Source organism: Dromiciops gliroides, chromosome 1 (assembly GCF_019393635.1).
Source record: "Dromiciops gliroides isolate mDroGli1 chromosome 1, mDroGli1.pri, whole genome shotgun sequence".
Lineage (NCBI taxonomy): Eukaryota > Metazoa > Chordata > Mammalia > Microbiotheria > Microbiotheriidae > Dromiciops > Dromiciops gliroides.
In genome coordinates this window covers 614,462,051-614,534,139 of record NC_057861.1, presented here as the reverse complement: position 1 = coordinate 614,534,139, position 72,089 = coordinate 614,462,051, and positions in this window count along the sequence as shown.

Sequence of the window (72,089 nt, the reverse complement as noted above, 5' to 3'; positions counted from 1 at the left end):
CCTCAGCTTTTTCTAGCATGCAGTACCAAAATAATCACCATGGTAACATTCTTAGGGCAGATTTCCAAACAGATTTATTGTGAACACAGAAGCTACATAGCACTTTCAAACAGGAATCCAGGCAAATGGGAATGTAGGGAAGTTGTTTGGATGACGGAGAGCAAGGTTGGACTAGCCCAGAAACAACCCAGTGCCCCTCTGCTCTAGTGAGGGTATGCTCCAAGTGGTGAGTAAAATAGTAACCAGTCCTGCACTTCTACTCTGGATTTTACTTCACCTCTCATCTATTCCTAACCTTTTGCTCTTGGAAACATTGGTTTATATAATGAGGAATGAATCCCCACCCCCCATCCCTAAACCTCATCCCCCATCTTAGTTTCAAAGTACATAGGGTATTAGATATTGAATCAGGAAAACCTAAGTTCAAATCTTGCCTCAGACACGTATTAATTTGTGTTATATATTTATACACATACATGCATACACACATGCATATACGTGTATGTGGATAGTTCTGTATGCACACTTTAAAGTGCTATATAGAAGTTAGTTATTTTATTATTATTATGGAGGGCAAGAAAATTTCTGAATCTACTGGGGTGGCAAGGAGGTATTGAGGGAAAGAACAGAATCTTTGTACATTTCAGAGTTAAGCTGGAATCCTGAACCTTTATAGACAGAGAGACTGATTTGTGCTTTCTTTAAGACCTACCTCAAATCCCAACTTCCAGAGGAGGCTTTTCCCAGTCTCTCTAGCCACTTGAGCCTTTTCCTCTGAGATCACCTTCCATAAACATACACACACACACACACACACACACACACACACACACACACACACACACACACACACACACATACACACAATTTGTATATACCTAGTTATTTACATATTTTCAATCCCATTAAAATACAAGTTTCTTGAGGGTATGGACTATTTTCTCCTTTCTTTGTACCCCTATATCACATAACTTAAGAATGGGTTCTTTCCTCAGCTTTTTTCTGTCTCTGTTTCTATTTATCTTCCTTCCTTCCTTCCTTCCTTCCTTCCTTCCTTCCTTCCTTCCTTCCTTCCTTCCTTCCTTCCTTCCTTCTTTTCTTCTTTCCTTCTTCTCTCCCTCTCTTCTCTCCTCCTCTTTTCTCCTCTTCTCTCCTCTTCTCTCTCCCCCTCTCTCCCTCTCCCCCTCTCTTTTACTCTCCCCTCCATCATCTGTAAATGGTTTAATGATCATTTCTGTGGAGGTAACTCACAGATCTATATGTCTAGCCCTAATGTCTCCACTAAGTTTTAGATGCAATCACCAACTATGCATTGGACATTTCAAACTGGATGTCCCGGAAACATCTCAAATTCAACATGTCCAAAACAAACATTTCTTATATTTCCTCCCAAACCCACCCATTTCCCCAAGTTCCCCATTTTAGTTGAAGGCACCACAGTTTTTCTGGTCTATTTGATTTGTAACCTTAGCGTCATCTTCAACTCCTCACTCTCCTTCAGCCCATATAGCCAATCTTAGGCTGTTAAACCTTGCTGTTAATATTATTACAAAATCTCTCACATCTGATCCTTTCCCTCTATTAACACAACCACTGCCTTGTTTTAGGCTCTCATCACCTCTTGCCTAAATTATTGCCTAATTTTTCTCCCTGAATCAAGTCTGTCCACCCTCCTGTCAATGTTCCACAGAGCTGTCAAAGTGATTTTTCCTTAAGCAGTAATCTGACCACATCATTATCCTATTCAATAAACAAATACGAACTTTTCTGTTTAGTTTTAAATTCCTTCACAACCTAGCTCAATCTGTCTTTCCAGCTTTATGTATATTACTTCTCCTTCGTCACTCTGCAAGCCAGAGAAATTGGCCTTCTCTCTGGTCTCCACAGATGACACCCCACGTCTTCTCTTCATACCCTGGTCATCTTCCTCACTTCCACTTCAAAGAAATCCCTTTTTTCCTTCAAGACAACTCAAGAACCTCCTTGTTTAAGATTTTTCTGAGTCCCACAATTAATATTACACTCTGAAACTACCTTGCTGTATATTTATTCTCATTATATTTATGTATGAATGTGCTTCCCAGTTATATTATCTCTTTAAGAATGGAGATTGTTCCAATCTTTGTATTTGTATCACTAGCATTTATCACAGGGTCTGGTAGGTCTTTTTTTGTGGGGGGCAATGAGGGTTAAGTGACTTGCTGGGGTCACAAAGCTAGTAAGTGTCAAGTGTCTGAGGTTAGATTTGAACTCAGGTCCTTCTGAATCCAGAGCCAGTGCTCTACTGTGCCACCTAGCTGCCCCCTCTGGTAGGTCTTTAAACCATCCTTGTTTATTGATTGCTTGCTTGCTTCATTGAATATACATGCAGCATGTCCTCTCACATATCACCACAAATACTCAAATATGCATACATACATATTTATGTAAGTATAAACACACATCTGTATGTGTATACACATGCATACACACACACACATGCACATGTACACGCACATATATATTTGCCAAAATGGGGCAATGAAGAGTGAGAATTGGGGCAGCAGGAAGATTCACATGCCAGATCTATCCCTTGTCTGAATTGAATATTGAGGAATGTAAAGAATCCACTTCACTAATTCTCTGATTCAACATTGAGTCCCTCTTCTGGTTCTCCTTTGGCCTTGATAATGTTGTCTCCTAGATGTGAGACTTCATGCCTTTTATTCCAGTTTCCTAACCTATCATTGGACCTTAATTACCTTGACTCCCTATGTTTATTTCTCTTTTCCAGATCTTTGAGAAATCTTTTTTCTCTTTTACATCTTTGTCTATTATTTTGGCCCAAAAGGAATTATCTGTTTCACCTTTGCCTAAGCCTTTAACCCTTGCTTTCACTTCAGTCTACCTGCCCCTGGCCTTGTGCCTATTTTGAGACATTCTGACTTCCTCATACTCTCTATTAGTTCTCCTAGATTCCAGGTCTAGCAGCTTAGCAGGAGCCTATTAATTATGAAATTAAAATATAGGAAAGAAGGGATATAATTTAGTGGAAAACCATTTCCTAGACTGCAGCTATTTTGTAGAATTAATCATAGACATTGATCTATTTATTTCATACCCTTACTGCCTTTGAATACTTCTAAAAATTGATCTACAGAATTTCCCAGCATGTTCATCATAGCCTACTTAGATGATTTTCTTATTTCCTCCATGTAATAGGGGTCTGGTACCCATGCAAAGGACCTTAGATGTTGTCTCTTCATATGTAGAAACTGGTAGTCTGCTTCTGGGAAAAACTGTCATGGCATTTAAGGGAAATGCCTTAAAGAGGTAGTCTTTAAGCCTCTCATTTACCACATGGTTAGCAGACCAGAACCAGTTACAGAATGTCTGTGCATGCATGGTCTTTCCCAGATCCTTCCATTACATGTCGTCAAGACTTCCAGGAGCAAATTCCCAGCCTTTCCATGTGGAAATATGCCATCTGAGGTATTCTGCACATGTGTCAGAAATTACCCCCATTATACCACAAACCCAGATGACCATATGCAATATATGCAGGAAACCCTCCAATTTCTAGAAATATCACCTTTACACAAAACTTGGAAAATATGCCTGGGGACCCCTGGATCCTGCCATCTGTACCACTGAAACACACTTGTAGCTTCTAAGGATCTCCATCTGTTTACCACTGAAAACTCTCTGTGTTCTCTCCCCAAATTTGAATGCGTGCTGCTTGAGAGCAGGGAGTGTCTCTTTTCCATTTGTATCTCTAATAGTTAAGCACATTACTTGGCACACAGTAAGTGCTCAATAAATGCTGTTTCATAAATTCTAAAGAACTCAAATTACTCTGATATCTAATTTTCCCATTGGATTAGTTCAACAACATTCAATAAAAACAAATAAAGTAACTACTATGCTACTTTACCCAAGATATCTTGGGTGATGAAGAGACAAAGATCTTTTTAAAGTCTTGGTATTTGCCCTCAATGAGCTTAAATTCTCCTGAGGGAATATGATGTACTTATAAAACCCTGGACCTGTCATTTGTCAAAGGTGTAGGGGAGAAGAGAAGGGAATAAGCATTTGTATTAATGTCTACTATGTACCAGAGACTAAGCTAAATGCTTTACAAATATTAAGAGAATTCCTGGTGAGGGACTTTCTTTGCCATTGCAGATGTGTGCCTGCTTTGTAACTTACAGCCTTTGAGCATTGCTGTGAGCAGTAAGAGGTCAAGTGACTTAACTAGAGTGATACATCTAGAGTATGTGAGAGGTGGAACTTGAACCAAGGTTTTCCTGACTCTGGGGTTTTCTCTACTTTTTTAATACTTTGGCTAGAGACTTTTATTTTTTGTTGTTTTTCTAATAGCATTTTTTCCAGTTAAGATGTAAAGGCAATTGTTAACATTCATTTTTTTTTTAATTAAAGCTCCAAATTTTCTTCCTCCCCCCTTCCTAAAACAGTAAGCAATTTGATATAGGCCATATATGTGCAATCATGTAAACATATTTCCATATTAGTCGTGTTGTGAGAGAAAAAACACACCAAAAGGAAAATACCATAAAAAAATAAAGTGAAAATAGTATGCTTCCATCTGCATTCATACTATATTGGTTCTTTCCCTGGATATGGATAGCATTTTCCATCATGATTCCTTTGGGATTATCTTATATTATTGTATTGCTGAGGAGAGCTGTTGATCATTGGACAATATTGCTATTATTGTATACAGTGTCCTCCTGGTTCTGCTCACTTCACTGTTCATCAGTTCATATAAGTCTTTACAAGGTTTTTTCTGAAATCTACCTGCTTGTCATTTCTTACAACACCATAGTATTCCATTACATTTGTATACCACGGAGCAGCTAGATGGCGCAGTGGTTAAAGGATTCAGGAGTACCTGAGTTCAAATCCAGCCTCAGACACTTGACACTCGGCAAGTCACTTAACCCCCATTGCCTGTAAAACAAAACAAAACAAAACAAAACATTTGTATACCACAACTTGCTCAGCCATTCCCCAACTGGTGGACATCGTTTCAATTTCCAGTTCTTTGCCATAACAAAAAGAACTGGTTTGCTCTTTTTAGACTACACATGGGTAGGGGCAGCTAGGTGACACAGTGGATAAAGCACTGGCCCTGGATTCAGGAGGACCTGAGTCCAAATCTGGCCTCAGACATTTAACATTTACTAGCTGTGTGACCCTGAGCAAGTCATTTAACCCTCATTGCTCTGCAAAAGACAAACAAATAAGCAAAAAAGACTACACATGGGTGCAGATAAGTAGAAGAAATGTTCAGAATAAAGTTTGGCAAGAAGAGAGTTATATAAAGTGCTCTAGGTCATCTTCAATAATTACCTTCCATGTTCACTATCACTCTTTTTGTTGTTGTTGTTTTGGTTTGGTTTTTTTTGTTTTGGGTTTTTTTGGGGGGGGGGCAGGGCAATGAGGGTTAAGTGACCTGCCCAGGGTCACACAGCTAGTAAGTGTCAAGTGTCTGAGGCCAGATTTGAACTCAGGTCCTCCTGATTCCAGGGCCAGTGCTTTATACACTGTGCCACCTAGCTGCCCCACTATCACTCTTATTAAAAACCAAATGTAAGCACAGCAAACTTGTGGATTTGTACACAAGGATACCTTTGTTCATTTTTCTCTTGGTTCAGGGGCTTTTCAATTCAATTCAACAAGCACTTATTAAACATATACTATGTGCCAGGCCCTCTGCTAGTCCTGAGAATAGAGACAAAAATGTCCATGTCCCTCACAGAGCTTATACTCTTTTGGAGGTGTAACAACATCTATACAGATTGGGAAATGCAAAATCTGTACAAAGTTAAGTACAAATTAATTTCAAGATGAGGTCCTAACAATTAGGAATTATAAGGAAAGGTCTTGTGCAGTAGATGACAGGACCTGTATTTGGAATATTATTAGGGATTCCAAGGAGTGGAAGTAAGGAAAGAGAACATTCCAGACATGGTAGGCATACTGTAAGAATAGACATAAGAGAAGGAACACTAAGTATGGAGAATTACAAGTAGGACAGTTTGGCTGGAATAAAGAGTATATGTGGAGGGGGCAGCTAGGTGGCACAGTGGATAGAACACTGGCCCTGGATTCAGGAGGACCTGAGTTCAAATTTGCCCTCAGATACATGACACTAGCTGTGTGACCCTGGGCAAGTAACTTAACCCTCATTATCCCACCAAAAAAAAAAAAAAAGAGTATATGTGATGCTGTAGGAGTAGGGTAGGGATATAATATAAGTCTTGAAGGATAGATTGGAGCCAGATCATGAAGAATCCTTAAAGGAAAAAATAGTATCTCATCCTCATGATGGTGTAACTATAAACATATAATATACTGTGTATGTATATAGACACACATATATACACACAAGCAAATGCACACACAATAAAGATGAGCATAAAATAGGAAAAAATATTTGGGCAACTGTGGATTGTAGACCAAATTTTCTATGTGTTCCTAGGAGCTTTTTGTGAAATTCTATTAATTTAGTCTTCTGGGAACATATGCATATTTCACAAATAATAAAGGCAGCAAATATTTATTGACTACTATATGTAGAACACTATACTAGGAACTAGGGAAGATATACAATGACAACCATATTATAAAAATGAGCGACTATGAATGACTTAAGAACTCTCATAAACACAATAGCCAACTATGAGCTAGAACATAGATGACAATAATGTTTTCCCACTCCTGATAGAGAGGTAATGGACTCAGTATGCAAAAATGGGCAATGGGGGAATCCAATTTGTTTGACAATGCATTTTTGTCACAGGGGTTTTCTTTTTCTTTTTCCTGCCCTGAAGGTGAGAAGACAGTTGGAAGAAGAGAAAATAAGTTGTTATTAATTTAAAAATAAAACTGATATAAAATTTAAAAAAAGATGAATGGCCCCTGAACTCTAGATACTATAGTCTCTCAGGTACCTCTTTTCTTGGGGTGGTGAGGGATGGGGGGGTGGCAAAGATGAGATTAAGTTCAACTAGTAAAATTAGCTCTAAACTGAATTTGGGATATGGCTTCTTCATTTTTCAGCTACTATTACCCTAGGGCATATAGTATCTGAGCTCTCCACCAGTAGAATATAATCTCCCTGAGGTCAGAAACAACTTAATTACCTTTTTAGCCCCAAAACCTAGCACTGTCCCTGTCACATAATAGGTGACTAATGAATATTTCTTTTTCATTTATTTAGAATTTTATTTTCCCCCAATTACAAGTAAAAACAAATTTTAAGATCCCTAATGACACAAATAACCATTAATAACACACTCATATGACACAATGAAGACACAAACATAAAAAAACAAGGCATCCATAGATTTTACATTAATTACTCCTCACAGAGCACATTGCCTTCCTGCTCCCACTCTAAACATACATTTTCTACTTGCCCATCAGTAAGAGTCATTGAGTTGTATAGGAAAAGTCTGACTGATAATATACTTTTTTCCTGTGCTATGAGACTCCTAAAACTTTTGACTCTGATGTAGCCTTTTATGGAAATATAAACTGAAACAGCTTCCAACTCATTTTTACCACACAGTCCCAGGCAGTCAACAAGCATTTATTAAGCAATTGCTATGTGCCAGGCACTATACTTAACAGTGGGGATCAAAGAAAGGAAATGGGGGCAGCTAGGTGGCACAGTGGATAAAGCACTGGCCCTGGTTTCAGGAGGACCTGAGTTCAAATCCAGCCTCAGACACTTGACACTAGCTATGTGACCCTGGGCAAGTCACTTAACCCACATTGCCCCACAAAAAACAAACAAACAAACAAAAAGAAAGGCAATACATGGTCCCTTCCCTCAAGAAGCTCACATTCTAATGGAGGAAACAACCACATACATACAAAATATACATGGAGCAGATGGAAAGAAATCTGAAAGAGAAGGCTTTGGAGGAGGGGATGCCATCCTACTGAAAGTGAGATATACCTAGCATACCAAGGAAGTCTCTTCTATATCATGTGTCACCTAATATCCATCTCCACACCCAGTAACACCTCATTCTGTTTATAAGCAGTATGAAGCAATAGTGAGAAGTCAGTCAACAAGTATTTATTAAACACATAGTATTAGTATGTATGAGGAAGGATATTGTGGAAAAACAAATGCCACATTTGAAATCAGTTGGGAATGAGTTCAAATCTCTACTACCAACTTCCCATATATCCTTGGGCAAGAAATTTCACCCCTCTAAGATAATGATTTTCAAAGTGTGGTCCAAGGACCCTTAGGAAGTCCCTGGGACCATTTCAGGAGATCCAAGAGGTCAAAACTATTAAATAATATTAAGACAATATTTGTCGATTAAAATGTCTCCTTTTTCCAGCTGCATATCTGTATGAGGCTGGATTTTCTTCATAAATTTCTACTAAAACAACTTATCACAACAGTTTGCAAAAGCAGCTTTGAGGATCCAGCTGTTTTCTATTGTCAGACACTAAAGAGATATTAAAAAATATGTAAAATGATACTACTTTGTATTTTGGAAAATAAAATTTTTTCATAAAATATGTAATGAGTATATTACTATTTTGACTAATATTTTTAATTCATCAGCTTTAATCTGTAACAGTAATATTGATAGATATAGCTCATATAAGCCAAAGCTTTTGGGGACCCTCAATAATTTTTAAGGGTTTAAAAAGGTCTTGAGATTAAAAAGTTTGAAATAGACATCAGTGTTTTCATCTGTGTAGATGTGGCTCCTTAGACCCTTTTTTATCTCTAATTATATGATTTTTAAATTGCTCCAGAAACTGAAACTGGGGCATATCAAACTTGAGGCACAACTAAAAATTCTTTCACTAAGGAAAACAATTAGTTGAGTCAGGGTATACTGGGGGAGTAGATAATGTGTAGAGAACGTTATAACTGAACTACACAGGGATAGGAGGGCAGGCTGATGGAAGTTGAGGAAGTAAAGGATTGAGACAGTCTCTCTAGGGAAGAAGGGAGCCCTTCCAGGGAGGAAACATTCTTCCTTATCCTATCTGTTGGTCAAAATCCCATTAATTCCATGCTAGTCATGGGAGTGGGTAAAGGCAGAGACTGGTTCATATGGAAGTATGGGTTGAATGGCTACTAGAAACGGTTCAAATTGAGGTAAACACTGAGCAGGGAGATCCAAGATGAAAAGCAAAGTTGGACTTAAGTTGTGGGTGGAAAAAGACAGCAGAAAGGTGAAATAGGCCAGTCAGAGTTCAACAGGTAGTTGTTTGTTCGTGGTCCTTCTGGGCAGCCTCTTATTGATTAATGGGGGTAGAGGAGACAGTGGTAAGGGAGAGATGGTCAAGCTCTTAAAGGGGATCTTTTTTTACTATCCCCAGGATCTTGCATTAAGTTTATAAGAAAGCTCTAAACAATTACAAAATTAAAATAATAATGATAGCTCACATTTATACAGAGCTTTCAGTTTTATATCAAATCTGCATTCTGCTTCTCTTATTTTTGTTGAGTTTCTCTTAACTAAATTCCTATGTTAACAAATTCCATACTATGGAGAAGCCCTGATTTCTTGAAAATACAATCTCAGGGCAGCTAGGTGGCGCAGTGGTTAGAGGACCGGCCCTGTGGTCAGGAGGACCTGAGTTCAAATCCGGCCTCAGACACTTAACACTTACTAGCTGTGTGACCCTGGGCAAGTCATTTAACCCCAATTGCCTCACTTTAAAAAAAAAAAAAAAGAAAAGAAAATACAATCTCATTAAGAGGCAGCCTGGCAAAGGAGATAGTGGGTTGGATTCAGAGTAAAGAAGATCCACTTCAAGTTCTACCACTGATACTTACTAGCTATGTGACCCTAGGAATCATTTAAATTCTCTAAGCTACATTCAAGTTTCTAAGACTGCCTACGATTACCTTCTGTCTACTCCGTAGCTATCTTGTATGAACCAAGCTATTCACGCATTGTCTCCCCCACTGCAATGTAAGCACCTTGTGAGCAGGAGTTGGATTCGTCTTTCTCCCCTGGCACACAGTAAATATCCTAGAGATGCTTTTGACTGACTAACTGGTTCCAAATGATGGAGGTAATTCCCACACTGAAGAAATCATAGATCCTCAATGTATTGCTCTTCTCACTGAAGAAGCTTTCACCCCCACTGGGGGAAAAATGCCTTTCAGAATCTTTAACATATTGAGCAGGTCCATGAAAAATGACTTGCCACATGGAGAGCCATCTAAATCTGGTATAGGCATGTGGAGAGGTTGACTCTGGCATTTGAGTTACTTCCCCCTCCCCCCATTTGGTTTTTCTCATAGCAAGAAATACAAGTTCTGAGAAAGAAGCAGATGGGAAAGTGGACAGTTGGAATAATTTTTCCTAAGGCCTTTGTTTTCGAGAACATGGGCATCCTTCAGCAGGAGTGGCATCCATTGCCAAACTCAAGTACAATGCCCCATTGGCATAGAAAAGGTAGAATTACTCCGAAGATAACAGGAGGAGCTATCAGCATATCGATTTTCCTTCTTTCCTTTTCCTTTTCTTTCCTTCTTTCTCAGTTTCACAATGAGAGTACAACCACTTGCCAGGACTGGTGGTCATTCAACCCAGGGTTTGTTTGGGGCTTTTCTTTTGAATTTTGAGGAAGAAAATCACCTTGTACTGAAAAAGACTTTAGTAATAAAAAAGGTCTGAAGGGATTTCAAGCCATTAGTCCCAGGCAGGTGTCAATCGTATCTTCTAGGACATCCTTAAACGTCCAAGGAGCAACTGAAGTGATTGTGCTACTACCTCGAACAAGCCTCCGGAGTTGGGAGTTCATGGCTACTATTGGGTTCTTCTGAGCACAGCCTGTTCTTCTGCACTAATTTTGGGTGCTTGGTTAATGAACCCAATTAGGCTGATTACTGGGTCTCTAAATAGTAACAGAAGAGTCTGGGATGTAGTCAGGACCTTACACAGACTGGGTTCAAGAAGCTTTTTTTGAACAGTGGACTTAATTTTATTTCTCATACTTGTGGAGAAGTCCCTTCACTAGGATTTGACATAATGAAATGTACCTTCCCTTCCTTCAAATTCTACCTTTTGGGACAAATCATGTTGTGACCCATGTGATGAAGGCAGCAGAAAAAAGGGATTTAAAAAAAATTAGAATGTCTGGTCCATTTCTTTTTTTTTGTTGTTGTTTGTTTTTTGTTGTTGTTTTTTGCGGGGCAATGGGGGTTAAGTGACTTGCCCAGGGTCACACAGCTGGTAAGTGTCAAGTGTCTGAGGCCGGATTTGAACTCAGGTACTCCTGAATCCAGGGCCAGTGCTTTATCCACTGCACCACCTAGCCACCCCCCATGTCTGGCCCATTTCTAACAAGAATGGCTCTTTTTTTTTTTTCCTTAGCCAAAGAAATCATTCTGAGCGAATACCCACACATAACTGGTTTTTTGGTTTTTTGGTTTTTTTTACTTCTTATCAATGATAAGAGGACAGGTTTTTTGTTTTGTTTTGTTTTTCTGGTTTCTCAAAAGAGAGATTTAACAAATATTTATTAAGAACCTACTGTGTACAGAGATCTTAGTCATTTATGGTTATACAAATTTTCAATAAGATATAATTTCTATCCTAGTGGAGTTTATGGTTTAGTGAAGGACTAAGCCACACATTCACACGCACGCGCACACACGCACACACACACACACAAAGTTAACTTGAATACACAATCATACATGATAAGTGCATAACCACAGAATCACAGGATTCCAGAGCTGGAAGGTATATCAAAGGCCATCTAATCCACATTATTCCCCCTAAAATATGCACACTATAACACACAATTCAGCTTTTGTTTTTAGTTCTCTTAAGGGGAAGGGGAGAGAAATCTGCTACCACTTAAAACAGTCCCTTGCTCTTACAGATAGCTTTTATATTGTTAAGAAATATTTTCCTAATATCAAACCCAAATTTGACTTACTGAAACTTCCATTCATTACTCCTGGTTCTGGCCCACAGGACCAAAGGTGATAAATCTGATCCTGACCTTCCACGACAGCCTCTCAGATGTGTAATGGTCAATATCATCCCATGAGGTGCAAAGGGGGTGGTGGAAGGAGTGATCAATTCCAGCTCTAGGGATCAGGGAAGACTGTCATTTGATTTGGACTTTGAAGAATGGGTGGGGATAAGCAGGAATAGGCACATTAACATGTACAAAACATGGTGAATAACAGCATAAAGGTAAGGAAGTCCAATGTGTATGCAAGGGATAGTGACTCCATTTTGGCTGGAGGGAAGAGTCTGTGAATGGGAGTCATAGGAGACGAACCTGGGAAAATAGGCAAGGTGGTAAAGGACCTCTAATGCCAGATTATAAGGAATTTGAACTTTACTAAAAAGGTAATTGGGAGGGGCAGCTAGGTGGCAAGGGGCAGCTAGGTGGCACAGTGAATAGAGCACTGGCTCTGGAGTCAGGAGTACCTGAGTTCAAATCCAGCCTCAGGCACTTAACACTTACTAGCTGTGTGACCCTGGGCAAGTCACTTAACCCCAATTGCCTCACTAAAAAAAAAAAAAGTAATTGGGAACCAGTGCTGGACTTTGAGCAGAGAGGGGTGGTATGACCAAATCAATGCCAATGTCTGACACCAGAGCAAAAAATGGATTAGGAATGGGAAAACTTACTAGAACTTACTAGAAGGTGATTATAATAGTTCATGAAAGTGATCAAGAACTTTTCTGGAATGGTGGCAGTGGGAATCAGAGAGGAGGTAACAGATTTAAGAGGGTGGGTATTGAAGAAGCAGAGAGTTATTTAAATGTTTGGACAATTATTTAAAGAGCAAGTAGGTAGCACAGTGGATAGAGCAGTGGGCCTGGATTCGGGAAGACATCTTCTTAGGTTCAAATCTGGTCTCAGACATCTCTTAGCTGTGTGACCCTGGGCAAATCATTTAATCCTGTTTGCCTCAGTTTCCTCATCTGTAAAATGAGCTAGAGAAGGAAATGGCAAAGCACTCCAGTATCTTTGCCAAAAAAACCCAAAACACCCAAATGGAGTCATGAAGAGTAGGACACAGCTGAAACAATTATTTAAATAGATAACAGTGAAAGGGAGGATCAGTGAAAGGAAGGTAGGGTCATATTGTTATGTGAAAGTTTTGTGAAACTGAGCAGGTTAATGGGCAGTTGAGATGGAGCCAAGGAAGAGAAGAAGCTGAAGGAACATTAAGGAGAAGGGAAAACAATTAGGGCAAAGTCTTTTTAAAAGGCTGGAGAAAAAGGCTGAGGCGACAGCTAGATGGCATAGTGGCTAGAGACTTGGACTCCAAAAAAAACCTGAGTTCCCATTCTGCTTCAGACACTGAAGTCAAGTCTCTTAGCTTCTCTGTCTCTCAGTCTACTTGTCTGTAGAGTGAGGACATTGGTCTCTAAGGTCCCTTCTGGCTCTATGATCCTATGACTAGGGGTCAAGGACATATTGGAAAAATTTCTTTCTGGATTAAGTTTCTTCCCAAACAGATTTACTTCTGGGGGTAGTTTTATAGGCAAAATGCAATTTCCTACGACTTCTACATATTTTTGAGCCTTTAATACTCTGCTGTACTACACAGAACAATGTCAGAATCGTGGAATTCTAGAGCTGCAAGGAAAGAGCCTTATTCAACCATCTTGCATTAAAAATGAGGAGACTTGGGGGCAGCTAGATGGAGCAGTGGATAAGGCACCAGCCCTGGATTCAGGAGGACCTGAGTGCAAATTTGATCTCAGACACAACACTTACTAGCTGTGTGAACCTGGACAAGTCACTTAACCCTAGTTGCCCCGACTCCCCCCTCCCAAATGAGGAGACTTTGACCCACAAGGTTAAGTGACAACCAAAATAACACAGGAAATTTATAGAAGTGCTGGGACCATCAGCCAAGTCTTCTAGTTCCTGATGCATTGATTGTTATACTCTCCTATACTCTTTTGCCTTCAGGTTATTTTTTGAGTTCGCTTTTTGGTTTGGTTTGATTTGGTTTTGTTTCATTTTACAGTTTGAACACTTAAAAACAAATAAGCAAACAGCCCCCCCAAAACAACCCCAAACCCACCGCCACCTATTTCACTAATCCCCCAAAACTCTTCTTGCAGGCAAACCTTCCAGAAACTAACTGATTCACCTTTGTTTTGTTTTTTTTTTTCCACAGATTTTGTCCGATCACTTCCTGGCCCCAATTCCCCCTGCCTTTGTCCCTCTCAGTTAAGTTTCTGTCTCTTTCTCCTGCAGATTCCTCTAGATTCCACTTGTTTTTCTTTTCTTTTTCCCTACCCACATTTCAGCACTGTGAGAGCACACAGACATCTGCATTTCAAAAAGACCCTTGTCCACTTTCCAAGGCATGCTGCACCAAGGAAAAAAAAAAAGAGGGAGCGAGAAAGAAAGAAGATAGAAAGAAAAAGCGGAGTAGGGGGAGGATTAATTTACGTCTCATTGTAGGTACTGTACTAATTCCAGAGTAGGTCCTCATTTCTTTTCTCCCCTTTTCTCCCTCCTCTGACGCACACACTCTATAATAAGCTTCTGTTACTGGGAGCTTATGAGGCTCAATAGTAAGTTGAAACCGCTACTATATTTACACACTTTCCACATTTAGACAAAGGCTATTTTTAACTGCCTTGCTATTTGTGGGGGCTGCCGACGTCACTTCATGCTCACATGCAGAAGCAGCATCATATACTTGTTATTTTTTTGTTTACTGTGCTTGGACCAGGTCTGGCTTTTCTCCCCTCCAGATGGAAGAAGAAATGAGAGAGGTTCTGTAGGTCATTTGTGAAAGTACTTTTGTGAGTCCCGACCCACAGATTAGTGAAGAAAAAGACACTTGGCAATTTGCCTGAAAAGTCCGTTCTTAGTGCCTAACTGCTAGGATCTCGGGCATCCAATCGGGGATGGGTTTGTATGTCACCGTGAAGACCTACATTTGCCAGTTACAGATCTTTTGGGATGGGGACACTTGGCATCACAACTTCATTGTCGTAAGCACTGCATGGAAACATGTTCTCTGACAAAGAATCACACTGACCCCCTCTCTTTAAAAAAAAACTGCTTTATCTGGGAGGCAGCTCAGTGGTCCAGTGGATAAGGCACCCCCTGGATTCAGGAGGACCTGGGTTCAAATCCGGCCTCAGACACTTGACACTTACTAGTTGTGTGATCCTGGGCAAGTCACTTAACCCTCATCCCCCCCCCCAAAAAAAAATGCTTCATCTGTCTTCCCAAGGTGCCTGTTGTCATTTTGTTTTGTTCTTAAAAGAAAATGATTTATAATTATGCGAGTTGATATGTTTGTTATCCTTTAACATCTGGGGCTTTTTACATTCTAGGACAGTCTTTCTTTTCTTTTCTTTTCTTTTCTTTTCTTTTCTTTTCTTTTCTTTGCTTTTCTTTTCTTTTCTTTGCTTTGCTTTTTGTGGGGCAATGGGGGTTAAGTGACTTGCCCAGGGTCACACAGCTAGTAAGTACCAAGTGTCTGAGCCCAGATTTGAACTCAGGTACTCCAGAATCCAGGACCAGTGCTTTATCCACTGTGCCACCTAGCTGCCCCCTCAGTCTTTCTTTTCTAAAAAAAAAAAAAGAAAAGAAAAGAAAAGAAAAAAATCAGGTCAATAGTTAGATGTGATTAAGTTTTCCCTGGGTCAAAGAGAGATGATTGTTTTTAAACTGAAAACCAACCAACCAACAAGACAGACCGGTAAACAGATAAATCTGGTTTGTAAACTTTCTCTAAATTTTAGGCATGGCATAGTGGATAGAGTGTTTGATTTGGAGATAGAAAGAGCCGGATTCAAAGCCCACTCTGCCAATGTCACTATGCCTTCTGAACTTCATTTTCCTCATGTGCAAAGTGAATACTTGTAATGTGTCCCTTATTGAGTAGTTATGAGATTCAAATGAACTAATGGGCCTAAAACATTTTGAAAACTCTAAAGCTCTCTATACAACTGCCCGCTAGTATTATTCAGTGTCACTGCTTTCCTAAGAAAAGTTTGCTGCTTCCTGGCTGTTTCCTAAATCTATCATTCTATCCTCTGGCTCTATACATTCACACAAGCCATCCTCAATATCTGGAAAGCTCTCCTTACTTCTCCTATCCCCACTTTAATATTTCTTGTATTCCTTCAAAGCTTAGCTAGGGTGCTCATTCCTCTCTGAAATCTACCCTAAACTCCCCATTTATTAGTATCCCTTTCCTCAAATTATTGTATTTTGGTGTCTGTGAATGTTATATCCTTCAGTGGAAGAAAATAACCATGGTGGGGGAGGAGGTGTTGTTTCTATTGTCTCTTTATCATTAGTGCCATGTATGGCACCTGGTACCAATTAGGCATTTTATAAAAAAGATTTTTTAATTGAATTGAACTTTCTGTTCAAAGATTCCTTGGGGAGAGGGAAAAACTGTACAAGCAATCTAGTTCAAGGCTCACAGAATGCGGAACTGGAAGGAGTCTCAGGGACTGTCTAGTGCCACCTCCTCGTTTTACAAACAGGGAAACTGTGGCCCAAAGAGGGGAAGTATGTATCATTAACCAATCAAGCAAACAATTATACACACACACACACACACACATATATACACACACACACATATATACACACACACATGCATACATATATACACATATGTGTATATACACACATACCTCCTCAAACCCACCTGAATTTATGATGGTATTTTTAATAATCCTCTAGCAAAATCACATTGAGTACAAAATCATTCATCATCTATCTGGTTTGAAATCTTGCCAAAAGCAAATCATATACAAATTCATATTATCAACAGGCAACTAGGTGGCATGGTGGAAAGAGTGCTGGGCCTAGAGTCAGGAAGACCTGAGTTCAAACTTGACTTCAGACAGTTACTAGCTATGTGATCCTAGGCAAGTCATTTAACTCTGCCTCAATTTCTTTATCTGTAAAATGAGCTGGAGAGGGAAATGGCAAACCACTCCACTATCTTTGCCATGAAAAATTCCAAAAGAGGTCACAAAGAGTTGGACATGCCTGAACAAATATTATCAACTAAAACCAAGGAAGACTAATATATAACCAGTTCATCAATGAGTATTTAGTAAATGCTTACTTTCTGCCAAGCACTGTACTAAGTACTGGGGAAACAAGTTACAATGACTGAAACAATCCCCATTTGCAAGGACCATACATCTGTACAATATGGACAGCACAGGGAAGACCCTAGCAAAGAAGCAAAGAAGAAAGCCCCAACATGTTCCCTGAAAAATGTGATTTGGAAATTCCCATTAACTTCAGCCAGTGGTGGGAGAAGTACAAGTGGACTTAAGGGATGAGGAGTTTTAAAAAAGGATAGCCTTTGAGATTGAGGACTGAAAATTGACTTTGCAGGGATCTTAAAGGGGATGCATAGCTTTGCTAGAAGAATGTGGCTAGTTTCTCCAGCTCTTAGGCTGCCTTCAAGCTGCCTTCCCTCTGAATCAGAGCAAAGGGCTTCCAAGTGCTTACTCAGGTTTTCATTGTCTCAAAAAAAACTTGAGAGATTCTTGTTTCCCATAAAGGTAGTGTGAATGAGGCATTACTCACACATGAGGCTGGCCTTAAAGAATTAAGAGAAAGCTCATCTTAAAATGATGACCTGTCACTTATGTCCCAGAAATTCCCCCATCAGATACTTATTCCTCTGATTAAGACATAAAAACATTAACCCTATGGAAATATAAATGCCCAGGGAATAAAACAATAAGCCATTGTTTGTCATTAGCATTATTGAGTTGATCACCTCCTTTCTGAGAGGAACAACTAACAGAGTTCTAGGAAATCTTAATGGACTTGAGAGGCAAGTTATGTCCTGGATAAAGAGAGAAAGCTGTCCTAGAGACATGGGTATAAGGAACAAGATAGTGAAAGGAACTAAAAATAACAAGTTGGAGGGTACAAAGACATACTTCATCTACTTTTCCTTGCTTTTGATAGAAATATGTCTTCATTGAACCATAGATTTGGAGCCAGGTGGGACTTTAGAATTCATCTAATCTCTAATCCTCATTTTATAGATGAGGAAACTGAGACTTACAGAAGTCAGTTGGTTTCTCTAAGGTTACAGAGAGGCACAGACAGAGATTTCAGCCCTTTTCATTCTCACTAAAAATCAAAAGTTCACATTTACAAATGGGACTTTCCTTGCCACAACCTTGGAAAGAGGTATTATTATCTACATTTTACATATAAGGAAACAGTCTCAGAAGAGTCAAGTGACTTGCTCACAGTTACTTGACTAGGAAGTAGAAGTAGTGGAGTGGAATGAATGAATAGCTACACCTGGGTTCAAATCCCCATCAGTTATAGTAGCTGTGTGGCCTTGGGGAAGTTGACTAACTTCTCTGGCCTTTAGTTTCCTTATTTGTAAAATGAGGCATTTGGGGTCAGTGGCCTCTCAGGTCCCTTCCATTTCTAAAATCTATGATCTATGATCTTAAATATTGGGAATTATTTGCCTTCAAGCCCAGTGGTCTTTCCCACTATGCCCCGCTGCCTTTTTCATGAAGCTATAGAATAAATGGCTTTTACAAGAGTCTGAAATCTAAGCTAATGGCTCATCTATGCAGCAATAGCTGCCTTGGCCTCAATTCAGCAGAGACAGAAATGGGGACACTGATTTGGGAACCAGCCCAGACATAGCCAACATTGAAGAAATGCTTTTGTCCCTGTGGTTTTTCAGGTTTCATTGCGATTTGGGTGTTCTGCCTAAGCCAGGGCTGAAATCCCCAAGTGATGAAAGAAGGCCCAGTGTCCCCATGCTTCCGGTTTCAGATATACTAGAAACATGAGAAGGAAGGTTTCTTCTTGCCAGCTATCCAGGCCAAGGAGGTAGAGATAGGGACTCAGTAGCTGGGATATTCCCTAGTAGCTAGCTGAGGCATCCCTATCCCTATGAGACTGTGGAGATAGTTAAGTACTTGACAGTTGTGCTGGGGACATTTTGTAACTGGAAATCCACTAACTTAGCACTTAGTCACTTATAAAGCATCCGTGAAAGCTCTCCTCTGATGCTTCATCATTCCATACACATCACTCTGACTTCTGAGCCCCTAGACCAGACCACCATTTAATGAGATGTTCAGGCCATACTCATTTCACTCCCAGGACCAACTCTTCACTCTCCTCACTCACTAACCCTTTGGTTATCTTTTCCATACTCAACTACCTTTTACATGGTGTCTTCACCCCTTTAGGAGGTAAGCTCCTTGGAAAGAGAAACTATCTTTTTTGCTTGTATTTGTGCCTGGAACAAATGTACCTTGAAAATGTTAAGTACTTAATAAATATTTGTTCTATTTTTCCAAAGTCATGTCAATGGAGCAAAAGCACTGGGGAACCTTGACAGTCTAGAAAAGTTTCAACTGTGGGCCTGGAAATAGACTGTATGTTTATTATTAAAGGACAAACAACTATCCAGTCTCATTCAACTATATGCAAGGCCCAAATCTTGTCCAGCCCCATCCTCTTACCTGACCTCCAGTTTCACATTTCCAATCACCTACTAGACATCTTGACCTGGATGTCCCATAGACATCTTAAACTCAACAAGTACAAAACTGAACTCACCTATCACTCCCACACTTCTCCTCTTCCAAATTTCCCTATTACAGTTGAGTAATACCACCATTGTCCCAGTCCCCCAGGCTTACAATCCAAATGTTACCCTTGACTTCTCACATTCTTACTCTCCATATCCAATCTACCGATCTAAGATCTATTGATTTTACCTTCATCTCTCACATACACCCCTTCTGACACTGCCACCATCTTGTTGCAGGCCTTTATAACCTCCCACTATTTTAACATCCTACTGATTGGTCTCCCTGTCTCAAGTCTTTCTCCACTCCAGTGAATTTTCAGCTGTCAAAGTAATCTTCCTAAAGTGCAGATCTGACTAAGTCAACCCCCATTCAATAATCTCCATAGGCTCCCTATTGCCCCAAGGATAAAATTAAAAATCTATTTGGCTTTTAAAATCCTTCATAACCTGGTCCCTTTCTGCCTTTCCAGTCTTATTACATCCTCTTCCCATCCATAGACTCTGTGATCCCATGACATTGTCCTCCTTGTTGTTCTTGAAACAAGACTCTCCTTCTCCCGACTCCAGGAATTTTCTGTGGCTGTCTCCTATGCCTGGAATGTTCTCCCTCCTCGTTGATGCCTCTTGTCTTTCCTTTGTTCCATTTAGTCTCTGCTAAAGTTCTACCTTCTGCATAAAACCTTTCCTAATCTTCCTTAATCTTAGTGCCCTATCTCTGAGCCAAGCCCCAATTTATCCTGCATATATCCTGTTGTACATGGTTGCTTGCATGTTTCACACTTGCAATGTCTACCTCACTAGAGCACTGTTTTTTGCCTTTTGGGGTCTCCCCTGTTGTTAGCATAGTACCTAGCACATAGTAAATGCTTAGTAAGTACTAGTTCAATGACAAAGGGAAACAAAGACAAACTAAATCTATAGTCCCTCCCCTCAAGGATCTTACATTCACGTGAAGAGAAAGATGTAGGAAAATGATGAAAGATAGCTTTGGAACATAATGCCATGTCTGGAAGAAAGAGTAATAGAAAAGTTGCTTTAGAGATTGTGGGGCAGGTTTTAACCAAAATCTGGCTAAAGCCATAAAATTCAACATTTTCAAATATCCTAATTTTTATACATTTTCTTTTAGTCATGAACATAATTATCAACAAATATTCCAATGTACAAAGAACAACAAAAAAAGATTGAACATGAAATCATTAACTTGTTATGTATACTTTTATTTTTAACATGCATAGTGCATACAATCAGTCACTAATACAAAGTCATTCTGAAGTGACCCCATATTTTAATCTTGCTTGATTTGGGAAGGGAAGGGTAACTCACATGTGATCTACCTTAGTGCTAATCCAGTCTCCTCAGAATGAGCATGTGAAAGCAGCTGCCATCCATGCTCACTTACCCCATATCTTTATTTGAAAGGTAGCCAATCGAAATACTTAGAGGGGAGCTAAGGCAACACTCATCCCGCCTCTTCATGATTTGGGCTATCCAATCAAAATACCCTTGTCCTTATATGGAAGACTCTCACTCCTGTCTATTAAAAAAGTGCTCAGGTGTGTTAATAAATTCCTTTTTAACTTATTCTTCTTGAGTTCTGCCTTTTTAATCAGGGTGAAGACCTGAATATAGAATTTTCCATTTAACAATATTATTTAACATGGTAAAAATTGTTCTGTCTCCCCTTCTGAATTTTTCTTGTTTCTTTTTTTTTGTTTTATCAATGTGTTTTCTCTCTCTCTCTCTTTTCCCCCATTTCCTCCTCTACCCCAAAGCATTCCCTTAAAGTAAATAAAGAAAATAAACAAATAAATGAATCAATCAATGATTGAATAAATGAATTAATTAATTAATGGATGAATGGATGAATAGATAGATGAAACAAATAAAATCAGCATATTGTGAGAATTGGAGCTCTACCACCCTGCTGAGAAAGATATTGCAGGGAAGCTCTGCCCTGAGGAGAAAGCATGAGGTGACCTCTCTGGGGTTTCAAAGGTCATATTGGCATCTAGAAATTGTGTCTAATGCTTGTGGGTCATGTCAATCAGTGCTACCAGCCAATTAGCTTGGAGCTGTGCATGTGGATGGCCGGCTTCCTGTTTGACACGGGGCTTCTGGGAGAAGCAGCTAAGGATCTGGGTCTTTCATTCAGGAACTGGCTGTTGGTGGGAGGAACAGGCTCACTCTCTTAGATAGCAAGATGAAGGCTGTTTTTCTTCTGTCGCTCTCTTCACTAACTTCTAATACACTTTAATATATACTTAAAAGCCTAAACTCGTGCTGAATTGATCAGTAAATGTTAGCTAGTTTCTCCCACACACTTGGGTCAGGTCATGTGACCACACATTAGATTTTAAACATCACAGCTAAAATTTTAGGCCTTACAATATTAACAATGTTGGAAATCCATGCTCTGATTTGAAGTGCTAGTCTAGATGATGCCGTTTTCCCCCCAACCACAGCAGGTAGATACCAAGGCAAAAAAAGGGGCTGTTATCTGTGTTGGTGAAAGGACAAACCACAGTGTGGAAAACACAGATGCCTGAAGTATTGAATAAGGATTTTTAAAGTGCTCTTAGCATTATTACCTAAGCAAAAAGGTATTATTGTGAAGGAAGTTCTTTGTAAGGCTTCAAGTGCTATGTGGATATCTGCTATTCTTACTGTGTGTTCCTACCATGTTTTTACATAGCTGGTAGAGAAAAGCATTTATGTATAAATGATAGTAACCCTTGTATAGATATATCTGCCCACTCCCCAAGAGGATTAGGAAGTAGATAAAGCAAGTTTTCTCAATGCAAAAGCAACTAACCCCCAAAGTGGTCCATGAAAAGGAAATTCAATTTAATTAACAAGTTTTTATTAAATGCCTTCTTATGAGGATACTAAAACAAAAATGAAAGATTCTACCTTAAATTTTGCATTCTTTTGTAAAGTTTTGTTGATATTTTACTTTTTTGTAACCCCTATATTTTCAAATACATCTCTCCATCCCAAAGATATCCATCCCTGCCTTATAATAAAGAATAAAAAAAAATATAGTTGAACAAAACCTATCCATTCATTGAAAATATCTGACATTATAGGTTATGTTATGTACTAATTATCCCTGACCTTCAAAGAAAGTTGGGAGGGAAAAGGAAGAAAGAAGTTTTTCTCACATCTCTTCTTTGTGTCCAAGCTTTGCCATTTTAATTCACAGCATTCAGTTTTGATTGGAGTTTGCATTCTATTAGGTGATATAAAATGTATATGGGTAAATTGTCTTGTTTTTACATCCTGGTCATTTCTTGAAATGTCCCCATCTCCCTTTTGACTACATTCCTCCTTTGAATGAATGAATGAAAAATATGAAGTGCTTAGAATGTGACAAGCACTGTGTTGGGCTTGGCACTGGAATATAAATACAAAAGTGGGATACTCTTTGTTCTCAAGAAACTTGTTGTTCAGACATATGTGATTCTTTATGATACCATGGACCATAGCACGCTAGTGCTGTCCATGGAGTTTTCTTGGCAAAAAAAAGTGGAGTGGGTTGCCATTTCCTTCTTCAGTAGATTATGGCAAACAGAGGTTAAGTGACTTGCCCTGGGTCACATAGCTAGTAAGTGTTTGAGACTGGATTTAAACTCAAGTCTTCCTGATTCTAAGTCCAGTGCTGTATCCACTGAGTCATCCATCTACCTCCAAGGAGCTGGTCTTCATTCTATTAAGGGAAACAAGACATGTAGGGGAATAATGTCAGCAAGGGATGTTTTGGGTTTGAGAATTCACAGATTTAGTAAGTGGCATGATACTTAGGAGAGCTGACTGACGCCTAATGGCAATGATCACCATCTTTTATACCAAAGAAAAAGAGATAAGCAAAAACACCTGATACATCAACCTCATCTGAAAGTGGATACAACATTCTACCCTCTTAGTCTCTGCCTCTCAGCCAAGAGGAGAGAGGTATGTTTCATTATCTGTTCCTTGAAACCATTACTGATTTTCAAGTCACTCAGATTGACTTTTTTTTTTCACGGCAATGAGGGTTAAGTGTCTTTCCCAAGGTCACACAGCTAGTAAGTGTCAAGTATCTGAGGCCGGATTTGAACTTAAGTCCTCCTGAATCCAGGGCTGGTGCTTTATCCACTGCACCATGTAGGTGCCCCCTAGAGTGACTTTTGATGATCTATCACATTGTTGTAATCATCATGTATATTGTTCTTTTGGTTTTACTTGTGTAGCAAATACTGACTGATCTTCTGATCTAGGAAGACCTGGATTCAAATACCCACTCTGGCACATGCTGGCTGTTTGATCCTGGGCACATCCTTTAACCTTTTAAGTGTTACAGGCAGTTTTCTAATACTAGAAGTTGCAGAAAAGGTGCCAAGCCTCAATAGTAGAAGAAATTTCCTAATCAGGGAATTCCCTATCCTGATAAAATCACAGGTTCAGGCCCTATCCTTGTTAGTTCATGCAAATCTTACTGTAATTCTCTGCATATCTAATATTAGTCCTTTCTTACTGTATAATAATATGTTTTATTATTTTTTAAAAATTATATATATTTTTTAGTTTTCAACATTTGTTTAGATAAGATTTCCAATTTCCCCTCCCTTCCCTCTCCCCTCCCCTAGACAGCAGGTAATCTGATATAGGTGTTTATATATATATATATGTATAATAACATTAAACATATTTCTGCATTAATGTACAATAATATTTTATCACAGTTTATTTAGTAATTCTCCAATTAATAGGCAGCTCTTTGTTTGCTATTCTTTACCACCACAAAAAGTGCTGCTGTGAATATTTTGGTATCCATTGGACCCATTGGTTTTTGTCTTTGACTTCTTTGGGATGGATATGAGTTCTTGATGCTTTCTTGGCTATGTTCTTGCCCTTGCTTCTTGATACTTTACCCATTAGTTTCCTGTACTGGTTTTCTTGTCTCTTCTGATTATCCTTATAGAAAAGCACAGGGAAATACACATTAATGTTGAAGGAAATTATTGCACTTTTTCAAGATGGGGATGGCTCATGTATAATTAGTCATGTGTAAATATGGCAGGAAAGACACGGGCAAGAGGCTGACTATGAAAAGTTGCCAATTGGGTATTTTTGACAAGTGGGTGATCTAGCATGACTGAACACTGAGAGAACCAGAAAACATTAAGCTGTGGTTGTGGTGGAAAGAGCACTGTAGTGGCACAAGATCTTGGCTCTATCACAAATTGATTGTATGATCTTAGACAGATCACTTCACTTCTCTAGAGGACTTGGTTTTGTTCTCTGTGAAATGAGATAGAACTAGAATGACCTAAATAATGTCTAAGTCCCTTCTAGTTCCAACATCCCAGGGTTCTGAAAAAACATTTTGTAGTTTCTTTCATGTTCTTCATGTCAGTGATGCATAGCCCCTGCTCTGGGGCTATCCAAGTCCACATTGGCACTGGCAAGTTGGGTCGCCAGAAGGCAGCTGCTACTTGTCCCCTCAGAGTTCCAAGGGTGGCCCTAAGGGGTGTGGGGATTATTTTTCTAATATAATCTCTCATGTCTAAGGCATCAGGCTAGAGCATCCTGTCACTTCAATTAGGGTGAGGGTGATGGAGAGAATGATTCAGTTGACAGCTCCCCATTCTCTCAAATAACTTAAAGTATGGTTGCAACATAAAAAAGACACCAGCACCTGACTGTTCAATCCAACACATGTTTCAAGCACCCAATATGCAAGACCTTGAAGAAATACAAAGCACCATGAGCACCCGAAAAAGGGGGGATCATATATGGTTGAAGAGATCAGGAAAGGCATTATGGAGATAGCATTTGAGCTGGGCTTTACAGAATTGATAGGATTTTAAATGATAGAGACATGGACATGGGACAGGGAAGGCTTTCTAAAAAGAGACAATAGCTCAAAGATATCAAGAGAGGAAAATGAAGGACAAATTTGGGAACTAGCCAAGTAAGCCAGTTTGGCTCAAGTATATATGGCATAGGAAAGGGTGTATCCATAGCTCCAAAGGTAGGTTTGAGCAGGGCTTTGGGTGTACTTGAATGTTGTAATGGAATGTATTAAATTTGATCATTGACAACGCTATGCTAAGGTTTAGTAAAAAATCCAGCAATTCAAACAGTTAAAGAAGAAGAATCCAGCTTTCCAGACCAGAATCCAGCTTCCTCCTGATGACATCTTACCGCTCACTCCAAGAAGACAAGAGAACTGAGAAAAGACTTCCAAAGACTTAATTATTTTTTACTGTTTCATCTAAGAACACCTGTTCCTAGAAGAAACAAAGGGGGGGGATGTGATGAAATAATGGAATTTAGCAGATACTCAAAGACCCACCTGGAGATTAATCGAGACTGATTGAATCAAGTGAGAGTGATTGACTGATGATTAAGCCTACTTCAAGTTAATTGGATTGTAATCACACCTGGCTAACCCTTAAGAAGGTATTGTTCTCAGAAATTAGACTGTGAATTCAACTTGAAAACACCTTCAAAGCCAATGGATTTGGATGACGCCAACCAATCACCTTGAAACAGTGTGTAAGGACCGCCTCTGTTCCAGAACTATAAAAAAGCTTCCAAAGTCAGCTTGAGGAGTTGTTCCTCATTAAAACAGGCTCGTGGAAGAGTTCCTGATTAAAGCAGGCTTGTGGAGGAGGACTTCAGGAAGAACCCAACCAAGCTGGAACTTTAGGCTAGGTAGGACTTCTTTTTCATAATCTTCTGAACTCTTTGTAAATATCTGTATGCTCTAATAAATGTTTAATGCCCAAAGACTGGTACTGAAGCCTTTTAATTTTTGGCAACCACAATTAAGATTTTAAACATCACAATGTCAAACTGAATTGCTGTTGGACAATGGTGAGCCACTGAAGATTTTTGACCAGGCGAGTGACATGATCAGATCTATACTTTAGGAAAACTGATCCAGAAGCTGTGAAAAGCATGGTTTTGAAGAAATGTTATTCAGTTATATTTGGCGTTAAGAAACCATTACATTGCTCCCTTCAAAGACTGTTTTCTATCTAACTGTGCTTTAAAGCTATTCATAATGGGGAAATGACTGACCCATTTAAGAAAAAATGGTTTGTGACAAGCTACAGAAAGAGATTAGTTAGGAAACCAGTTATATGAAAATTTACTAGTCTCATGGAAGCAGCATGGGATAGTGAAGGGTGTACTCACTATCGTCATAGAGAATATGAGTTTGAATCCTGACTTATGTTTACAACCTGTGTGACCTTGGAAAAGTCACAACTTCTGAGCCTCAGTTTCTTCATTTCTTAAGTAATGGTTTGTACTATGTCATCTTTAAGGTCCTCTCCAGTTCTAAGTATATATAAATTGTATATACTAGTAAGTCTATAGTACTTTACTACCATATAATACTATCAACAATAGCTAATAGCATGAGGGAAGCCATGCCAGTGAAAGGCCTAGATTAAGGGCAAATAGGAAAGTGGATAGTGGGTAAAAAGCTGATATTGTGTGAGGAAGAGCTGAGTTCAGATTTTGCCTCTGTCATATACACAGATGAGACCAAAACAAAAAATAGTAGATGAAAATTTGGGCAGCTAGGTGGTGCTGGCCTGAGGTCAGGAAGACCTAAGTTCAAAGCTAAGCCTCAAATACTTACTAACTGTGTGACTCTGAGCAAGTCACTTAACCCTATTTGCCTCAGTTTTTCATCTGTAAAATGAACTGGAGAAAGAGATGGCAAACGACTCCAGTATCTTTGCCAAGAAAACCCCCAAAAGTAGGACATGACTGAAAAATGTTGTTGTTGTTGGTGGTGGTGGTCCTTCTTTCTTGAAGAGGACCATGACATTGGGAGGTGATGTCATGACTTGTAGTAAATTGGATTTAAGTGAGGGAAGGCTGTGCAAGGTCACCAACCTCACTCCTCCTCCAGTACCTTCTGGGTCTAGTGGTAAGATATGCATCAGGATGACTGGAGATGGCCCTGGATGTTTAAGGCAATTGGGGTTAAGTGACTTGCCCAGGGTCACACAGCTAGTAAGTGTCAAGTGTCTGAGGCTAGATTTGAATTCAGGTCCTCCTGACTTGAGGCCCAGTGCTCTATCCTCTGTGCCCCCTAGCTGCTCCTGCCTAAAAAATGCCTGAACTAATAAAAATCCAAGTGACTCTAATTATCTGAAAGTTATGTAGCAAACCCATGGATTTTGATACTTGAAGCTTTATAGGTAAAAGAAATTAAAAGTTTATGCTTCAAGTAAAATAAGGAAATAAATTGGATTAAGTTGTGGTAGATAATAGATGAGTCAGAAACTGTTATTAGCAAAGTGAGTGTTAGGTTTCCCACACTCAGAATTGCCTCTCTGACTAACTTCTGTTTGCTGTGAACTGTCCCAATAAAAAAACTGCCCTGCTTTCTGTCAGCCTCCCCAGGAAGCCAGCTCCCTGCAGCAGATGAAGGATAAAGACACGGAGAATGGGCACTTCTCAAGCCGATTCAGGAAACAGGTCAGTGAGGTGGAAGTAAGGAAGTCTGCTCTCTTCCAAGCATTGGACTTGAAAGGGAGGCTTATGTTACCAAACCAGAGAAGTCGGCAGGAGTCTCATCCTGTCCCCTGGGATCTATAAGATAGGATTCTGGGTGGGGTGGGCCAAGGAGCTCCCCTCCTTCCTCAGTTCAATTTTCCAAAGAAGAAGACATTTCCTATCAGTTTTGCATATGACTCTCAACAATTATTTAAGGAATAAATGCATCTAATCTCTGGAATAAAAATAACAATGGCTGACATTTACATACAGTTTTACATACCACTTTAAAAGCATTAGTTCATTTGATTCTCATAAGGACCCTAACAACTATATATGAGGTTTATTTGTTCAGTTGTGTCTGACTCTTCCTGACCCCATATGGGGTTTTCTTGGCAAAGATATTGGAGTGATTTTTTGCTATTTCCTTCTCTGGCTTATTTTAGAGATGAGGAAACTGAGGCAAACTGGGTTAAGTGACTTGCCTATGGTCACACAGCTAGTAAGTGTCTGAGACAAGATTTGAACTTAGGAAAATGAATCTTCCTGACTCCAAGCCCAGTGCTCTATCCAGTGTGCCACCTAGTTGTCCTTTGTAAATTTTAAATCATTATAAAAATGTGAGTTTGTATAAATATGACAATGTATTGGTGATATTATCATTGGTTAGGGCAGGGTTCTGCAAAGTTTGCCTGTATTATTTAAAATTAGGGGTCTCCAAATCCCTAACTACTTGGGCAGGGAACTCCCCTAGGAATGAAATACATTGGGAAAAGTGCTGAATTTGGAGTCAAAGGACCTACATTCAAGTGAAAGAACAAAACTAAGAGGTAGCTCTCCTTCCTGCTCCCTATCTTCACTCCCAGATCCTCATTCTAGGTTTGGACTCCTTAGTATAATGGAGGTGGAGAATGAATAGTTTAAAAAATATATCAAGGTGGACAGCTAGGTGGCACCGCAGTGGATAGAGCACCAGCCCTGGATTCAGGACGACCTGAGTTCCAATCTGGCCTCAGACACTTGACACCAGCTGTGTGACCCTGGGCAAGTCACTTAACCCTCATTGCCCTAAAAAAAATATATCTATATCTATCTATCTATCTATCTATCTATCTATCTATCTATCTATCTATCTATCTATATATCAAGGGGGCAGCAGCTAGGTGGTACAGTGGATAAAGCACCAGCCCTGGATTCAGGAGGATCTGAGTTCAAATCTGGCCTCAGACACTTGACACTAGCTGTGTGACCCTGGGCAAGTCACTTAACCCTCATTGCTCCACCAAAAAACAAAGCAAAACACAACAAAAAAAATATGTATCAAGGGAGATCCAAAATCATTTGTAATTAAGAAAATGTTCCTCTCAGACAGATCAATAGATACATACATTGTCTGAGCTAGGAAGGGTCTTAGCAATCATCTGATTTAAATCCTTTATTAAACAAAGAAAGAAACTGAGGCTCATGAGAAATTAAGGATTCAAATCTGGGAGCTATCTAGGTTTCCTGACTCCTGGCATAATCAGTGCACATTTCTGTTTTATGTCAAGTCAGGGCTCTGAGGCTGAGTTCTGACTTAAGCACAGCGAATAGAACACTGGACCTGAAATTGGGAGGACCTGAGTTCAAATCTGGCCTCAGACGCTTATAAGCTGTGTGACCCTGAGCAAGTCACTTAACTCCCATTGCCTGAAACATCTGGGACCATCTCCAGTCATCCTGATGCATATCTTGCCACTGGAGCCAAATGCCTCTGGAGGAGAGAGTAAGGTTGTTGACCTTGCATAGTCCTCCCTCACTTAAATCCAATTCACTGCAAGTCATGACATCACCTCTCAATGTCTTGGTCCTCTTTGAGAATAAAGGACAAACAACAGCTATTACCTTACTGTGTAACTTTGGGCAAGTCATGTATCGTCTTTGGGCGTCTGCTAGCTCATCTGTAAAATGAGGGAGCTGAACTGGCTGATCTCTGAAATCCCTTTCAGCTCTTATATTCCATGATCCTATGATTCAAAGAATTGGAATGCTTGAGCCCAGAGAAGGGAAGCCTGAGTTGATTTCAGTTCTCATTCAACAAATATGTAAGGGCCTACTCCAGGCATAGCTCAGTGCAGAATGCTACAAAGGATAAACAGATTCCTATCTCCAGTGACTGTGTAATTCTTTCTTTTAAGATCCTTTAGTCTAGCTTGGCAAGGGGGGGGGGGGGTGGAGGGCAAGCCTAAGAACACAGACTGTTTAAACAGCAGAACAAGACGCAAAGTTAAGTGCTAAAAATAAGTGGGCAGGACAACCATTATTATAGAAGTTTAGAAAAGGGGGAGGAGGGGAAATTACGTGGGTTGGAACAAATAGGAAAAAGTGACGCTATCTGCCAGAGAACATGGCTTTCCTTTGCTCAGCAGAGGGCCAGGGGTCTCCTTTCTCTGTAATCATGGGTATTTTCACTGGCTGTTTTTCATCCCTGCAATGTCTTCTGTCCTTCCCCATCTCTGCCTTCTTGCTTCCCTGCCTTGCTTCATATCCCGGCTAAAAATCTCACCTTCAGTAAGAAGCCTTCGTCCTTCTCTTAGTACTAGTGTCTTCTGTCTATTGAGTATACTTCATTTATCTTATATGCAGATTAGCAGCTTATAAATGTAATAAGACTCTTAGGGATACCTTGCATAACTTGTTTGTACATAGCTGTTTGCCTGTTGTCTCCCCAATGTGACCTTGTCCAGAATAGGGTCTGGTTTTTGTTTGTTTGTTTGTTTTTTGGGGGGGGACTTTCTTTGTATCTCTAGCACTCAGGAAACAGTGACTAGCACTTAGTAGGTACTTATGAAATGCTTATTGACTGATGGATTAATTCTACAAGTATGTATGTGGGGAAGTATCTTCAGTCAGTCTACTACTGAAGCTCATAGTTTATTAGAGGATGAATGAATCTTAGAAATCATCTCAGGCCAACTCATACCAATGAGACTATTTCTTTTTTTCTTTATAATCTTTTCTTTTTTTAAATTTATGGAATAAAACAAGCATTTCCATAACATCATATAAGATGCATGAAACTATAAATCTACAAATCACCTTAAATGTCCTAAAAATTTAAAGAATGAGGTAAATTGTCAGGGTCACTATCCTATGTCAGATACAGTGGATCACTCAGAGCCATAGTGTTTGACCATTGCTTTTACTAAAATCATACCCTCAGGTAGATATAATTCTCCATATCATCACATCAAAGACAATTTATATTTATACCCTCTGTGTATAATCCTTCTGTCTGCCTAAATATATATATAGTTCTCAAGAGTTATAAGTTTTATCTTCCCATATAGGGATGTAAACAGTTTAACCTTATTGAATAACTTTTTCCCCCCATTTACCTTTTTAAACTTCTCTTGAGTCTTGTATGTTAAGATTGAATTTTCTATTCAGTTCTGGTGTTTTCATCAGGAAATTTAAAGTCCCTAATGTCATTGAATGTCCATCTTTTCCCCTGAAAGAGAATGATCAGTTTTGCTGGGTAATAGATTCTCGGCCGTAATCCAAGCTCCTTTACCTTCCAAAATATTATATTCCAAGCCTTGTGATCCTTTAATGTTGACGCTGCCAGGTACTGTGCAATCCTGACTATGTCTCCATGATATTTAAATTGCTTCTATCTGGTTGCTTGTAGTATTTTCTCTTTCACCTGATAATTCTGGAATTTGGCTACAATATTCCCTGGAGTTTTCCTTTTGAGGTCTCTTTCAGGAGGTGATTGGTGGATTCTTTCAATGACAATTTTATGCTCTGATTCTTTAATATCAGGGCAGTTCTCCTTGATAATTTCCTGCAATATGGTGCCTAGACTCTTTTTCTGATCATGGCTTTCAGGCAGTCCAATAATTCTCAAATTGTCTCTCCTGGATCTATTTTCCAGGTCAGTTGTCTTTCCAGTGAGGTATTTCACATTTTCTTCTATTTTTTCATTCTTTTAATTCTGTTTGACTGATTCCTGGTGTCTCATGGAATCATTAGCTTCCAACTGTCCAATTTGAATTCTTAAGAAATTGTTTTCTTCAGTTAGATTAGGCACCTCCTTTTCCATTTGGCCAAATGAAATTTTTAAGGAATTGTTTTCTTCAATTAATCTTTGTGCTTCTTTTTCCAAGATGCTGATTCTTTGTGCTTCCTTTTCCAAGATACTGATTCTTTTTTCATAATTTTCTTGTGTTGCTTTCATTTCTCTCCCCATTTTTTCTTCTACCTCTCTCAATTGATTTTTAAAATCCTTTTTGAGCTCTTCCAAGAAGACTTTTTGGTCTTGAGACCAATTCATCTTCCCTCTTGAGGCTTCACATGTAGGCAATTTGAGAGTATTGTCCTCATCTGAGTTTGTGTTTAGCTCTTCCCTGTTGACACAGAAGTTCTCAATGGTAAGAACTCTTTTTTGTTTCTTACTCATATTGCAGCTTATTTTTTTTTTTAAAGTTGCAGTCTGCTCTGGGGGCACCAGGGTCCCTGTTTCAAACTTCTTGTGCTGGGGTATAGGGGCTGTGTCACTGGCTTTCTACTCTGAGGCCTCTATAGCTTGTGGATTTCTCACTGCCCTGGGCTTGTTCCCTGCCTTTGCTCCCAGTGTGCTGGGATGGCCAGGCCTGGTCACACCTGTCCTGCAGGTGACCCTCTAGCTGGCAGCCTGTCCTCTCAACTGATGCTGGTGGATCTCACCACTGACCTCCTGTGCCACCAGTTTGCTAAGCCAGGATCAAGAGGCCTCAGTTGCTTGGCTGTGGCCTAGAGCTTCCTGCTGACTTGCCCCGACCCCCTCCACACTGTGCTGAGTTGAGGTGTGCTGTGCCTCCCTTTTGCCCAAGTGAAACTGACCTTACCTTAAGTCTTCTAAATTATCTCAGGTTGGAAGATTGTGTCTCTCTGTCTTTTTGTAGGTTCTGTAGTTTCAGAATCAGTTTAGAGGCTTGATTTAATGTTCTTTTTGAGGGAACCAAACGAGAACTCAGGCAACTTGCTGTCTTCTCTCCACCATCTTGTAGTACAATTCTCAAGGGAGTTTAGAAATTATCCAAAGTAGGCCTTCTTAAATTTTTTTCTGCTTGTGACCCCTTTTTGCCCAAGAAATTTTTGCTTTACCCTGGGTATATACCCAGGTATATAATATAGGTATACATAACTTTTTACTGAGGCCAACTTTTTTGCAACTCCCACATTCAGTTACACAACCCCACATTGGGTCACAACCCTAGTTTAAGAAGCTAAACTCTAGAGGGTAAAATAATGAAAATAATAATGATAGTAGTAACTAATATTTGTTAAGCACTTATTATATACCAGGCATTGTGCGAAGCCTTTCACAGTTATTATCTCATTTGATCCTCATAGCAACCCTAGAAGGCAAGTGTTATTACTATCTCCATTTTACAGATAAAGAAACTGACAGAAGTTTAGTGACTTGCCCAAGGTCATATAACAAGTCTGGATTTGAACTCAATTCTTCCTGAATCTAGCCCCAACATTCTATCTGTTGAGCCATCAGCTGCCTAAAACCAAATAAATATCTCTGACTAGCAGATTAAAAATTAGTCAGCAAGGAGATTTCCTGAAATCTTAGGAGCAAGCCACCAAAGTCTCAAAAACTATTTTTGTATTTCTTTTGTCCAAAGGGCCCACAGATCAATCCACCTAAGGGCAAAATTAACACCAACAGCCCCAGGTTTGCATGAAAAACTGTTCCTGGAATGGCTGCTGTTATGAAAATGTGAGGGTCAACTCACTCCTCCCCAGTTCCATCAATATCCTGGTCCACAATATAGGGCTTAAGATCAACCTTAAAGGATGAATTGAAGTTGAGATAGGTGGGGGGGGGGGAGGGTCAATATTCCAGGTAGGAAGAATAACGTGAGCAAAATCTTAGAGAAAATGAGCTAGGCATGTTCATGGGATAGTAAGTTTGTGAAATTAACAGGAAGAGAGGGTTCATATCAGTGAGTGGTTTATTTACTTAACAGATAAACCATAATGGCCTTTTAATGCCAAATTAGTCATGTTGGGGGAAGGGGAATTTAGCTGGGAAATCTCTGATCCATTTGATGAGTTCTCTTCATCGGCCTAATAGAATTATAGGGTATAGGCATCTTAGGGGTACCTTCCATGGATTGTCAGTGATGACTCCTGATGATTGTCTGACTGAGACTTAGGGAGGATGGATGCTTGTCAGAGGAGACCCTCCATTTCACCCACTGTTGGGGAGGCCTCTCTCTTAATACCTTGGTGGTATTAGCATACCACTCTAGATGCCTATCTATTATTTCTGTAGCCCTCCATGAACATCTGACATTCATTTCTAGTAATACATATCCTCAGTGGTATCCTTTATGCTGCTTCTCAGGTATAAGCCATTCGTTACTAGTTGTGCAATAGACATAAAACGGGGCAAGTACAAAGAAGTGCATTTGGGAAGCCCTAGGAAGTGCACAGTTAATTCACTGAGAGTCCTTTGTTTTGTCTTTGAATATACATCTGATCCTCCAGTATATCCTCCAGTGATCAGGATCACACCCATCCATGCCTGCCCATCCTATATAACTCTTGTCCATATACTCCCATAAATTAAACTCTAATTCCAAGGTCTTCCCCATATAGTGGGGAGAGGCAGTGGGGGATGGGGGAGAAGCATATTTGCTTTCCTTGAGATATTGCTAGGATACTTCAACTATGTCAACAGCCCCTCTGTTTTGCTCATACATTTATGTGATGATGGCTTTTACACTGCTTCTTCTTTGTAATTTTTTGTTTGTAACATGCTCTCATACTTGAAGAAAACACTGAGCTTATGATCAAGTAATGAAAATGGTTTGCTGGCACCTGAGAATGGACGAGCCCTTCTGTCAGCACTTACTGGCATCCCGTTCCTATGGGGGAGGAAGTTGAGATGAAGGGCCCTTTGTTCTACATGTCATTCATGGGGGAGGGAGGGATCAACTGGCATAACTTCAGTCATTATCTTCAACATGACATTTCCAAAGGCACATGTGTGTGTGTGTGTCTGTGTGTCTGTCTCTGCTTCTATCTCTCTTTGCCTCTCTGTGTCTCTCTGCCTCTCTCCCTCATTCATCTCTCCTTTAGGCCCTACACCAATTATTCTCTCTACAATGAACACAACTTAACCAAACACTTAATGCACCTGCAAAGCTACAGAACTAGAGACCATTTAAAATCCATACCCAGCCCCCACTTTTGTTAGGCCTAGGGAAAAAGTGTCCCTTCCCCAACACCCTTAACAAATGTCAGAATATTTCACTTTGCTACATGTGAAAAATTTTGAGTTTGCTCTGATTTTAACATCATGATGCCCAGTGTTGGATGATTTCCGATAACTTCATTTTGTTTATTGTTGTTGAGGTCCTCTCCTCTTTCAAATTTCAATCCAAGGGTCATCTCCTCTATGAAACCTTCCCTAGTGTCCTCAACGGAAGGGATCGCTCCCTCTCCTCATTTTCTCATGATACTTTCTATCTCTCCTTTGCCTGTATTATGTTCTCCTTTATGTTGTGACATCCTACCATGTGTTATAATTATTTGTGGACTTGTCATTCCCCCTCTAGTAGATCAGAGGGTCTTTGAGGGAAGGGACTGTTATGTTTGTGTGTGTATGTGTATGTGTATTTTGATTTCTATTGCCTAGCATTACACCTGGTCAGTTGATAAATGTACTAGGCACTTGATAAATGTTTGTAGAATTGAATTGAGTTGTCTAAGGTCAACTAACTCTTTCTTTAAAAAACAAACAAACAAACCTGCATGTTCGAAGTATAAAGCTAACCAACTGGTAGGTTTCCAGCTCTGGATACAGAGTGTTCTGTGCTATCATCTTAGGAATTCTTGACAATGAGACTACTCTTAATTAGACATAAAGCATGAAAGCAGGGAAACAAACTCAACTTTGGCAACTTATGCCATCACATACAATCATAGTATTACAGATTTGGAACAGTTCTCAGAGGTCAAACCAGACTTGATACATGATGCCTGACAACCGATCATCCAGCCTCTGAATAACTCCAAGGATGAGGAACTCATGCTCTCACAAGGCAGCCTTTTCCACTTTTGAATAACTCCAATAATTAGGAATGGGGTTTTCCCACTTAACAAATTATTTTCTTCTCCATTCGATTATTTGCTAGGTATTCCATGGCTCTCTGGGGTCTAATAGAATGGGCCAAATCTATCTCCAACATGCTAACTTTTCAAATACTTGATCTCTGACCCTTTGTTTAAAATCTAGTCTTCTTTAGGATAAGCATCTCCATTTCTTTCAACTTTCCATCTCCTATGCCTGGAAGGCAACCCTTCTTTCACTTGTAATCCTAGTTTCTTGTAACACTCAGTTCTAGTGTCGCCTTCCATATGAAGCCTTTCTTGACCATCCTTTCCCTAGTATTTTATCCACACCCAAACTAATACTATCTAATAATACCTATTTACATGTTGCATCCCCCAATAGCATATAACCATGTCCAGGGCAGGGGTTGTTTCACATACGTCTTTGTGCCTGGCTCACAGTCAAAGTTTAATCAATTCTTCAAAAATGAATTGATTCATTCATTCAAACAATCCTCATGTAACTTGGTCTCTAGTCCTTCCATTATCCCCTCCACACATTACAAGGTTTTGTCCTGGGCCCTGTTATGAGCAATATTCTATATTTTAAAGGTTAAATATTCACGTTTCCAACAAAACTCCACTATTCTGAATGGCCTATTATTTTAGGGTAAAGATTCTTAACCTTTTTATGTCATGGAGTCCTTTGGCAACCTTCCCTTCCCTTCCCTGATGAAACCTAGGTATCCCTTCCAGGGGATTTAAAAAATAAATTTATAATTGAAGAAAATACTATTTCAATTAGAGGTGAGTGAAAATAAAGATGTAAATTTTTTCCCCATGCAAGTTCAGGGACCTACAACCCCCAGACCTATCCATGAGCCCCATAGATCCCAGGTTAAGAATTCCTGATCTAGCATTTCAAATTGTTTTATTACACAAATCTCTGCATCATATACAAGCCAAATCCACATCCATATCACAAGCCCACAGATCAGCCCTTGCTTTGCTATTTGTTAGCTGCATGACTTAAGGATCATAAGATCTAGTATTTAGAATTAAAAGGAAGCTCAGAGGTCATTTAATCCAACCCCTTTTTTACATGTGGGGAAACTGAGGCCAGGAGAAGTTAAGTGACTACTTGTCCAAGGTCAAGCATATGGCATCTGAATGAACAAATCACTAAATTTCTGACACCAAATATAGTGTTCTTTCCACTACATAAAATAGCCTATATAGGATAGAATGAAGATTTCTCTGTACTTTGTAAGTATTTCACTGTGTAGGGAATGCTGCTGAATTGTAACTCTCACTTGGTTTTTCCAACCTTTGGTCATTGAGTTCTTTTCTTTTGTGAGGATATTGGGCAGAAAGGGGTGGGCAGAGAGAGAGAGAAAGAGAGGGAGGGAGGGAGAGAAAAAGAGAGAGAGAGAACAAAGAGAGCAAAGGGAGGGCAGAGAAAGAGAGAAAGGATGAAAGAAAAATAGAGAGGTAGAAAGAGAGAGAGCAGAGAGAAAGGGAGAAAGAGAGCTGAGAAAGAAAGAGATGGGGAAGAGAGTGAGAGAAAGAGAAAGAGTGAGAGCAGAGAAAGGAGGAAGGAGAAAAAAAGAGAGGGAGGGAGAGAGACAGAGAAAGAGAAAAAAAAACCCCACATCCCCACTATTTGCAAATCCTCCTTCTGAGGAACAGAGCAGATTGCCTGGATCTTCTGATTGTTGTTCTGGCTCCTGTTTCAGAACTGAATGCACTCCTTCTGCTCCGTCTGTTTCAGTTTTGACAATGCAATGGGTAGAGCTGGAGGAAGTCCCATACATAAGGGTACTCTGAGCTTTGGGGTGTTTTTTTTTTGTTTAAATTTTAAATTGAATTTGAATTTAAGAAATAAATTTCTGATTTTTTTTCTCTTCACAAGAGAAACATTTTACAATGACTTTATACCCTCCCCTTTCTCATCTTGCCCCTTTCCATTCCTATAGCTTTTCTGACACTGCCCCTGCCATATTTGCAATACCTCAGGTATCCTTCCTTTTATTTCCAGCTGTTGAAACCCTTGCCTTCCTTTGAGATTCAAATTGGGTGCCACCTCCTCCATGAAATCTTCCCTGACTGCCTTTCCCTACCCCCACACCCCACAACACCAGCTGAAAAATGTCTTTTCCCTTAAATTTCTCAGAACAGTTTGGATGAACTTCCTCTCAGTTATCATACTCTTCTATCATGGTTATTTGTGTAAAATACTTTTAATCTCCCTTGGCCCCCATTAAGCTGTATATGCCTTGAACACAGGGCCCATGTTCAGTGTATTCTTGTGTCCTTAGTGCCTAGCACAGAGCTAAATTGTCGCAGAACAACAGCATCAATAGCAGTAGTGATAGAACAATAGCAATGGCATCGTCAGTATTAGTCAAAGACAATGTATTACCTCTAAGACTGACTGAGACAATTTGTCCTGGGGGAAAGAGTGCTGGGTTTGGAATTCTAAGAACTGAATGTGAATTCTAATGTTGACACTAATGAATTGTGTGACCTTGGGCAAGACATTTGACCTCTGACTGAGTTTACTCAGTTTACTCCAGTGTAAATCAGAGATAATAATATTTGAACCACATGGCTTAATGGGTTGTCCTAAACCTTAAAGTATAGGTTTTATGAACACTGATTTAGAGATAGAACCTTAAAGGTGATTCAATCCAGCTCTCCCATTCTACAGATGAGGAAACTAAGGCTGAGAAAGGTAGAGTGATTTGCCCAATGTCATATAGATACTAAGTGCCAGAGCTGCTATAAATGTGAGTTATCATTATTAAGAACAAGTAGTTCTGGGGCAGCTAGGTGGCACAGTGGATAAAGCACCACCCTGGATTCAGGAGGACCTGAGTTAAAATCTGGCCTTAGACACTTGGCACTTACTAGCTGTATGACCTTGGGCAAGTCACTTAACCTTCCCCCAAAAAACAAAACAAAACAAAACAAAACAAAAACAGAACAAGTAGTTCTTTGTTACAAGAGAAGGATTTATTAGTAGGCAGTCACTAGAAAATTATTTTTTTATTAAAAAGAGCATTAAATTTTGAAGACTATTAAGACTTGATAAGACATAGAAACTGTGTTTAGGATAGTAAGTGTATATGCTACTCTTTTGTTAATCCTAGCTTATTGGTATTCATTATGTCTCATGTAAATATATTTATTTAATTCCTAATGATATGTCAAGATAAAATTATAGTTATGGTTTTAAAAATTAAGGAACTGGGGAGACCATCAAGTTCATCAGATTTCAATGACCAAACTTGCTGAGTGTCTACTCTCATTCCCTAGTTCCTATAAGGGCATCTTAGCTGTGGTATATTACTCATCTCAGTCAATCCATATTTGCCATAATGGATTTTTTGCTGAAAGTAGGAATTTATCCACATTCTTCTTCTAAGAATTAGAACCATTGATTTCAATCACACTACTTTCTTCCACACTAACTTATTCTCTTATGCCCAATTTCTAAAATGGCTTAAACAAGAGGGATCTCCCTCACAACTATGAGATTTAATGTGGAGATTTCAAGATTAATCTTTCTCTGCATAAAAAATGGACACTGTCATGTTGATATAAAAATGAGGATGGTGTAAGAAATCTTCTTAGCAACCTGGGAGGGCCAAAGTATGTGTTCCTTATCAAAAATGTGAAATAGAATCAAAGCAAAATGGTAAAAAATCAGACTTGTTTCACTAATTCACTAAAAATATTAATAAATTGTGCATGAGTGTAGTAAAGGGGGGGATTAAATTAGTATCCAAAAGGAGACTTTGGGGCTATTCCATCTTATTATGAGACTTTGTAGCTTATTCATGTACATACTTCAGGGTTTGGAGAAGGCCAGAAGCAAGTGGTCTCAAAAATTATAAATTGGGCTGCTAGGTGGCACAGTAAATAAAGCACTGGCCTTGGATTCAGGAGGACCTGAGTTCAAATACAGCCTCAGACACTTGACACTAGCTGTGTGACCCTGGGCAAGTCACTTAACCCTCATTGCCCTGCCAAAAAAAAAATTATAAATCAGAGATGCTGACTCTGAAGCATGGACTGGGCCGAGCTTGTTCCTCGGTGGTATAACACATTTTAGGACCTCAGTACTGCCAAGTGCCTAAAGCACCCTCCTCCCCAAGAAGAGTATTTACAAGACAAAACCCCAGAAGACCCAAAGGGAAAGATACTCAGAAATGGCCAACCCCCAAAGACTTATTGGTTCATTTGCTGATAATGAGGTCTTACCTTTCTCTTTCCTCTTCTCCTTGTACTATATGGAGCTATGAATACTGTTTTGTGAAGCTTAGCTCCTAAAATCCAGCAGAAGTGACCCTGCCACTCTTTCCCTACTCAAGTGAGCCTCCTGAATGCATGGGCAAGAAGCTGATGTACTCACCAGGGCTACTGGCTGTTGTGGTTATTCTGCTTTTCCTGCTGTATTAACAGAGAGGAACATTGAAAGGAATGTACATAGCTATAGATAATGATGTTATCCAATGGAATAATATTTGGTAAAAATTTATACTATAGTGATAGGTGTAGGGATAAGATGTTTAGTCATTTGAAATCCTAACCAATAAAGAGGACTAGGAACGCAGAATGTTCCATTCAGCAAGTAACATTTATTAACATCTGTTCAGCATAGCTTTGGTCATTGTCCTTTATTCTTGAAGAGGACCAAAATGACATCACTATGTTGGCCTCAAGGTACAGTGTGTCCAACTGTGGCTGATCAGACCATTAAAACTCAGAAGGCTCTAGCACAGGTCAAACACTAATAGTCCATATGAACATTTGTGGGGGGAGACATCTCTAAAATAGCTTTATAATAACAATGTATCACAATAACATGACATCACAGAGAAATGGTTATGTATTTCATTAAGGAAATAAGCCAACACATTTGTTCGTTTCATAGTAACTAAGCTACATAAGCAAGATATTATGAACAACCTTCGTAGTTTAAGGCTAATAAAATGTTGGGACGTGATGAATTTCAGATTTCTAAGAATTAGGAATCATCTATATGAAGATGATAGAAAAATAAGGTTGGAGCAGACCATTGGCTTCAGAAATTTTGAGGTTATTGGTGACCCTGAAGGGATTAATCTCTGATATTATAAAGCTCAAAAGAGATAATATGTATAAATTACCTTGGAAAAATTTTAAGTATCACATAAATAGTAGTTATTATGATGATTATCATTCTATTCATCTTGTTTTCCTCATATTTTTAAATGGAGTTCAGGCTAAATGGTACTTTTACTAGTATTCTTATTCTTATGTATGTGTGTTACCTATATAAGATATGTATGTCCACAAATATTGTCTAAATGCAGCTCTCAGGAATGCATGGATACAATATTTCATACCCCTCTCTAAAAGAGACTATGGTTATTGCCTGGAAGGTAACAGGAGATTAGGGTCATTAGACTATCTGCTATGTTCTCCCAGGAGAGGAAATACTGGAACCTTAATTATTATCTATCTACATCACCCTAAAAGGCAGCTAAGTGGCTCAGTGGATAAAACACTGGGCCTGAAATCTGGAAAACAGGAGTTCAAATTAGGCCCCAGACACTTACTAGCTGTGGGCAAGTCACTTAACCTCTTTTTATCTGAATCCACCAGAGAAAAAAAGGGTAAACCACTCCGGGACCTTTGCTAAGAAAATTCCATGGACAATACTGGCATGCCATGGTCCACAGAAACATAAAAAGTCAGAGACAACTGAACAACAATACACTAACCTAAATATTCCCAAAGTCTGTAAGGAGGTCAACTAAAACCCAGAGATATGTTGAGGTGCTGAATCTTCTACGGGTCTTCCTTCCAAAATCTGCTCTGTTTCTCTCCAGAATTCTCCTTGAAGAAGGTCTGGAACCACATGTGTCCTCTCTCAAAAGAAGGAAACATGAATATCTCTCCCTCCTAGGCTCTTGTACCACCTCCATCCTGATTTAGGGATACAACATTAAATAATTTTTCTCTCTACCGATAAAGGGAATCTTACCTAATCAGCAGTTCATATAAGGTCTCAGGATCTTTAAAACCCAAGTGACATTTTTATTATTATAGAAAATTACTTCCATCATGTCAGGTGGGAGTATATATAGAAATGGTCTTGGGACAAGTTGCTATCTTGAATACAGAGTTAAAATGGGGAGTGGAGTAGAATTTATTATGCCTCATATGAATAAAAAATCAGAACTACCAATAATAGTTTCCAACAAAGCCATAGTAAATATAATTAAAAGTGATAAGCAGGGAAGCTATTTGATGCTTAAAGGAATCTTAGACAATGAAACAAAGGTAATATTATTTATATGTGCACCAAATGTCATTAGTACCCAAGTATATATAGGAAAGGTAAATTAATTATGAGACCCAGATATTAAGATAATAGTAGAAGACTTAAATTTGGTTCTTTCTGACTTAGAAATATCTAACAGAAAGATAAACAAGAAATAATTTGTTTCTAAACAGAGTATTAAAAAAATAGACATGAGATATCTTTGGTAACTATTGAATAACAATCTTAAGGTAAATAGACAGACAGACAATGCAGCAATTTGCAAAAAATGCTAGGTCATAAAGAACTCACAAATAAATTCGGAAAAAGTAAAACAGTAAATACATCAAAATTAAATAAAAGTTATTGTTGATAGGGAAATGTTAGAAATGACACAGATTTAAACGTAGAAAAAATAATGTCCTACTTCTGAAGAGAATTACAATGATACAATATGTCAAAACTTATCAGGTACTTAGAAAGCCGTACTTTGAAGAAATGCACATATCTGAACACTTTAGTTAGATGAAAGAGGAGAAAAATACATTGCAAGTTGTAAGGCCTAAAATTCTAGCTGTGATATCTAAAATCTAATGAGTGGCTGCCTTAAGCTTTAGCAAGAGTTTAGCCTTTTAAGTATTTATTAAAGTGCATTAGAAGTTAGTGAATGGCTCTAAGAGCAAGCCTCCATCTTCATGCCAAGCCCAAGTCCAGAACCAAAAAGATCTTGCTTCCCTGCAGCCCTGTGAAACAGGAAACAGGGCTGTCCACACATACAGCTCCAAGCTAATTGGCTGGTAACTTTGATAGACAAGACCCACAGGCATTAGACATAACTTTCAGACGCCAAACTTTCAAAACCCCAGAATGATCACTTCTGGATGTCAAAGTCACATGCTTTCTTTTCAGGCTAGAGCTCACAATGTCTCTCCCAGCAGAGGATGTCTTTCCAATTCTCACTATGTGCAATTTTTTAAACCCCTTGAAAATGAATACATTAGTAATCCCCAAACCATTACAAAAGTAGAAATTATAAAAATCAGTGATAGATAAAACTGAAAAGGTGATTGAGCTGTTTTTAAAAATAATCTATTAGCACAACAAGAAAAAAAAAGAAAGAAAGAACTGTGGAGTATAGATGCTGATTGAACCATATTATTTCTTTTGTTTTGGGTGCTGTTGTTTTTTTTTTTTTCTATTTTGAGGTTTTGCATCACTGCTCTGATTCTTTCTCTTGTAACAGGATTAATGCAGAAATAGGATTAATGTTATTATGTGTATATATATATATGTGTGTGTATATATATATATATATGTATATGTATAGAGATATATATATATAACCTATATCAGATTACCTACTGTCTAGGGGAGGGGAGAGGGAGGGGAGGGAGGGAGAAAAATCTGAAATTGTAAAGCATGTATAAACAAAAGTTGAGAACTATCTTTACATGTAACGGAAAAAATAAAATACCTCATACATTAAAAAAAATTTAAAATTAAAATTAAAAAAAAATAATCTATTAGCAAATCTGATTTTAAAGAGAGGGAACTCAAATTATTAAACAAAAAAAGGATCAGGAATCTCAGTGGATGAAAAGAAATCAAAGAAATTATCAAAAGCTATTACTATTACTATATTTAGTAAAATATAAGATTCCCATATAAATTGAACGTGGTGTAGAGTATCTAAACAACCTAACCTCAAAATGAGAAATTAAGAACGTCATAAATGAACTCCTAAGAGATGAAAAAGAGTCTGAGGAGAAGCCAAATGGATTTACAAGTTAATTCTAAAAAACATTTAAAGTACAAAGACTAGGGGGCAGCTAGGGGGCGCAATGGATAAAGCACCAGCCCTGGATTCAGGAGGACCTGAGTTCAAATCCAACCTCAGACACTTGACACTTACTAGCTGTGTGACCCTGGGCAAGTCACTTAACCCTCATTGCGCCGCAAAAATAAATAAATAAACAAACAAATAAACGGATAAATAAATAAATAATGAATGAATGAATGAATGAATGAATGAATGAAGTACAAAGACTAGCTTATGTACTCTGATCAATATGATGGTGTATGACAGTTCCACAGATGAAGAAAAATGCTACCATTTCCAGAGAGAGAACTGATGAACTCTGAGCACAGTTTGAAGCATATTGTTTTCACTTTATTTTTCTTGCTTTTTTTGCAACATTGCTAATATGGAAATATATTTTGTATTACTTCACATGTATAATGAATATACTATTGCTTAACTTCTCAATGGATGAGGAGAGTTGGAAGGAGAGAGAATTTAGAACTCAACATTTTTAAAAATTAATTTTAAGTAATAAAATATAATAGGTTATACCACATAAATTATTTGCAAAAATAGAAGATAAAAAAGAACACCTTACCAAAATTCCTCTTGTGAAATAAATTTGTTCCTGGTGCTTAGCAGAGACAAAGCAGAGAAAGAAAACTATAGATAACTATCACTAATCAATACTCATGCAAAAATATTAAATGAAATGTCAGCAAAAAGGGCTAAAGTAGCATATTTTAAAATATTTATTGTGATCAAATTGGAGTCATACTAAGAAAGCAGATGGTTCAAAATTGGGAAAACTATAAACACAGTAAATATCAATAGCAAAAATAAATTTTAAATCACATGACATTAATAGATGCAAAATGAGCCTCTGACAAAATAAGCACACTAAAAAAATAGCATAATAAAAGGATTTTTATTTAATATGATCAAAATGTCTCACTGAAATCAAGTGCTAGCATTATTTATAATAGAGGAACATTTTCTTATTGGGAAATTTTCCCAATAAGATCAGCAGTAAAGCAAGGATGCTCATTCTCTCTACTTTTATTTGACATAGTGTTAGAAATGCTAGCTACAGCAATAAGATTAAACAAGAAATTAAAAATAGGCATAGTCAAAGAGAAGGGAAAATTATAATTTTTTTGGCAGATGATATCATAGTTTACTTAGAGAACTTGACAGAATTGCTGAAAAAATAAAGACAATAGCTTCAGTAAAATAGCAGGATATAAAATAAATCCACAAAAAATCATTAGACTTTTAATATCTTACTAAGCAAATCCAGGAGGAAGAGAATGGAAGATAAATTCCATTTAGGATAATCACAAAGTACACTATTTGGGAATGTAAGGGGCTAAAATTCTAGCTAGTCTGTCTAAAATATCTAATGAGTGGTCGCCAATAAATTATAAGCTTTAGCAAGAGTTAGACTTTTAAGCATTTATTAAGGAGAATAAGAATTTGGTGAAGAGAAAGAGAAAGGCCTAGATTAATCTATCTATTAAAGGGAGAGCGCATTTCTCGCTCCCTTCTCCACCGGAGTCCTCAGGAAAGAGAGAGAGTCAGAGCGCCAGCCTCCCCCTTCTTCCTCCCCCAAGCAAACGTCACTTCCTGACGCCAAAGAAAAGATGCATTGTCTTGCCCTCAGAGACCTTCTCTTCATGGTGGAGCTTTCCTACAGTAAGTCTCCAGCAGGTGGCGTCATTCCAATCATTACAGGAATTAACCAACCAAGACATAGTTAAAACTTACGTAAATGGAACCATAAAACAATTTTACAGCAATTAAAGATATACACACACAAAAACCAAAAATGGCAATATTATCCAAAGTACCCTAAAGCTTTGTTTCTAAACCAGGGAAGGAGAAGGGGAAAGGCATTTATAAAGCACCTACTATGTTCCAGGAATTGTGCTAAATTCTTTATAAATATTATCTCATTTGATCCTCAAAACAATTCTGCTAAGTAGGTGCTATTGCTATCCTCATTATTACAGTTGAGGAAACTAAATCAAGCAGAGGTTAAGTGACTTGCCCAAAGTACATGATTACAGTCAGGTTTGAAATGAGGTCTTACCGACTCTAGGCCCCTTGCTCACAAAAGGGTTATGTCAGAGAATTAGACAAAATGAAGATTCATTTGGAGGAATAAAAAGTCAAGATTATGAAGAGATATGATGAACATAAGCAGGAAGGAATAGTTTGATACTACCATATCTCAAACTATTCTACAAGGGAATAATTATCAAAACTATCTACTTGTGAATAAAAAATAGAAAAATAGGTGTTAGAATAGACTAGATAATCAAATACTAAAAACAAAGGCCCATAGCAGTCTAGTACTCAATAACATCAAGATCATGAACCACTGAGGAAGGGACTATTTTTATTTGAGAATTGCTGAGATCACAGGAAAGCAGTTAGGCAAAAAATGTTTAGATTCTCATAGTATACCTTATAACACAATAAATCCCTCAGTCACACTAGAAAAAAAAATACAAGTTTCTACCTTTCACATTTATGGATGGGGTAACATTTGTACCCATAGAAGGTAGGGTTGAATTAATAAAAGACAAATGAGATAATCTTAATTACATGAACTACAAATGTTTTGAGGTAAATAAAACAATGCAGCTAGATTCAGAAAATAAAGGAACACATCGGGAAATATTAGCATTATATAATTCCAATAAACACATGATATCCAATATTATCAGGGAATTGACATGAAGAAGCAAGATTTTAAACCATTTCCTAATAAAACAATCAAAGAATGTGCAACTATGGATAGTCAACTGAAAATAGTTCAAAACCATTAGTAATGTTTAAAATGTTTACTTAATCACTAAACTGTTAATGATGAAATCATTAATAATAAAAAATAAAATAGCCCTGAGGTTTTGTTTCACAGTTCTCAAGCTAGAAAACATGTAAAAGAGGGGAAAAGTCATTGTTGAGAGGACTGTGGGAAAATAGGCATTTTAAGCTGTGTATTAGATCAATTTCTCTGGAAGATAATTTAGAATTGTGCAAGAGAAGTGTTCAGATATTCCACTACTGGGACTATATTCCATGAAGGTTATTGGCAGCAAAAGAAGACCCATATGTACAAAAAATTTTTCATAGTCACATTTGTCACTAAAAGCTGGAAATAAGATATATGCCTAATGATTGAGAAATGCCTGAATAAACTATGGTATAAAATATAACAGAATATTACTGTGCCATTAGGAATAGCAAATATGAAATATGAAGAAGTCAGAGAATCATGGAAAGACTTGTAGAAAGTGATTCAGAATAAAGAAAGCAGAGCCAAAAAGAACATTAAACACAATGTCTTCAAAAAATATAGGAGAGGTTATCCATCATGAGGTCCCTTTCTCCTTTATACCATTCCTCAAAACCTAGCCTTAAATCATTCTCCATTCTTTTCTCCTTTGCTCTAGTGTCTAAGTAAGATGCAGACCCTTTCCTTGTCAAGACCAATGTCTCTACTTGTATGGTCAATTCCATCCCCTCCCCTTTGCTCTGAGAGTTTGCATGTTGTTTATTCTCTTTTTCTTTCATCTTCAATATTTCTGTATCTATTTCTTTCTTTTGCCTACAAATTCTTGTCTTTCCATCCTTAAGAAAACAACCTCGCTAATTCCCTTCATGTGACCCTGCTATCCCCTCAAGTTATCATTCTTTTTCTCTCCATTCATAGCCAAAATTCTAATTGTGTTCACTTGGTTCTATTTCCTCAACTCACACACACTTCTCAAAACTTTATATGTCTTTAATACCACTACTCCTTTGAAACTGCCCTCTCCATGTTTGTTATTTTTGTTAAGTTGTTTTCAGTCATATCTGACTCTTCACTGACCCCAACTGGGGTTTTCTTGGCAAAGATCCTGGAGTAGTTTGCCATTGCCTTCTCCAGCTCATTTTACAGATAAGGAAATGGAGGCAAAACAGGGTTAAGTGACCTGTCCAGAGTCACACAGCTAGGAAGTATCTGAGGCCAGATTTGAACATGGGAAGATAAATCTGACTCCTCTCCCAGCACTCTATCCACTACTCCACCTAGTTGCCCATGATCTTTTAATGGTTAAATCCAATAGTTTTTTGCTGTATTCATGGATTTTTTGTTGTTGGTTTTTTTTTAGCTCTGTGAAGCTTTCAACACTGTTGACCATTACTTTTTCTTGTATACCCTGTCCAAATAGACTTTAATATCTTCTTCCCTAAACACATCCAACTTCCAAATTTCCCTGTCTTGGTTGTCAAAACCATCCATTTAGTCATACATGTTGATAACCACAGTCATTCTTGACTCTTTCCTCTCCCTCATGACTATATTCCATCAGTTTCCACCTATGTAACAGCTTTCTTTATGACACCCTTCAATTCTTTCCCTTTCTCTCCAGTCACATGGCTACTTCTATCCCTCCCCATTTCTCAAATAGACCAGTGCAGTGTCCTCCTAATTAATCCTTCTGCTTCTCTCTCTTCTCTAATCTGACTTCTACACAGTTACCAAAATAATTTTTATAAGGCACAATTGCTCAGACAATTCAACCTAGCATTTGAGGCCCTTTGAAATATGACTCCTACCTACCTCTCCATACATATCTTACCTTACGCACTACTCTTCATACAATCTGTGGTCCAGACATACTGGACTACTAGTTGTTCCCCAAAATTTACATTACTTTCCTCATCTCAGTGCCTTCTCACTGGCTATCCTCCATGCTTAAAAAGTACTCCCCCCGCCTCATTTTTACTTCTTAGGATCCTTAGCTCCCTCCAACACTCAATTCAGATGCCTTTTCCTCTCTGTATCCTCTCCTAATCCCCCTCTCCAATTTTTAAGCTACAGAGGGCAATCTGTTGGAGAAGATGGGATGGAATGGAATCACTTATACTTGTAGAGAGATTAGCTATGGCAAGAAGAAGGGCCTCATTTTCATGAAACAGGGTGAAGGAGGAGATAACAGTAACTATGAAGTCAATAAAAGTATTTGCTAACATAAGCTAGATTATGAACAAATAGCTTTTAGTACCTTGAGAGGACTGTTATGTAAAATAGGTATATTTATTTCAAATCGTTTTAATCTATTAAAGTAGATACCACTTCTCTCAAGGTCTTCTGTCAACTCTTTGAGAGCTCAGTAAGGGTCTTAGTATCAACTTTAAAATAACATGAGTTATTATGTTCGCTCTGTTAGGTGGCCATAGACTGCACCTCCCACTCTAGCCAGCCCTTTTTCATACAATCACATTGTTCAGCAAGGAAACTAAGTAAAAGAATGTGGATGAATCAGCCAAAATCTTTTCCCACTTGGAAAAAGAATGAAAAGTTCATCCCCAGAGCTATACTAGAGAAGTCACTAAACCCTTTGACTTAGCATCCCCTACTAATGGGCAAGTCAGAAACAGAGGAACAAACTCCATATATAACAAAATATTTCTAACAGTACTTCTGTGGTCACAAAGAACTAGAAACAAAATGCTAGCTTATCAGTTAGGTAATGGTTAAACAAATTGTGGTATATAAATATGAAAGGATATTGTCATACCTTAACAAATGACGAATATCATTGTATAGTCTTGTACGGAGCAAGTAGCAAGAAGCAAGAGAAGATTTTACACAATTACTCTAATAACATAAAGGAAAGCAACACTGAAAGACCAGAACCCTGATCAGTGCAGTGGCCAATATTGACTCCAAAGGCCCAATAATGAAACCATGGTCCTCTCCTCACAACAGAGAGTTGGTAGACTGTAGGTATGGAATAAGGAATACATTGTCAAATATAGCTAATGTGTTAGTTTGTTTTGCTTAATTATAATTCTTTGTAATAAGGAAAGATTCAATGGGAGCAGAGGATTAGACAGTATCAGCTTTGCATAAAATAGGCATCAACAAATTAGATGATTGTAGATTTACAACTGGATGGACCTTAGAAATCATTGAGTCTAACGCCCTTCATTTTACAGATGAAGAAACTTGAGGTCTAGAGAATTGAAGTGACCAGCCCAAGGGCATTCAGATTGGAAGTGGCAGGGCCTGGATTCAACCCCTAGATTCCAAATTCAGTGCTTTTTCTGCCATACTCTGCTGCTTCCTTACATTTGTTAAAGAAAAAAACAAAAGGAAAACAATGCCATATCATTTAGATGATGGAACAAGTGACATTTTCATGTATGGAGAATAGCATCATCTTACTTATGAGACTTAATTAAAGCTCAGCCATCACCTTATGAGTACTTAAAGACACCAAGCACGAGCAGTTTCCATATTGGGTACAGAGAGGGAAAACATCTTTACTCTGATTCAGTTCCAAACTTTGGCATGGCTCCTTATGCATAGCTCCCTGAAATAAATCACAAGAAAATTTCAGAAGAGAACATTGGATAGCCATATAAATATGGTATAACCACCACCCATAGTTGGTCCCTACTATGTGCTAAATGGTGCCACCTGTGATTAGTGGGTAACAGCCATGACAGTTTAATCACCAAAGATTGAAAGGAGCCAGGGATTCCGTCCTGGGCTATTTTCTCTTCCCCCTCTATATGACTTTACTTACTGATTCCACAGATTTAATTACCATCCCTATGCTGATGATTCTCAGTGTGCCTTTCTCACCCTAACCTCTCTGCTTGCCTCCAATCTCACATTCCCAACTACCCTTCAGACATCTTGAACTGAATGTCTAATAGACATCTTAAACTCAAGGTGTTCCAAAACCGAGCTCATGATCTTTCCCCTTAACCCCCTCCACCACCTTCCCTTTTACTGTAGAGGGTAGATCCATCTTCTCAGTCTCTCAGGTCAACTCCCCGCTATTTCTCACCTCCTCCTGCCCATATCCAATGTGCTGCCAAGACCTGTAGGTTTCGCTCTTGCAACATCTCTTGAATATATCCTTTTCTCTCCTTCTTACACTGCCACCATTCTAGTTCAGACCCTCATCACCTCACATCTGGACTGTTTCAATATCCTGCTGGAGAATCTGCCTTCTTCAAGTCTTCCCCTGCCCCAATTCATTCTCCATTCAGCCCCCAAAGTGATTTTTCCTAAAGCACAGGTCTGACCATGTAATCATCACCTCACTCAGTAAACTCCAGTGGCTCCCTATTGTCCCAAGGATCAAATACAAAATATTCTATTTGGCACTCAAAACCTTTCATAACCTAATCCCTCCTACTTTTCCTATCTTACACTTTACTCCCCACCACATACTCTTTCATCCAATGACACTAACCATGCCATTCCACAAACAAGACACTCTTTCTCTCATCTCCAGGCATTTTCTCTGGCTATCCCCCATGCCTGGAATGCTCTCTCCTCATCTCCACCCACAAGCTTCTCTGACTTCCTTGAAGTCCCAACTAAAATCCTATTTACTGCCTTCCCTTTGTTAATCATTTCCTATTTTTCCTGTAATCTATAGCATGTTTATACATATTATTTCTTGTCTCCCCTATTAGATTTGAGGGCAAGGACTGTCTTTTGCCTCTTTTTGTATCCTTAGTACTTAGCACAGTGCCTGGCACATAGTAGGCACTTAATAAATGTTTATTTATTGACTATTGACCAAGGAGAAAGGACACTAAATCTGGAATCAGAAGTCCAGGGCTTAACTGAGACTTTGTCACTTACTGGCTTGTCTGACACCAGACGAGTTATTTCCTGGAACTTCAGTTTTCCCTTCTGGGAAACAAAGAGTTTATACACTAAATTATCTCTAAGTTCCTTTCCAGTGGTGGATCCTCTGATCCCCTTCCCTTAGTTCTGATTATCAGTTATTTCATCATGTCACTTTATAGTTATGTTTCATAGAATAATAGATAAAATTTAGAAGGTAAATAACCAAGATGACAGTATTATTAATGATAATAATAATAAACTAGCATGTATAAAGCACTTGAAAGTTTACAAATGCTTTTTTTTTTTTTGCGGGGCAATGGGGGTTAAGTGACTTGCCCAGGGGTCACACAGCTAGTAAGTGTCAAGTGTCTGAGGCTGGATTCGAACTCAGGTACTCCTGAATCCAGGGCCGGTGCTTTATCCACTGCGCCACCTGGCTGCCCCTACAAATGCTTTTTACATAATAATAATAATAATAATAGAATTTATAGAGAGATTTAAGATTTACAAAGAGCTATACAAATATCTTGTTTTATCCTCACAATAACCATAAAACTTCCTGGAGAGGTAGGAGCTATTATTATCCTCATTTAATAGTTGAGGAAACTGAGGTAGACAATGGTTAAATGATTTGCCCAGGTCACACAGTTAGTGTCTGAGGTCAGATATGAACTTAGGTTTTCCTGACACTGAGCCCACACTCTATCCACTCCATCCACTGTAGCACTCTACCACTGTGAGTGATGTGGAATAGCAGACTTGGTCAAGGAATCTAAACAACTATGTTCCAGGCCTAGGTCTGCCACTACCTGCCTGGGCAGGTCTGTTTCCTAATTTTTCTCTTCTGTAAAATGAGGGTGCTGGATGATCTATTATTTTTTTCAACTTCTCACAGCTCTCAGCCTAAGATTCTGGTTCTCTCTACCTAGAAGGGTGACTTTGCTAGGAAAATCAGTTGTCCCAAAAGATGAATGTTGAAAAGCAAGTTGCAAATGAACTTGGGGAGTGAGGGAGAAATCACTACTGCTACCCTGGAAATGTGTGAGTGGGCTGACAGTAACACAGCACAGAGAACAAGCACCTTGGAGAAACTGAACACCAGAGGGCCAACTCTGAAGTACATACATCCTAGTGTGAATACGTGTATCTGTATATTGAAATTCTGACACACGATTCCAGGGATCCCCACTACAAAGTGTCTCTGAGTAATTCATGTGACTTGGAAGCACAAGGCTTTCTACAACCTACCTTCTCTTTTCTCTCTCCCACCCCACAGTCATTCTCAATTTGGTCACTGATGCTGCTACTAATCCAATTTCACAGCAGGTGAAAAAAGATACCATGGTTTTTATTAAGGTAGCAACCGGCCAGCTGATTTGGCCATGGTGGGATTAGCAACAGACAGACCTGGTTTTGAGGAAAGGCATGATATGATACAGCCTCAGCATCAAGTGGTTGGTTTGGCTGCCCGTGATGGCTAAAAATACCCTCTGCTATGCTGCTGTAGGGATGTTCTTTGCACGTGTTCACATGATGCTCCCTGGCGTGTCAGTGACTCACCCATTTGGATTCCAGTTGGACCCTTTCTCTCTCTTTTACAAGGCAGCCAGCCTGGTCAGCTGAAGCAAAAGTCTGATTGCATGGATGACCCCATTCGCGCAGTTGATCTGGGCATTTGACTTGAGTCAGCAGCCCCAGCTCTTCAGGCTCATGTCTACTGAACATTACACCAAAGTGTAATCTTAGCAGGCACAGGTAGGATTCTGCTCCATACCAAAGAGTAGAGCTTAGGGGATTCAGAAAGGAAGGAGCCCCTGAAATCCTTCTATCCCATCTCCATACCGCAGCATAAGATGAGGCCCAGCTAGATTTTTACAAAATTGTACCTAAGGGCTCAGGCTTTATTAGTCAGCTGGGTAGGTGTCTATATGGGGTGTGATCCCTAGAAAGGGCTCCCACTCATCTAATGGACAATGATCCGTTTATTACGCTATTGTTCACCACCTGAAATTATACAATTAGTAAATCATTCTTTTGTGGTTATGAAAAGAGTCCCCTACTAAAAGTGAGTTAGCTCATTAACCTATTAGTCAGTTAGCATTCATTAAGGACCTACAATTGGCCAGATATAATGCTAAGAACTGGAGATATAAAGAAGGCAAAAACAAAACAACAACAAAAAAACGAAAAAAAAACAACCCACACCCAAACCCACAGGAATTGCCCTCAAAGCTGAAACATTCTAATGGAAGAGATAACATGTAAATAACCAGGTATGTATAAGATCCATATCAAGCATATGAAAGTAATCTGAAAGGAGAAGGCAGCATTAGTAGCCAGGGTGTAGGTAGAGGTTGAGAAAGGCCTCCTGCAGAAGTTGTAATTTGAAATGAATCTTAAAGGAAGCCAGGGAAATGAAAAGGAAAAAATGAGAGGCAGAACATTCCAGCCATGGGTATCTGCCATCAAAAAGGTATAGGGGAGAAGCTAGATGGTACAGTGGATAAAGCACCAGCCCTAGATTCAGGAGGATCTGAGTTCAAATCCAACCTCAGACACTTGATACTTACTAGCTGTGTGACCTTGGGCAAGTCACTTAACCCTCATTGCCCCACCCCACCCCCAAAAAAAGGCACAGAGATGGGATATTGTAATGGAAAATGCAAATTGGCTGATTAAACTGTTGAGTATTTGGAGGGAAATAAGATGTAGGAAAGTTAGAGGCCAGGTTACATTAGAAACAGACAATTTTAAATGCCAGACAGTGGACTTTATATTTGATCTTGGAGGTAATAGGAGCCAGTAGAGTTCATGGGGTGGGGGGCATGGAGAGCAGGACACAGTTCTGTGCTTTAGAATAGCCATCATAAAGAACGATGCATTAGAGTAAGGAGAGACTTGAGGCAGGGAGATCAGTTAGAAGGCCATTGTGGTTATCCAGGTTGAAGGGTGAAGAAGTAATGAACAAGAGTTGTGGCTATATGACTGGAGAGGAGGGGATATGGAAAAGAGATTACTAACTGCTAAGGTAATGACAGGAATTATTTTATCAATAACTTTCCTACTAATCAATAACTGAAAGTCCTTTAGTACAGGGCATCTAGGTGGTACAGTGGATAGACTGCAGGGACTGGAGTCAGTCAGGAAGACTCCTATTCCTGAGTTTAAATCTGACCTGAGACACTTAGTAGCTGTGTGACCCTGGGCAAGTCACTTAACCCCAATTGCATAAAAATATCTGGGGCCATCTCCTGTTGTCTTGATGTATATCTTACTACTCAACCCAGATGGATCTGGAGGAGAGGGTGAGGCTGGTGAATTTGCACAGCCCCATCTCACTTAAATCCAATTCAGTGCAAGTCATGACATCACCCTCATGTCATGGGCCTCTTTGAGAATGAAGGACAAATAACAACATGAACAGCTGTGTGACCCCTGGGCAAGTCACTTAACCCTGTTTGCCTCAGTTTTCTCATCTGTAAAATGAATTGGAGAAGGAAATGGCAAACCACTCCAGTATCTCTGGCAAGAAAACCCCAGATGGGGTCATGACTGAAAACAACTAAGCAGTAGCAAAAACAGACCCTAGGCAGAGGACTGAGAGAAATGTCTTGGGCAAGGGGACTTGGAATGAGGGTTGCTTCTCAATGAAGTCATGCCTGGATGGAGTAATGCAAAAGAGAACCATTGGTAACCAGAGGTCAAAATCTGAAAAAAATTGCACCATCAGATGAGGGAGGAGATGAATTTGAATCAACTTTAAATTTATGAACCTATCTATTATCCAATGACCATATGGTAGAAATGATTTGAATTGTCAGAAGAGTTCTTGAGCTATGGTATGTCAGCACCATAACATTCTCTTTAAGAGGAGTATAGTATAAATAGCACAGAATTTGAGGATTAGGAAATCTGGGTTCAAATCCCAATTCTGACACTAGCTTGTGACCATAGGCAAGTCATTTTACCTCTCTGAGCCTCACTTTCCCTGCCTACAAAAGAAAATAATTAAATTTGCACTGTTTACCTCATATAGTTGTTGTGGACAAAACGCTTTGTAAACCTCAAAGTGAGTACTATGGAAATTGGATGTAGCATCTCATGGCAGTGGTTTGTGCCTCAACCAGTAATCACTTCAAGATTGTTCTCATTTGTGATTTTATTTTTTTTCCAAACTACAAATGAAACATCCTGAGAGATAAAGGTCTTTTCCAGATGGAAAACTACACTAGCAAAACTTATTTTGAGAAATAGGGAAGGAGATGAGCCCTGGTTCACTGGCATGCAATGAACAAGAGAATTTGCCTAGGGACAGGGAAGTGGGAAAGGTTTGGCCCAAACCAAAGGAGAGATCCAAATGAGTAAACAAAAAGTCAATTGAGGTCAAGGCTAAGGGTTCACAACATTATGAAATAAGCCTAAAAGAAAAAAAAAATCCAAAGCAGAAAGAATTAGGAAGTGTGGAATATTCACATGAATGAGATGGGGCCATGACTGGAATTTAGGACATGAAAGCATGGCTTAGTGAATAGATTGCTGAGCTTGGAATCAGGAAGACCTGGGTTTAAATCATGCTCAGTTGTGTGACCCTGGGCAATTAATTTACTTAACTTCTCTCAACCTCAGTTTCTTCATCTATAAAATTGTGACAGTAATAGTACCTACTTCATAGATTATTGTGAGGATCAAATGATACTCTGAAGTGCTTTGCAAAATAAGTACTACATGACCATTATCTATGATGATGACGATGAAGTATTAGCATATGATAGTTTGTCTCAGGAAAAGACTCAGCCTAACACAGGCTGCTTTGGAACTATGTTAGTCAGGGAGGCTGTACCCCCTCCTCACTTGGCCTGTTCAGCGGGTGACCTAGACAGGCGTACATTTTTTAGTAGTACAGCATGAGCTTGGAAGTGATATGGTAGGCCAGGGAGACTAAAGTACATTCTAAATAAATAAACAACTCAGCACCAAATAGGAAGCTGTGGAGATTTAGTTTAGGCATCTTAATGGAAGCTAGGAAAGGGAGTCTTAAAATCTAGGAGGCTTGGGCAGCTAGGTGGCACAGTGGATAGAGCACCGACCCTGGAGTCAGGAGTACCTGAGTTCAAATTCGGCCTCAGACACTTAACACTTACTAGCTGTGTGACCCTGGGCAAGTCACTTAACCCCCATTGCCTCACTAAAAAAAAAAAAAATCCAGGAGGCTCACCTTTTCTCTAAGAAGTTAGTCTAGGTAACAAGCCTTTTCTAGAATTTTGTAATCTTGAAGTTTCTCCTGGGTTCCTGATCTCCTCCATGTTTTGACCTCCCATAGCTCTTGAAGCAGCTAGGTGGCACAATACTTAGAGTTGAGTTCAAATCTGGTCTCAGATACTCCCTAGCTGGGTGACCCATGGCAAGTCACTTTGCCCTTTTTGCCTCAGTTTCCTCATCTGTAAAATGAGCTGGAGAAAGAATGGCAAACCACCCCAGAATCTTTGCCAAGAAAACCCCAAATGGGGTCACGAAGAGTTGGACATAATTAACAACAACAATAAAACCCTTGAGGCTGGTCTCTGAGGGCACCTTCCAACTTTGGATCTATAATCCTATGCCAATTGGATGGGTTTGCCTCACTGGATTTGCTTATCTATTCTTGTACAACTTCTAGTAAACAAATATCCCATGTGACTTCTAGGCTCTCCCCATCCCGATATCCATGATAATACCTGCTCTACCAATCAATAAGTCAACATGTCGTTATTGTTGTTCTTGTTCAGTTATTTCTGACTGTTTGGGACCCCTTGTGAGGTTTTCCTGGCAGAGATACTGGAGTGGTTTGCCATTCCCTCCTCCAGCTCATTTTACAGAGGAGGAAAGTGAGGCAGACAGGGTTAAGTGACTTACCCAGGGTAATACCAAGTATCTGAGGCTAGATTTGAACTCAGGACAATAAGTCCTCCTGACTTGAGGCCTAGCATTCTATCCAATGTGCCACCAACCTGCCCAACAACAAACAACAAACAACAATAACAAATATGGCAGCCACTCTGGTAGGCAATGGGGATAGACATACAAAGACTCTATACTCACAAGGACCTTAGATTCTAAAGGTTGTGAAGCTGGTATCAAAGGCCATACCATACCAGTGTATGATAGCAGAATACAAAACCAAATTTCTGCCTTTCTGCTTACTGCCTGTGTGACCTTGGGCAAATCACTTGCCTTGGCCTCAATTTCCTCTCCTCTAAAATGACTGGGTTGTGCTAGACAACCTCCAAAGTCCCTTTCAGCTCTCCTCTCATTTCCCAATCTAATACAGCTATTTAGTCATATGATTTGCATGATGATGCTGATTTGCAAATAGATGTTTTATTTACAGCTTCAATTATGAAAATGCTTTCCCCCTAAACAGTCTCACTTGTAGAAACCCCATGAATCCTTCTCCAATGGAGCAGACAGCTGAGCCTAGAGACGATTCTGCTACATGACACAGAACACTCTGTGTGGATCACATGGCCTCCCAGCTCTCACCACCTGCCCCTGGATGGCTTCCCTCTTCCTGGCAAGCCACTCTAGAGTTTTTGGCCTGCAGAACCAGCAGAGTGAATGAGGACAAAGAGGCAGGGGGGAGATGCAGCAGGTCAAAATATAGCTTGGGTTCCAACGTCCTCTAATGTTGAAAATAGTTCAATCCCTCCTGTTGCCTCAGAGGGATTACCCAGTAAGCAAAGGCTAATGGTGCTTGAAGGGGGGGGGGGAAGGGGGGGTGCAGTTATGGACAATCCTGAATCCTCGGGTTACATTTCAGTCATGTGATCACATGAACTAGAGATCATTTTTCATGGATGTGCAAGTGGATTCCATAGAAGAAGTTCCCTGGAAGTCAGTTAAATAATCCATTATGACTCCTAGTGGGGAGGGTGGGAATCATGCTTTGTTATAGATTAATATTACACACAAAACGGGGAGAATACATTTTTTTTAATTACAATAAAGGGACAGATGAAAAAAAAATAAAATGCTTTAAGCAGGAAACAGCCTCCAGGTAATACAGATTTAAACTATGGTGTGTTGTTTTTTTAATTTTGTTTTTTTAAGAACTAATCACCCAAAACAAGATCCATTGGCCACTTCTACAAAATTGATTCAATTCCATGTGATGAACCAAAGCACCAATTCTCCTGTACCCCAGCCTACTGTGATCAGTAGTCTAGTTCAGAACATAGAGAAGCTGAAAATTGTTTATATGTTTCCCATTGGTTTATTTGAATTATAAAAACAGAAATTCTCTGTATAGCTAAAAAGATGATCCCTTCAGAGAAATAAAGGCTACTCTAAGTGGGTTTTTTGGGGGAGATAGAGAGACTTGGGGTGGGGGTTACAGGATCCGGATCATTTCATAGATGAGGAGAATTGATGGTGAAACCCCTTCCATCAATGCAGATTGGTGACTAATCTGTAAGAGCCTCAAGGAATTCCTAAGGAGGCACTGATCTTAAGAACACAACATCATAGATTTAGAGCAGAAAAGGACCTTTTAGCTCATTGAGATCAAATCCTTCATTTTAAATACTGTGATGAAAGTCCCACAGTAATAAGGAGCAGAGCCAGAATTTGAACCTAGGTTCTCTGACTCCAAGTCCAGTACTTTTTCTACTGCCCCAATTTATCCTATCTGCATCTTGTTTTTTTTTTTTTTAATTCAATAAATTTATTTACTTTATTCTGCAGTTTATACATGGTTTCTCCCCACCTCACCCCTTATACTCTGAGCTACTTGAGAGCAAGGACTGATTTTTGTTGTTGTCATTGTTGGTATTGTCGGTTGATTGGTTAATTTACCTTAGTTTTCCCGGTGCTTAGCATTCCTGGCCCATGGCAGATGTTTAATAAATGTTAGTTGATTGACTATACCACAATGACTTAATTGACTTGCCCTGGGCATATAGCTACAGATAATATGTGTCCGTGGCAGGACCTAACACTCAGTTCTTCCTGACTCCAAGGCCAGTTTTCTATTTACTATGCTTTGCTATCTCTCCAAAGTTCATTCTATTGAGCCATCCTTCCTGCAAGGATTATGAAGACCCAGAGGAGGAGACCTTTGGAACAGAAAGGGTGGGTGGGTGTGGGGATGGCTTTGTTTTTGTTGCTGTTTCTCCTTCATTCTCAAAGAGGACTGTGAAAGATGTCATGACTTGCAATGAACTAGATTTAAGTGAGGGCGGGCTGTGCAAGGTCACCAACCTCGCTCTCTCCTCCAGAGCCATCTGGCTCCAGTGGCAAGATATACATCAGGGTGATGGGAAATGGCCCCAGATGTTTAAAGCAATTGGGGTTAAGTGACTTGCCCAAGATCACACAGCTAATAAGTGTCTGAGGTGAGATTTGAACTTAAATCCTCATGACTTTATCCATTGTTTTATCCACTGCGCCACCTAGCTGCTCCCATGGGAATGGCTAACAGGAAATTGATATTCCCGGAAGAGTGAGATACTCTTTCAAGATAAATATGGGGGGGGGGGGGTGGCGGGAACTGCTCTTAATCCAAATAACCTTGGCTACTAAAGAACTGGCCAAAACTAACCTTATTTCCTTTATTTGGACAGTGTTATTAAACTAACAGATCAAGAGAATGCTGGTAGATAACGTTTATCTAGATTTTAACAAAGCAAACAAATCATATATAATTTCATGCTATATTTGTGGAAAAGACAGAGACATGTAGCTTAGATAATAGTGGTAGAGAGCCCTCAAGCAGAGGTTGGATGACCACTTTGGGGATGCAGTGTAATGGTGATTCTTCTGCTTTGTCTGAGTTGAGCTACTGAAGAGGTTCCTTCCAAACCTAAAATTCTGTGATTCTGGGTATTATTTTCCTTATTATATTGTGAAGGTTCACTTGCCATGTGACTGTAATATAAGACTCAGAACAGGATCAGGAAGGCAAAAAGAGACAGCAGTGGCAGCCAGGGCTGAGACATAGTCATGTTTGTCTCCTTGCCATTGTCAGTGTAAATTTGTGACGGTCAAGTGGCATTCCATATGTGTCAGGCTCTTGGAAATTTGAGAAAAATTAATGAATGAAGCATTTATTAAGCGCTTACGACTTGTAAAGTACCGTGTTAAGTTCTGAGGCCACAAATAGAAAAATAAGATAGTCCCTGCTCTCAAGAAGTTTACATTCAAATGGGGAAGAAAACACATATGGAAGGTTCCAACTTCAAATCAGAGAGGAAAGTCTCATGGTCTTTAGTGTGCAGTTAATGCCTCTTTTTTAATGCCATTTCCACTCATAAAATCATATCAACTTCTGATGTTGGTCTATTTGACAGTGCCAAGGACTCCAGTGGCAAAAACTTTCGTTTTCTCATTCTTCAGTAAATGTGGCTAAAGCACCTGCAGGAACAGTTGTCAGGATGAATTCCCCACAGGAGCTGCTTCTCCTGATGATGACTGAATGCCCTGGGCTGGAGGCATTGCTGTTCCCAAGGCTCTTGAGCTTAGGTTCTTGGGGTTTCAGGTTCCTGGGCTGTTTCCATTAGGATCTAGTGGAGGTGGTGGTTCAAGTGATGTTGTTTTCACTTAAGGACTAAAGCACTGCTTTCCAGGATAGGGACTGCAGGAGTACACAGGTACTTAAGCCTGACCTTAGAGTTGACAATCCTCTTCTTTCTGATTCATGAAAGTGGGAAGAACTTGGTGGGGAAACCTAGCCTGGTCCTTATTCAGGGTTGCAGGGATATTGATCATCCCCTGAAAGATTACTTGCTTACTTCTCTAGCAAGTATCATCAATGGTGGTTTTCACTCCTAGAATGCATGAAAGGTAAGAAGAAATGAGAGGTGCATTTTCGTTTAGTGAAGTTCATGATTTCTTTTGTGTGTGTCTTGGGAGTCTGAAGGTGTACCCTCAGCCTGATTTTCCCCCCTTACCTTCAAGAATTAGAATTGAAAAGCTAATGAAATGTTGTAATCTATGCTACCTGAATCTATTGCTTGTAACTTTTACAAACCTTTCATCTAATCTAATTAAACTGTTAAACTATGATTATTGTGTTCTGAATGTCTAGAACAAAAAACGAGGCCAGAAAGGAAGAGGAGAGGTTGGCAAACTACAAATCACATGTAAGACTATTTTCATCTATATTAAATATCATCATGTTATATTAAGACCAATATTTCAGCCAATAGATCTTTTTGGATCGAAATTCTATCATCCGGTTTTGAGCAATCCCTACCAGCTTCCTACATGTATCCACATATATGCGTCTATATGTCTGTACATATTTAGGGATGTGTCTAGAGGTAGGGGTGTGTGTGTGTGTGTGTGTGTGTGTTGGGGGTAGTGGTGGCATAAATCTGCCAGGAGGTATCTACATGATGCAAAAATTTGGGTAAAAAGAAATATTTCTTTTTCTGTGATTACACAGGCTCAGAAGAAAGATCATTTAAAACTTCCAAAGGAGAAGAAGCAAAGCAAAACTTTTCTTGAAATCCTTCATTGATGTGCTGTTGCTTTAGAAAATATCCCCTGTGCCAGGATGGCTCATTAGCCAGCCATTGCTTTGGCATGGGACATGAAATGAGGCTCACCCAGCAGGGACTACAAAATTCAGAGTGAAAAAGCAGTTGATGCTTGATAGTGTTTTGGATCTTGTAGTAATCTAAAAATATCCCTGAATATATGCACATATGTGGTCTTTCTGTAATCAGAACATCTGGGGAAATGATCAAATGTTCTCATTTTAATTTATCTATAACTTTATGAGAGTTCTTTGGATTCATCCTCACATAAATTTTACCAGAACATCACAGCCAAGGTTAAGGGATGCTCATCACTCCAAGGACCTGAAATTCTCATGGAAGGTAAATCTTCAGACTACACACAGGAGAAAGGTTTCCTTGTAGAGCTGGGAATTTGCTCCTGAAAATAGAGGAAGGAGCATTGTATATAGGTACAAAGCAATGATTGGATCATTTTCTTTTCTTTTTGTCAAGGCTAAGACATATGCCAAGTAGTTTTTTGTGGAATGTTGATAAAGGTGATTTAATAATGAAGCATCTCTGTCAAGTCTAGAGTCATCTGTCAGTTGTGTCCTTAATTAAAATGTAAAGAACTATGGTATGCAAAGATCAAGATTGGCAGAATGTATGATCATATATCAATTTCATAAAAATCATTGTTCTCATCAGAGGGAAGAAATACATAAAAAGAAATTTCTATATTGTCCTAAATAGGAATTCAGTATAAAGGGTTTTAATTGCTTTAGCTTGAGAAGAATAAAGTACATTTGTTGCAAGACAAGAGAGCAGTGATAGGAACTGTTTTCAGTGAAATAGTTCCAGGCTCCCAGGCTCAAAACCTGGGAGTCTTTTTCCCCTATTTATACTCCTTCATTCCCCACATCCAGTCTGTCACAAAGTCTGGTTATTTCTTTATTTGAAACGGAGTTTGATTTCTCCCCTCCCTTAATTTTTACTGCTACCCCTATAGTACAGAACTTCATTAATCGGAATTATTTCAATAGATCCTTCAGTAGTTTTCCCTTTCTGATAGGGTTTGTGGAACTTTGCCAGTATAACCTTTCTGCAACTTTCAACATGTCATTTCCTTGTTACATTGCCAATGATGTTGAGTCTGAACTCTGCAGCCTGTCTTCCAAGGCCCACCATAACATGGTTCTATTCTATCTTCCCAATTTTACACTCCATTTCTCCTCACCATACACTTTCCTCTCCTACAAAATCATTGTCCTACTTTTTCCCTGCATGGCATTCTTGGTCATCCTGTTAATTCATACTGAGCTTGCTTCCTACAATCATTGTTTAATGACTCCTTTACCCTTGCCACCCAATCGAACCCTCCCTTATAATAAATCTGAATATCTGAGCAAAGCAGATTAATATTTTGGCAATATATGAAGACTTATGCCTATAGTTCATCACCTCTTGTCAAGAGAAAGGAGATGTGCTTCATTAGGTCTTTTGTCACATGAACTACTATCCAGCTGTGATTTGACCGTCTTGTAATTGGGCAGTTGATTTTTTAAATCTATATTTCAAATCTGATATTTATTTCCATTAATATTTATTATATTCAATTCATTTTTCAAGCCTATTAAAGTATGTTAATGTTCCAGTTCTGTCATAAGAGTTAACCTTTACATAGCACATAGTTATGCAAAATACTTTGCCAATATTATCTCTATTGATGCTCAAAACAACCCTTTGAAGTAGGAACTATTATTAACCCCATTTTACAGATGAGGAAACTGAAGCTGACAGAGGTTAAGTGGCTTGCCCAGCAATCTAATAGGTAGTAAGTGACTGAAACCAAATTTGAACTCCAGGGTCTTCCTGAATCCAGATCCAGTTCTCTATCCAGTGCACCACCTAGTGGCTATTCCAAAAACTAGTTGTCATACAAAGTATGGACTATCCCTCTTAGTTTCATATTATGTACAAATTTGATAAGCCATTGAAAAAATATTGAGCAGTTCAAGATTGGGGCTTTGTGGACCACCATTAGAGACCCCTCCTCCCCTAGTTGACATCAACTTATTAATCAACATTCTTTGGATTCAGTTGTTCTACCAGTTCAAATTCTATCTAACTCTATTAACATCCAAACTACATCTTTTCATCTCATCCATAAATATATCTATAGATTTTATCAAATATTATATTAAAATACATTAAAATAGGTACAAAAGGGTACCTAAACTGATCAGCTTCAAGATGAACTTTGGCAAAACCAATTAAATGCAAAAATTAAACCAGACAAAAAGCATAGTATATAAAAATAGTTTGGTTGGCAAACAAGGAGATGGTAAAACTTAATCTACTTCAGTTACTAATTTCATCAAGATAACAACATGGATCCTAGAATGGACTGGGGGGCAGCTAGATGGTGCAGTGGATAGAACACTGGCCCTGGATTCAGGAGTACCTGAGTTCAAATGCGGCCTCAGACACTTACCACTCACTAGCTGTGTGACCCTGGGCAAGTCACTTAACCCCAATTGCCTCACAAAACAAAACAAAACAAAAAAAGAATGGACTGGAATAAACAAAATGACCTGGATTAGTTTAGGGGATATCTGTATGACATCTTTGATGAGGTGTTGCCCATGAAGATCAGGACAGAAATATTGAATTCCATAATGCTGCCTGCAGCGATCTACACAACATACTGTCAATTCACAAAATGAGGTTATTTTTCATGTCACTTGTTCATGATGAATCCATATTAGTTCACAGGGATCATGTTCTCCAATACTAAGTCATAGTAAAATAGCTATGTAATCATTTATTTGCAAAATCTACTTTCTTCTATGTGAGGAAAATCAGAACATTTGCCCATTTCTAGTCCTATGATACTTATCCCTATCAACACAAATCTTCCCAAATCACTAATAACAGCTGAGCATCAGCAAGTCTTTTTCACTAGCCTTGGCTGTTTGTAATCCAGGTCAGATGACTTGGACTCATTTAAAGTAGCTAGGTCTTGCCTTGCTATTTCCTCTCATCTACTGGTTTCAATTCTTTCTCAATTCATTTTGTTCTATCCTTTTCAATCTGAAGATCATTTTCCTTGATAGATAAAAAAAGAAGCAAAATAGGAGTTAAATAGTGAAATTCAATTCCATAAACATCCAGTAGGATATTGTGAGATTAAAATTGGATATTAAATCATAAATCTCCCCTACTTAACCTTTCCCTTAATTTATCTCCCAGACTAGTAAATGGAAGAAGCTTCTGGTTTTCTAGATAGAGCCTTTATTGTATGGTAGTCACAAGGTGATGTTGATTAGAAGGATAGGAAAATAGAAATACAATACAAATCGTCTTAAGTCTAGGCTTAGTCTATATTCTGTATAAAACTCACCAAAACCGAAGGCCACATTGTACCTTTGTCTTGGAAACTAAAATGCTTTTAAAGAGTTTGACCAAATAATCAGTTGAGAAAAAATAACAAAAACAAACAACTCAGAATATGGGAGCACAATACTCCCAGTATGAAATCAAAACCATCTTGCATTGTTTCTAAATTAGATAGATGAATGAATAGAAGAAAATACACATGAAAGAATAAAGAAAATGAAATTCAAACTAGGGAAATCCTAAATGAATCTGTAAGTAAAATTGGTAGTTTCGCCTTAAATTTCTTTTTCCACTGTATCATGGGTTCCACTGGTTCTCTGAAAATTCTTTACATATATTTTGTCTCCTGGTGGCACTCTTATCTTTGGCTATATTACAGGCCTGTGTAAGAGCCACAAGTTAGAATAATGCCATGGCCTTATCAACTCCTTGAGGCTAGGGCCTGTTTTTCATTTTGTCTTTGTTAAACACCACCCCCCCATGCCATGCACATAGTAGGCATTTGATAAATGCTTGTGGGATTTGGATCCACTAGCATAAGCAAAGTGCTAGATAACATGAACTGATATATAGAGATATATAGATATAGATATGCATATGTATATGTATATGTGCATATGTGTGTGTGTGTGTGTATTGCTCTAATGTTTGCAAAGTGCTTGAATAAATTATCTCACCTTATCCTAATAGGAACCCTAGAAGGTAAATACTACAGATATTATTTTCTCCATTTTAGAGGTGAGGACTGAGATTCAGAGAGGTTAAGTGATTTGCTCCTGGTCACACAGCTAGCAGATATTAGAGGTAGAATTTGAGACCAGGTTTTCCTGATTCCAAGGAGAGTGCTTTACCTACCCTCTCTAACACGCCTCACTTGCTCTCTATCATATATCACCATCAAATCTATCTGCTAAGCTATGAGCCTATTCCCATTCCAGCATAGCTTTAAAAGCCCCCCACCTCTTATTTACAAGCCTCAGATCACTTTGGGCTTTATCCTTCCTGATGCTATTATTATAAGATAATGCCATACCTTTGCATTCATACTTGGTTACAATTCATTCTTTTTTTGCTTCCGTCTTCTGTATATGCTTTTTTAAAAGCTAAGTTGATCCAAGAGCTTTCCATGTACCACAATGATCTCTTCAGAGACCTTGTAAGCACTTTTTCAAATGATGAAGGGACATAGCAATAGAAAGTGAAAATGCAGAGCTGCAGCATGAATAGGAAAGATAGCTGTAGATGGGAGAAGAAAATCTTTAAAGAATAAATATACATGCGCCCACATACAATTATATGTATAGGTATGAATATACATGTATATTTTTGCCTAGAGCTTCTATAATTTAATTTGAAAGTCCAACATCTGATATGTCCTCCCATCAGAATTGTGCAACACCACGTGGAAAATAATCTATTTCCCAACAAACTTTAGGACGCAACAAATATTTAATGACACCCTACCTAGGAACAATAAGTACATTTGAGTCCAGTCCTTGGACTCCTGTGGAAAGGGATGATGAAAATTTGATGAAAGGGATTAATAAATTATAACCTAGCTATTAAAACGTGAATCACTAAAGACTCCTGACACCCCTTTCCTTTCTCTAATTAGAATTTGAAAATAAATAAACAAATAAATAAACTCACTGTGCTTAGATGTTCACTTCTTCCTGAGTACATGTTGTGAAACTAATAAAGCCTGACATTGATGTTGCTCGGGTTCACATGCCTTCATTTACAAATTAAAGTAGCTCTGAGGGACAACAGCAAGACACAATACAAATGATTTAGAGAGCAGACATAAAATACCCAGACTTTATGACCATGTCAATAAGATGGCAAGTGTGTGAGTGGGAGAGAATGTCAGTTAATTTTATTGCAAAGTACTTTTGATAACCAAATGGAATTCTACAGTTTGGTTTCATCTTTTACCTCAAATAGCACCAAAAGACTCAAACCAATTATTCTTTCTGACCCACACCCAATTTTTTTTTGGGGGGGGGGGGTTGGGACCCATTACAAAGAGTATGGATAACCAGAAAAGAAGGTAGATTGATAATATAAAGTGAAAGTCAGAGAGTATCATAATAGTATATGTGAATTACTTAAAGATCTATGACAAAGATGGTGGAGTAGAGAAAGCACTCAGCTGAGCTTTCCCAAAATTCCCTCCAAACAACTTTGAAATGATGCCTCAAATCAAATTCTAGAGTGGCACAGCCAACAAAAGGTCAGAATGAGACAGTCTTCCACCCAAGACATTATAGGAGGTTGGAAAGAGAGATCTGTGACATTGGGGTGGAAGCTGGCTTAGCACCCAGGTGAATGAGTAGTGAGACTAGGTGGTAGCAACAGGAATTAGCAATAGCCTTGGGAGCTCTCAAGCCAGAAGTGGTAAGGGAAAATGGCAACTGGTCAGAAGGAGATTATAGGGTACCCCTGTGCTAGTACTGGATGCAAGACCAGAAGCTATTTGGCAACTCCAATGCCTATACCCACTTCTAGGTAATAGTTCAAGGGGTGGAGAGAAGGCATTTTGAATCAAAGGGAGTGGAAGTCCTGAGGGACAGTATACTTCCAATCTCAAGGGATCAGGATCCAGAGGAACAATATTGTTTCTGGGTCTCAAGGGAGGGAGCGGTCCTGAGAAGCAGTATTGATTGCAGTCCCAAGGTATCAGAAGCCCTTCCTGGGTAAGGACCAAAGTGCAAACCAAGAGAGCAGTGATCTCACTTCTTCCCAGATCAGACCAACTTAGAAGCACCCAAAACTTCTGAACTCCCAGAAATATCTCTGAAAATAGCTCTGAGAAAAAGCTTCAAGCTTGAGACAGTATCTCTCCCCCTTACACACCTGGAAGAGAGTCCAACATTAAGATAAAGTTTCAAGTCAAGGGTGGGAAAAGGAGCAAATAGCAAAAAGAAAACCTGATTATAAAAAGTTACTAAAGTTACAGAGAAGATCAAGACACAAACTCAGAAGACAATTAAGTCAAACATCTACAAGGAAAGCTGCAAAGAAAACTGTGAATTAGACACAAGCCCAACAAGAATTCCTAGAAGAGCTAAAAAAACCTTTCAAAATCAAATAAGAGCAGTAGAGGAAAATTAGGTAAAGAAGTGAAAGCAAAGAAAGAAAATTATAAAAAGACAAATAACTGCTTGGTGAATGTTAAAGATGGTATCCTATTACAAAGTAGCAGTCATCAACAGTCTCCTATTTCTGGCTAAGAAATAAAGTGGAAGATGAGTGGAATAGATAAGTATACAATATTCAATTTACAGTAGTAAATGACTAGTAATCTAGTGTTTGACAAACCCAACAATCCAAGCTTTGGGGGTAAGAACTCGACATTTGGCAAAAATTTCTGGGAGGAAAGCAATTTGGAAGAAACTAGGCACAGACCAAGATCTCACACTACATACCAAGATAAAATTATAATGTATTAATTATTTAGATGAAAAAAGAAATATCATAAGTAAATTAGGGGAACATGGGAAAATGTACCTGTTAGATCTATAGATAAGGGAAGAATTTTTAACCAACAAGAGATAGAGAGAATTACATGAAGCAAAAGAGATAATGTTGATTGCATTAAATTAAAAAGATTTTGTACAAACAATCTAATGCAGCCCAAATTAAAAGGAAAACAAGAAGCTGGGGAAAATTTTAAAGCAAGTTTTGAATAATTAAAAATTGAGGGGATACACATCAATAGGAAATGGCTGAACAAGTTATGGTATATGATTATGATGGAATATTATTGTGCTCTAAAAAATGTTGAGGAGGATGGTTCAGAAAAACCTGGGAAAATTTTTATAATGTGAGAATTGGAATGCCACCAACTTGCTGAGAAAGACATTGTGGGCAAGCTCTGCCCTAAGGAGAAAACACGAGGTGATCTTTCTAGGGTTTCAAAGGTTGGATTCGCATCCAGAAGTTGTTTCTACCGTTTGTGGGCCACATCAATCAGTGCTACCAGCCAATTAGCTTGGAGTTGTGTTTGAGGACAGCCCTGCTTCCTTTTTCACAGGGGGCTTCTAGGAGAAGCAGCTAAGGATCTGGGTCTTTCATGCAGGAACCAGCTGTTGGCAGCAGGAACACTTTCTTTCTCTTAGATAGCTAGATGAAGGTGTTTTTTCCTCTCTCTCTCTCTCTCTCTCTCTCTCTCTCTCTCTTTGCTACCTCCTAATATACTGTAATAAATGCTTAATGTCCAAAGACTGGTGCTAAAGCTTTTCTAGTTTAAGGCAAACACAAATTAGATTTTAAACATCACAGCTAGAATTTTAGGCTTTACAATAAACTCACGCTAAGTGAAGTGAGCAGAGCTAGAAACACATTGTACACAGTAATAGTAATATTGTAAGGATGATCAACTATGAAAGACTTAACTAGTCTGATCAATACAATGATCCATAGACAATAGAAGGATTCAGGAGATTTGACATTAAACCTACAATCTTCCAGGTGACCTTATGTAGTTCTGCTCTCAGACACAGAGCACATCAAGGAGAAGATCTGAACAATAATGAGGATGCTGCAGATTTGGGGATATCTTTAGATCTATAGTAATTCATTTTGGTGATTGTGGCTTCTGCTGTTTACTCATACTTCCAACCTTAGTTCTAATTGGGGGCTTTATGCAGGGCCACTCTCCACTGCCCATTGTGCCTTTGGATAGGGTTGTCAGCCCTGTTTGGTCTCAACTTAGATCAACTAGATTCCTCAACTTACCTCCATCTTGAAGGGTGTGTCTGCACTAGGAGAACTGGTAGGTTTAGGGCCCCATAGGACTCAGAGTACTGGAACTTCAGTTCTTCTATGGCAATTCAGGACAGAGTGCCAATGACCTCTCTTGTAGCCACTAGTCCCTGGATTATGTTGATTTTGACTGGATTGATAGTTGCTGTTCCTGGTGGCTTCTGATGTCCAAGCTATAGGTTTCTGACTACCCTCAGGATTTCTCATGGGAAAACTTCTGCTCTTATTGCCTCTAGATTCAGAGATTCATATATTACTTGTGTCTCTGAACTGTGTCTGCTATTGGGAAACTTCTGGTGTTCTTATTTGTTACTGCGTACTGACTTTTATCCTCCTCTTCCCCAGCCTTTCCTGTTGCCTGTAGTTTTTGCTTCATTTTTGTACACAGTTCTGGAGTGGAAGATTTTGCATTACTATTGTTTCTCAGTTGGTCCTGAAACTATTTTAGTTTTGCTCAAGTACATGTTAGAGAGATCAGCATTTTGCCTCCATTTTGGTAGCCATCTTAGCCAGAAGTTTTGAGGGACAAAATTAACCAACTGCAAATTTCTCTCAGGGCTAACTTTGTTTCTAATCTTCTGGTTTAAAGATGATAAGCTTACTACCAAAACCTTTCCAGTTGGATTTGTTCAAGGGAGGGCTATACCATTGCCATGACTTATCACCAAAATGTGTCACAAAGTAGATGATATAGGAGTGTAAATGGCTTGACACAAATTCATATTCCTTCTAGATAATTAACTTCCCTGTCTGAGCTTCATTTTCATCTTCTGTAAAATGAGAGAATTGTGTTAGATGATCTCTAAAGTATTTTCAAACTCTAATGATGTGACTCTATGACTTCATTACTACACTGGGACAAATTACAACTGTGGGCAGGGGAACTTTTCCCCCAAGTTGCCATAAATGACCAGAAAGAGTGCTGTTTTCAAATAAGCTATTAGTTTTACATTCCTACTGTTTTTGAATGTTTATCTTTTTATTGTGCTACCTGACTTAATATTTCTATTTTAGATTGTAAATCTCTGCAAGGATGCAGAAGAAAACACAATGATGGGCTTAAAAATGTCTTTAAGTATTTTTGATCAGTCAGTCAAGCAGCAAATATTTACTTACAACTTCTCCAAGCCAGGCACTGTGCTGGGGATACAAAACCAAAAGCAAAATAGCCCATGCCTTCAAGGAGCTTGCATTCCATAAGGAGAGACAATATGTATATACAAAATAAATGGATAAATAAAAGGGGATTTTGGGACCAAATACATTAGCATATTGGTGGGCTGGGAAAGGTCTCAAGCAGAAACTGATGCTTAAGGTGAACTGTGGAGGAAATAGGAATTAAACAAAGGAGAAGTGAGGAGGGAGTGCATTCAGGCATGGAGAATAACAGTGCAATGACACAGAGGGTGAGAGATGAAGTGTTATGTGTAAGAAGAGCAAGAAGAACCAATTTGGCTAGAACACAGAATGTGTAGTCATGATATAAGACATATTGTATGTGTGTATATGTATATGTG